We start from the raw sequence: 71,855 nt of genomic DNA on the forward strand, positions 1-71,855 counted from the left end.
CCGGCTCCTCCCAGCTCCCTGCCCGGCAAAGACATCACCCCCGCTCCCGGGGACCGGCTATTTCGGCTCCTGCCGAGCTGCTGCTGAAATACCCGTGGCCTCGGAGATCTGCTCTGCGTAAACCGGCAGGCTTGAGACCGACACCGTCATTTCAAAGCAGATGCGAGGGTCGTTCACCAAATATTTTATTATGGTTTTAGGCTGCTTCATACAGTTTCGTCCTGCACATGCTCTACAAGTCACCTGTGCACATAGAGAACAAGCCAAAAATAATAATAATTAATAATAATAATAGAAAAAAAAAATCTACCATAGCAATCATTAAATAAGTAAATAAACATTATATATATATATATAAAAAACCCCTTTAAAGTAAAGCAAAACCCAACCAAAAGAACAGCGTCTTTTCAACATGGAACAGCCCCGCGGGATAAGAGCAGGGACTCAGACATTTTGCAACTTGGCGTTCGGTTTTTTGATGATTTTTTTTTTTTTTAACGTTTTCTGGGCTTTCTTTAATTATTTCTTTTTAGGCATCAATTCTCCAAATCCTTCCAAATAAAGGCGACAACGATTTTAATGATTTTTTTTGTTGTTGTTGCAGTCTGCTGCGGGGCTGGGAGGGAGGCGCGGGAGGGGAGCGCCCCGTACCCCGCGTTCGGCTCCCGTGCCGGGCACCGCCAGCCCCGCTGCTCCGGCCGTGTCGGCAGGCACCGGTGAGCCGGGCCTCCCTCTCGGCCCGCTTTGCCGTGGCGGTGGTGTCAGATGTCACATTCACTGTCGCTGGATGTGATGGAGATGGCGGAGGTGGCCGCTTTGCTGGAGAGGCTGGCTGCGGGGCTGGAGGCGGCCCCCACCGCCTCCCCGCCGCTCTCCTCCTCCGCTTGCAGCGAGCGCACCGAGCCCTGCGTTAGGACCTGCTGCTGTAGCCTGCAAGGAAGCGGCACACACGGCATCACCGCCCGCCCTCCGCACCCCGGCACCCTCCGACAGCGCCCTGTGCCCCCCCAGGGGCTCTCCCCACCGGCACCCCCACACCGCTGCCCCCGACCTCCGGCTCGCAGCAGTTACAGCGCTGATAGGAGAGAGGAGAAGCTGGGTGGGCGCCCTGTTCCTCTGCTCTGTCTGAGAAATCGGGTGCCCACCCCAGGGTCAGCCCCGCTCCTCGGCTGGCATACCCAGGGGAAAGTTGTCTCCCTCCTCCGCAGCCTGTCCCCAAACCGGGCCTCATCTTAGGGGTCAGTAATGCCCTGCAGCAGCTCCCGGGCGGCGTTTCCCGTCCAGTAGGCCTTACATCTTCCCTTAGCCGATAAAAAAGGGCTCCGGGTGACAGTACCCACGTTCCCGATGCGCGACAGCCCGGCTGAGGGGTGACAAGGGGAATTTTCCCCACCCCGGGATCCTGGGGAGGAGATAAAGGGGGAAGTCTGCTCCCTCCCCTGCTTGCTGGGGCGTCATCTTGTGTCACCATCGTTGGGGTAACACTGCTCATTTAGAGCCGTGATTTTCTTCTGTAGCGTTTCCTTTTTTTAAATTTATATATATATACATATATACATGTTGTATTTCTATTATATATTTATATATATAAAATGGGAAAAAGAACAATATCCCAAAGAATGTGCCCGGATGGCTCCGGTGGAGGAACAGGGCACGGCGGCTGTGGCAGGGCCCGCAGAGGACATGGCCGGCTCTTCTCAGGATGGACAATCTCAAACCGGTATTTCTATGTCCGGGCAAAACTTTGAAGGGGGTTTGCCTCCGCTCAGCCCCTGAACGTGGCCCTTCTGCAGCCAGCTCCAGCCGGTGCCTCCAGGCTGCCCCTGTCCTGCTCCCCCTGTCCTGCTCCCCCACAGGGCAGCCAAGAGGGAGCCCAGGGCGGGGATCCTGCCCTATGAAATCGAAGTAATTAATAAGCCTTAGAGTTTTCCCGCTGCTCCTGCTTTATCTCTCTGCATTTCCCGGGGAGAAATCTCCCGGGCTCGTTTCCCCCATCCTCTGCCGGCAGTCTCGCACCGCCTCCCCGCAGCCTCCGGCCTCGGAGGGGAACCTGTGTCCCGACGGGACGGGCAGCGCCTTCCTTACCTGTTCTTAGCGGCTGCTGCCCTGTCCCTTTGCCTGCGGTTTTTGAACCAGTTGCCCACTTGCGTGGGGGTAAGTCCCGTGGCCTGAGCCAGTTCCCGCTTTTTGCTGGGGTTGGGGTAAGGGTCCTGCAGGTACCACTCCCGCAGCAAATGCCTCGTCCTCTCCTTGAAGCAATGTGTCTTCTGCTCGCCGTCCCAGATGGTGCGGGGCAGCGGGAACTTCTTCCTCACCCGGTACTTGTCCACCGGCCCCAGGGGTCGGCCCCGCAGCTTCTCCGCCTCCTGGTAGTGCGCTTCCAGCCAGAGGGCTTGCAGTTTGGAGTGGGACTCCTTGGTGAACTTGTGGTTCTCCAGGATATGGTAGAGCTCCCGGTAGTTCCCCGTGTGGAAGGCCACGATGGCCCGGGCTCTCAGCACCGACTCGTTCTTGTTGAGCGCCTCGCAGGCCGCGGGGGCCACGGGCAGGGACCAGAGGAAGCGCCCCAGGCGCTCGATGTCCCCGCTCTCCTCCAGGGTCTCGCATACCCCGGCCACCTGCTGCGGGCTGAAATTGAGGATGGGCAGCTGGAACATGGAGGCGGCGCCGGGCTCCGCTCCGCGCTCCGCGCACCCCCGGCGATGCCCGCCGCGCACAGCCCCGCGGCGGGGAAGGGGCAGCGGCCCCGGGCCGCCCCTCGCTCCGCTGCTGCCTCCGCCGGTGCCGGCGGAGCTGCCGCGGGAGGGACGGCGGAGGGCGGAGAGGCGATGGGGACCGCTCGGCAGCTCCGGCGACTGGGGGCGGTGGGCAGGGGCGAGGCGGAGGAGGATGGAGCGAGGAGGAGGGCGGGCGGGGGGGGGGGGGGGAGGAGGGAGGGAGGGAAGGGAAAAAAAAAAAAAAGGAGGAAAAAAGGAGAAGAAGAAAAAAAGGAAACCAGAAAAGGCACAAGCGCAGCTCCCCGCCGCCGCGGCGCTGCTGCGGGAGCGGCTGATTTGCTGCGGGCTCGGCAGATTGGCTCCCGGGTTTCCATGGCGGGGCTGCCACTCACTGTCAGCCGCTGCCAATCACGGCCGAAAGCCCCGCACCGCCCCGCTGCCCGCCCCGCTCCCCGCCCCGCTCCCCGCCGAGCCCCGGCCGCTCCCCGGGGACCGCGACCCCGCCGCCCTGCCCCGCCGACCCGCGCAGGGCAGAGCCGCCCCGCCGCCCCGGGGAAGGCAGGCTGAGGGGAGGGGAGAGAAGGGCTCCCGTTTCAGGGTGCTGGCTGTAGGTTAGAGGGAGTGGTCCCAGCGACAGGAAGGCCGGGACCCCCACATCCTCCCCGGTAAAGCTACGGGGTCCGGCCAGGTGATGCTCGCACAGAGCTCCGTGCACCCGCGGGAGGAGAGGGGAATAAGGCAGAGCTGAGAAATCGGATAAAAAAATGGGCTGCGTTACAGTGACAGTGATGCTGGGAGCGCCCCTGACAATGGATGCGGCGGGAGGACCGCAGGAACAGCCGAGATTTAGGGAAAAACTCTCCCCTTCCCCTTGTAGGTGACTTCCCATTTCGGTTAAGAAGAGGAATTATCTGCAGAGCCCAGCGCCCTTCCCCGTTCAACCAAAGCGTTGTAATTTTTTTTTTTTTTTGTTTTTTAACATTTAAACCCTTATTGTTTTCGGCTGAATGGTCCTGAATAGACGCCGAGAATAGTCGCGAGGAGTGAGAAGTCATTTGTAGGTCAGGAAAGCGACTTAAAGCAGATTTCGGGAATCTTTTGAAATATTGATCACCTCGTAGTAATCATTCTGCGTGGGTTTTTTCCCCCCTCGGTGCCCCGAGAGAGCGACAGCGGGGCTGGGTACGAGGTGATCCCCGGCCGCCCCTTCGGAGGAGCGGGACCAGCTCCAGACGTCTCGGGATGGGATAAAATCACTTTCTGAGCTGAGAAGATACGATTTATTTTCCATAGAGAATTATCAAGAAGCCACTCTTTGTTCCACAAATAGCTGCTCAGTGGTAATTTCTTCCCGAGAATATTAGGGACTATGCTTGGAAGGGCAGCATATATTTTGAATTAAGCGCAATATGTTCTCCCCTCTGCTCTATGCAATGTATTTTTTTCTAGAGTGCTTGTCAAAAAAATCCCTTCTTAATTTGATATCTTGTTATTGCCTCTTCCTCCCCCCTTATTCTTTTTTTTCCCCTATTGTTTTTGTTTTCCTTTCTCCCCTTCTTTAAGAAAGCTCTTTTGCTTGTTTCCTGTAGACCGAAATTAAACAGATTTACATTTTCTCCAATCATTTCTCCACAGAAATGGAGCTGGACTGAGACTCGCCGTCTTTTCTTTAGTATCAAGTACAATTTGTCTTTTGCTTGTGAAGATTTGGTAAATCAGAAGGCAGATAGATAGCGCAGATGGTCGGAGGTGTCGGGTCAGATTATGGTACGCCTCAGTACAGTGCTAAGCTCATTCTGACGGAAAACCCTGATATTATTTTCACAGATCTACACAGTTCACTTGAAAAAAACCCTTCGAGCCATTTACATCATTTATGTGAGGCTCACAGCTAGCGGGATGGAAAAGCTTTCAATACTGCTCATTTTCATAAAACCCGACAGAGCTGGGGAGACATAAAAGCGCACACAAAACTCACGAGTTCAGAGACACTCCACAGAAACTTAAAAAAATATAAGGAGTGACTGTTCTGCTTCACCTTTACCCAAGTTGGATTTGCCGATCTACTTACGGGGGGAAAATAAAGGCGGGGGGGAGAAAAAACTAGAGAAGAGGAGAATATAATGTATAAATATTGCCGAGAGTCCTCTTCCAGCCTTCCATCCCACCACTGTCCTCTCCGCTAGGGAAAAACAATAATTTGACCAAGTCAACGAAAGATCCCAAATAACGTTTTCGGGCAGGAATTTAAAAAGCCTCCAGATCTCCTCGGTATGAGCATCGGGCTTCTCCAGCGAGCGGGTGAGAAGGCGGCGACCTCGGCGGCTCCGGGCGCGTCCCCGCGGGCAGGAGCTGCCCCGCCGCCCCCAGCCCAGCCCGCCGAGCCCCCGGCAGCGTCCCAGGACGGGGCTGATGGAGAAAAACCTCTGCTGGGAGAGACGTGGAGGGATAGAAAACCTGTGTTAATGGGTAGCTTATTTAGAACGGCCACATGATGATGGTGATGGTCATGATGAAGATGATTACTAATGTTACTGAAGTTTTTGTTTGCTTGTTTGTTTGTTTTTCCTTTTTATTTTTTTTTCTTATTTTCTATTTTTTTAAATCATGCACATGATCTGGCGAGGGAGTTATTGGGATGCAGCCTAATGACCATGAACAGAGCAAGACAGGCTCCGTAATGAAAGCCAGGACTGTAGGCTAAAGAAATGAATCCTCATTAAGAGCAGCTCGCAGGGGCGAGGGGCTGTCCCCCAGGTCCCCAGCCTTTGTTCCCCAGAAACCTGCCCGGATGGGGCGATGCTGGCAGCACTGCTGGGAGGGGAGAGGGAGAGAAAGAAAAGCGACACCGAAATGGACCCAGGAACCTTTTGTTAACCATTTAAAGGGTCACCCAAGGCGGAAAACCAGTCCAGCCCCAGTAGTTTTGCACCGTCTTCAGCTGGGAACGGTGGGTTTTGGGAAGTGCCACAATCCGGTGTGACTGAATTGTCCCTCTTCGAGAAAGGTTCTCGGGGCTCCTTGCTTTGTGCCACCGGGGCCGAGAGACATCAGCTTCAAGGGGGGCCCCTCCATCCCTTTCCCAGCTCTCAGGGAATTTTCTCCACGGCCGGCACCACGACAGGTTTCCCCTTGCCCCGCCGCTCCACAAGAGCTCCACCGCCGGAGCGGGCCGGGCCGGGCTTTGCCCCCGGAGCGAGACCCGCAGCGATCGCAGCGGCCCCAGCAGCGACCCCATCCCCGTGGGACGCGATGTCCGAGGAAGCCGAGGGTCCTGCCGTGCCCAAGTTCCTGGCTCACCCCCCGTGTCTTATTAGAGCTGCGGATGAGCCTGGGGGTGCACTCGGCCGTGCTCTCTTCGTTTCGTCCCTTTCCCCCAGTTTTCTTCTTTCCCCCTCCCTCCTCCCATATCATAGAAACACTGCTCTTGCATTAACAGCCGGCAATGATAACTACTTTTATTTAGGTGACAGCTTTGACCCTTGCTACAGGTAGCGTGATAAGCTAACCCTGCAGAGACCAACCCACTGGAGAACAAGAAATAAAACTGTACATGAAAAAATATTTATCAAAAATATGACGAGACGTCTGTAGCACCTCGATGGCCTGCATGGACACAGGGGTTCTGGGCTCAGGATAGGATATATTCCCCTCTCCTCAGAGCCTTAAAGCAAAAACACGCTGAGCAACATATCTGTACATCTTTGCATCAGCACTTGTCAGCTATCCTGGGTCCTAGAATCTCAGTCACTGGGGGTTATTTATCTAGACGGAGATTCCAAACGCAGCAGAGGTGCGAATACATTTTTAAAGCCCTTGATTGGCATTAAGCAGTGTATTAAAAAATACCCTCGGGAAGAAGAAGCCTCACTTTAAAGTCTCGGTAGGATTGTCAGAGATGTGGGAGTTCATTAAGAGATGCTGACGGGGAGAACCGGATCGCAGGCAGTCCCTCGGGCGGGTATCTGGGAAACCAGCCGGGATTTTCCGGCCTCGGATGGGTCTCGGCAGGATCCCGGCTGGTGCCGGGGAGCGCTGCGGGACGGGCGGGGCTGGAGGAGCGGGAGGCTCCCTGTGCTCCCCCCGGCTGGCTCTTACCCCGCTCCCCCGGAGCAGGCGGGGGATGCTCAGCCCGAGGACAGTGCCCACTGTCGCGGACAGAAAAGGTTACTGGAAATGTCAGCGCCCCTCGGGGAGCGGGGAAGGGATTTTCGGGAGCCATCCGGGAGCTTTGATGGAGGACCTCAAGCTCAGGATGCTGGAGTGGGGAAACGACCTGTGTTTCGATGTGTTTCACATGCTTGCCTTATTATTTTTAAGAGTGCCATAATTGTTGAAATAACAACTATCAATCGTTTAAATTCTTCCTAAAAATGAAGTTACTTTTAAAGCTGTAAGCTGCTTAATATTAGAATGAGTGGGCAGGTTGGATACTCACTTAAGCTCCTCATACCTGTTGAAAGCACTGAAGAGTCCCTAAAATGCTGTTGGACTGAAAGAGATGTTCACCCACTTTCTACTCTCACACCACATATTCATTAAATCTTTGTTCTTCGGTGTATTATTTAGGTTACTTGTCAAAAGAAGTATCAGGCCATGGCTGGTGCATCCGAAGTTAAAATAAAGATGCACTGAAAACTCAAAATATCTGAATTTTGAGATTAGTAAGGAAAGATGTTCCTTTTACAGGCCCCTGGTGAAGGCCATGGCTGCAGACAGAAAGTACCTACAGACCAAGATTGATCTTTAATTTTCTTTTGGGTGAAACTATGAACCTGGTTTTAAAGTTTCAAATCCTTTGGGATTTGTTTAGCTGCTGCCTTCACCTGCAGATAAATACACACAGTGCGAAATCTCCTTCAAAGAGATGTTCCTGTACAATCTTCAGTCTGCTTCTATCAGGATTTCACTGAAAATTTCAACAAAAGCTACAAAAATCACAAAATATTAAAATAAATAGAATTGTGTTCTCCTCTCCTCTCCTCTCCTCTCCTCTCCTCTCCTCTCCTCTCCTCTCCTCTCCTCTCCTCTCCTCTCCTCTCCTCTCCTCTCCTCTCCTCTCCTCTCCTCTCCTCTCCTCTCCTCTCCTCTCCTCTCCTCTCCTCTCCTCTCCTCTCCTCTCCTCTCCTCTCCTCTCCTCTCCTCTCCTCTCCTCTCCTCTCCTCTCCTCTCCCTTCTTTTACATTTGAGTCCTTTAAATATTAGGATGGGGATGAGGGTTGTCACGAAATTTATTTAGCAGAAAGCAGGAATGGGGAAAATTCGCGGGTTTGGGGGAGGTGAAGAACCACAGTCAGATACACAGAGGTGTCTAAATATTTCTGAGGCTGCGTCTGGGAGAAATCCCTGGCCTGGGCGCTGGCACTGAGCTGGACTCCAGCCCTTCCTGGAGGTGATTCGCTGTGGTTGAAGTCTGCTCAGGAACTGGGGTACCTCTTTTCTTGGGAGGGATCTCCTCCGCAGCTTTGGGTACCATGTGGGAATCAGGCACCACCCCGGGCTTGGAAACAGGTTTGAGGCCACGGCTGAAGGTGAGCATCTGCCTGGGTTCCAGCATTACAGTGTTGCTTCAAGGAGAAAATTTATCCCGGAGCATGTCCCTCATGAGGACAGGAACCTTCTATCCCTTATCCCGATAAATCAGGCAGTGACACTTCCCTGCTTTCTTCTGTCCGGGTGTCTCCAGAGACCTTCCCGAACTCTATCACAGGTACTGCTAGAGGCACTGGGTGCCCTGTGCTCTCCGCTGGGTTTCCATCAGCTGCAACAGCCGGCCATCAGAACTGGGGGGAGCCGCCAGAACACAGGAGAGGCGCATGAAGCTCAACGAGAGTCGGCACCAGGGCCATCCATTAACAAGATGATGGGTTTGGCTGTCTGCCAGCAGTGGGGAGAAGGTTTGGGAGCCTTTTCTGAGCTCTGACTTGACTACGTTTCTTTTCAGAGTAAAGCAACCCATTCATCGCTGATTAGAGATGATACTATGAAAGAGCCCTTCCTCCTTGCCATCGGTTATGAAAGTGGCTGTCTATGGCTTTGGGGTGAGTTGGGGACTTTTTAGAGGGATTCTGCTGGGAAGAGAAAACAAACAAGTCTGAACCAGCGGCATACAAAGCTCCCCTTTCTGCAGCCTCAGAAGGCATTTTTTTTTGGTGGGTACAGAGTGATAACCTCTGCTTGGGAGTCCTTATAATAAATAGATGGGTAAAGGAGCTCCTGGGCCTTGCCAAGCCCCGGTGGGAACAGGCCGTAGGGGGAATTAACCGTGAAGTCCCTGCTGGATTTATCCAAAGCCTGTTGAACTGACTGACCACCTTCCGGGTGAACTGGGGTCCTCGGATCTGTGGGAACCTCAGCCTCCCTTGGCACTGCTACTTCAATTACCGGGACACGGCCAGGTGTTAGTGAGCATCATTGAAGTTACCTGCTATTCTGCTGTTAAATTCCCATTTCGAGAAGTTTAGAGGGTCTTTAAGGAATTGCTTAAGGCAGGATAAAGCTTTGAAGCCATTTCTCCTTGGGAAAACATCGAATGTTTTGGGAAGATGGAGTGGCAAATGTAGAGCCCCAGAGGCATCTAGGAATTAGAGTGTCCCTAGGGAGCAGGGCAAGGAGGCGGCTCTCACCCTCCGGGACAGGCAGGGAAATAGGCGGGAGATGTTCTTGTAAAGGACAGAGCCTCACCACAGAGCAGAGACCGTAGACAACTGGCTTCCAAAAGAACATTCCTCTTTCCATATCCCTCTCTTTTTTATTCCCCTTCCTCATGTCTGACCTGAAGCCAGGTAGGTCAGCTATTTCTCTTTGAAGCTGAGTTTCTTGTTGGTTGAATTGTTCTGAAAGCAGCATCGCATCTGATTGATGCCTGGGCTGCAGCTGACAGGGAGAATTTTCTGTGTCTCTCTCTCTTCGGTCCCGTTTCTATTTCTCTATCCTTTCTTCTTTCACTGGCAGATTTCTTTTCCCCCTCTCCAGTTTATACCCTACCATCAATTTATTTCCCTTTGCTTATTGATAATATTAAATCCATCCTCTGCCTCAGTAATCTCAATTTGGAGTAAAAAACAACCAAGTGCGGAGGGAAGCATCATATTCTAGTTTCTTGCACTCCGGGACTGTGCATTTTTGCCTTGTGATTCTGCACTTCCATAAACAAACAAACACACACACAATTTTATGAGCACAGCTTGTGTTGAGGCAAGCGGCGGCATCCTTAGTGTGAATCAGTGCTCCGGGATGAGAAGGGAGATGTTTTAATGCCTTTTTGAACTATCTGAGGGTCGGGCCCGTGAAGGCTTGAGGGAAGGAGGATTTAGGATGATTTCCACCTGCTGGTTCAGCAACACGAGTGGGACCTGAAGGGTTGGATAAAGCACATTACATTCTACAGCTCCTTATTTTTGTGCCACATCCCGAAGCGTTTATGTGTGTAATTAACCCCCAGCAGGTTTCCAGACGATGTCCCGTTCTAGAGGCGCTGCCTCCTCTCCCCGCCCGGCCACCGCCCGCCTGCCTGCGCGCTGCCCCCGGTAGATGGAGCATCCTCATCGCTTTTCGCCCGAAGCCCTCAGAAATGTTGGTCTTTCCCTCATGAGTCCCACAGTTCAGGCAAACGGGTGGTTCGGGGGCACGCGCGGCCCGCCGATGTGTCCCTGGGGGAGCGGAGCTCCGCGGCCGCTGGCGATAAGGCCGCCCGGCCGGCGCTGCGTTTGTTCCGCTGGCTGAACGGGCTCAGCTCTTTCTCCCGACCGCCGAAGCTGCTTCGGGCTTGCCCGGTTACCCCGGCTGCCAGCAGCCCCGGCACGGAGCGCGGCGGGCAGCTGGCACCTGCCGCCCTCCCCGCACCCTTGGCCGGGGCTGAGGTGCCCCGGGACGCGGGGGCTGCCCCGCGGGGCGTGGCCGGCGCTCAGGGGCAGCGCCCGCCGGTCAGCGGGGCTTTGGCCCCTTCGTTCTTGGGTGAGTCTCTGGACGGCTCTTCCCCTTTTCCCTTCTGGCAGCGCCCGAGACAATGCGGGGCGTTCTGGTGGCTTTCCCAGTGCTGATGGCTCCCCAAAGGCAGAGGGTCCCGGCCCCGCTCTCCACCCTGACAAACTCGGGCCCCGTTTCTCACGCCGCCATTTTGTGGCCCTCCTCCTCAGCACCTGAGGTGTCCCACAGTATGGAAGTTCCCCCCATCATTTTTTCACTTTGAAAAGTGAAAAATAGTTTTAATTTTTAAATCCCAGGACTTTAGGGAGTAATCTGCGGCAAAAGCCTTTCGTTTGGTATGTGCTGAACTAAGTAAATTGTGGCAATCCAATGGGTGCTTGCTTCAGGTCGGCTCATGGGGTTCAGGTCTTCTCCAGGGTTTCCTACAACAGTGTGGTAAAAGAAAGACAGAGGACCATAATCAACACGATGAGAGGCACATTTTAATTTTATTTTATCAACAGAAATAAAAAGTTGCAAAATGTAAGGTCTTGTAAATTTCAAGAAGATTCAAACAACCAGTCCCTTTACAGTCATAAACAGTAATAAATAGTATGAGAAAAGCACAGGTTTGCTCTCAAAAGAACCTCCCTAAAAGGAAAATTATTCATAAGACCCAACTGGAATTAATGCTGTTTCACAGCCTACAGCTGGTAGAATCGAGATATAGATTTTAAGGAAGATATTTACCCCACAGGTTATGGGTATTTTCCACCTTTTAATGAAGAACCTGGCTGTTGCCAGATGGGTTACTGAGAAGTGGCATTATTAATGTTAGTGCTATAAAGGCTTGAGACCATGTCAGGCAGTTTGCTTGTGGGTTCTGCACCAATGCAATCTTCTAATAGTTAAAACTTTTTTTGCTGTGATCGAATTCTGTATAATTACATAAATGCCGTGCAAAAATGCAAAATGCACAATAATACTTTTCTCCTGGCAGCCTTCTGAATAGCCCCGCTAGAAAGAATAGATGCACTCTGAAGCTGGTTTACCCAGGTGCGTGTGTTACATATTTATATTTAACAAAAATATCTGCCTCACAGGAGAGTTTCCTCTGAATCTGTCATCCTGAGTTGGCTGATAGTTTGATGCTACTTTTCTGCAGTATGTCCAAGAATAAGTCTTTGCTACAGTCATATCCTGGAAGACATCAGATGTCAAAAGTTTGTTGCAGACTGGTGTTACCTACTGTTTTTAAAATCTACAAACACCGTATATATTACCAGTGTAATTGAATCTCTCAGCCCTTTCTGCTAGTGACACCTGTATCCTCTTAATTCACAGCACAGAATAGCATTTGACATTTGCACTTACACTACTTCATTTTAGCAATACCAGAATAACAAGTATTTTACATATGCATGCTTTCTGAAGCACTATTTTCTGCAACCTTACCCTTTTCATAATTTTGTTGTAAAACTACAGTAAAAGAAAATAAACACTTTAATTCTCTCTACAAAAGTATTAGTACTATTCTATAAAAATATTAAAAAGATAAAATTATTTGTATTTTTATGTGGCAATAGTCTCTATCTAATAATATACAGCTATACAGTCTGTCCTATCCATGAACTTTGTGTTGCAATTTATAAAACAATAAATAATTTTTTTTTGCCCCAATATCTTTTAGTTTTTATGGGAAGGTTGAGAAAACCAGGTAAGAAACACTGTTAAAATGTTTCTAGAGAACAACTTCTTAATACATGCTCCAAACTGTATTTTCTTTTTCATAGTAAGGAATTACTTTGGATTTTTTTTCACATGGTGTGAAAGCAAAAATATTCTGCCTTGATCTGTGGCTTGAGGTGGCATTTCCCAGTATTTTTCTTAGTATTTTCAGAAGATTTTTTATTTGCTACCTTAAGTGTTTCCAGGCACTAGGAACTAGAATTTCAATCTTTTAAATACACTTGGTAAAACTATTATCTCTTTCTCGGAGTTTTTATCGCAGCCTGTGCTAATCCAGTCACTTGGATTAGGTGTTCTGATCCTCCTTTAACTATGAGACAAATTCATTTCTGCCAAACACCCAGCGTTTTAAACGCTGCCTCCGCCCCCTCCCGCTCCCACAGCCTCAGTGCTGCAGGATGTAGCCTTAATGCCAATTTAGTTAAATTCTGCAGTTGTTTTCTGTTCCACTTTATCCTGGATTAGGATCTCATCCTCATCACCAATTTGTCATGGCTTTGCTTCTCTCGCAGTGTGATGGGGAAGCCACTGTGGGACAGTTAAAGCCCGGACAACTCCATTCACTGTTGATGCACCTGAGCCAACGCGCTGTGTCCAGAGCGTTCTGATGAGCGGTGTTTGCATCCCTTTTAGAGCTCATCTCCCATCTCTGTAAAAACTCATAACTGAATTTCTGCACACAGCAGCACGGAACAAACAAAATAAAGAATATATAACAATCCGTTTTCCATTTGATGAGAATTCTGTCTTTAAGCACACTTGGCATTCATACACCTTTGATTTAAATGGACTTGGTGGTTGTACAGGAGGAGTGTGCAGGATGCTGAAGGAATTTTTCCATCAGCAGCACTGCAGTCCATAGGCTTAGTAACTAGCTGGGGTTCAGGCTACACATTTTATATACAAACATCTTTCCATGTGTTCTTCATTGCCTTCTAAGAACATTAAGCCTCTCAAACAGAACTGCTCCAGAAGTAACGCTTTACCTAAATTATAAATCTCGTTTTTTCCTAACTGTGGTTTAGACTCTTAGTAGTCCCTTAGCACCATTAGTGAGAAATTTGGTTCCACTAGATAGTAATTCAAATGCAATTAAAACTACATTTCTCCCTTTTATGTTAAAATGTGTGGTATTGTCTTGCAATTTTGACTTGTTTATTCTATCAACAAGGCTTTTGACTGTGTAAATCCTTGATTTACATTTTTCTTTTGAAGTTTAAACAATGAATGACAAGGTTTTGATCAACTTGGACAAAATTCTGGTCAAGCTTGGTAGGTCATTATATCATACATTTTTTATTAACAATTAGTTATGCACTGCATGCAATGATATTTTTTGCTTTAAACAGTTATATTAACTTCAAATAAATGTATAATATTAAGCTTTTGTTCTTTGCCTACGTGATGTTTTGTTAGCTGGGAGGTTGTGGAGAGGGGTCTTGACAGCTATTTACTAGTAAACATTCTATTTAAATATTTTGCTAAAATAATTATTAATCAGAGCTTGTGCAATTAATACTGCATAGCATATGTTTGTTTCACAGCTCCACTCATATGTTTATAATGAAGGGTTAATTTTCTTCTAAAGCTTCCCAGATAGAAAAAACTCGCAGTACTAAGAAAGATGTGGATCATCGGATAAATTGTGAGTAGTGATAAATTATTGTTTTATTGAATGCTGAACACTGATTTTGTTTCATTAATCCTGGGACATGTTCTGTGTCTCGGGGGCGGAAGCAGGATAAACAATGGAAGCTGTCCCGTGTCCTGCTCTCACCCTGCCTCATCTTTAGCCATCAATACTTGCTCATTCTCCCCAGCAGACTTTGCTTTTGCTCGCGACTTTTAGCTGAGGCTGTTCAGCTGCCTCATGGACAGCCAGTTTCATGCTGCGCCATTTCCTGCTCTGACTCTGCAGCTCCTCGCAGTCACTGGCAGCCCTTTGATTCAGCTGTGCTTGCTCAATACATCTGCCACTTGCCTCCCTTTCTTCATGTTTTTTGTTCTTTCCAGATTTGGACCTCTGCCTCACTACATCTTCTCTCTTTCTGTTTTCTTAAAATAATGAAAGTTTTCTCAGTTGCTACTACATACTCAAGCCTGGTTCTTCTTTTTTTGCAATCAAGCAGCTGTTTACTTTATTTGAAATTCAAAACAGTAAACCCAAAGAGAAAGTCTTGCTCTGCATCAATTTTATTCTCCCTCAGGGCTTACAGACAACATAATACTATGGACTTATGTCTGGACTGATTTTTTTTAATCATGCTACTATATGGAATCACTCATGAGAATGTCTGAAGAATAGTTTCTCTACCACAAACAATCTGAGAACATCTGTGCTCACCTCTGGTAGTTCATAGGTAGATATTCAAGCACATAACCTCCATATATAAAAAAACCAAAAAAATTCTCATCTAATTGGTGTTCTTTTTTGATTATAACATTCCTAGTAATTTTCACTGATGTGTCCAAGCAAGTACTTATTCATTAAGAAGATTATCCCAATTAAATTGAAGCATCTTAAACATGAAAACATCTGTAACCCTAAATCTGGCACACCTTGGATTCTGGTTTAACTCTCCAGTCGCACAACTGAACCTTTGAGACGAGGCTTTTCTTAACATTTATGCAGGCTTAGGGTAAATGTTCCTGGGAAAAATCTGAAGGCTGTGTAGTAACATGGCATAGCTGCTTTTGTGTTCAGTTCAGAGATACCTAAATATGTGTAAACACATAGCCAGCACTCAGGCTTTTAGCACTATGGGTTAAGTCTTTCAAAAACTTAGCAAAAAATAGTAACACTGATGTAATTTTGTCTCTGTGTATTACTTGGCAGATGAACAGCTGTAGCATTCAGCTTTGGTCTTTCGGTGTGAGATTCATCAGGCTATTTGGCTACAGCCCCTTTCTTACCAGTGGAGGGATATAGGCACTTTTTAGGGCGTGATTTACTTATCCTGAAGAAACAGTTTAAAATGGGTCAGATAAAATAAACTTTAAAAGCATCAGCTTGCCTCAGCTGGGTGTAGCTGCAGCCATGGGTGTGTTGTTCTGAAGGAGGTCTCTGCACTAATATTGGGTGAGAGGGATCTCACCCACCAGGTGCTTGTGAAAGCACAGGGTGAGTTGGACAGCTCACAGAAGTGCTTATCTGTAAGGAATACTAAATGAGATGTGAAGGGTGTATTTTGTTAAAACTGTTATGTTACATTTTGGTAAATCTCACAAAGTCGTCTGCAGGATTCTGCCACATTCAGTTGTTTATTTACAGAAGTGAAGCCATGTCACTTGTCCAGTATTTATGCTTCATGCTAAGTAAAGGCAAGTTAATGACTTTAGATATTGAAAATATTAAGGGACTGAAGATAACCCAAGGATAACCCAAGGTATTAAATTACATTGAGAAATTTTTGCTTTTCACTGACTGATGTTTCTCTGTGAGATGTGGTTTATTTTCTGCTATAAATGCAGATGCTGTTGAAAATTAGTATATAGCAACTAGTGCAAAACCAGAGCCAGACTTCAGGATGAACTGAAGTTCTAGGGCAATAATTCTAACAACTCAAGACCCATCTTGCATCACTAAGATGCTCTTCCCAGTTGAGTAGATGAGAGAAGGGCAGGATATGATTGACTTCTGTGTAGGACCACCTACTCTGGCATTTAGTGCTTCAGGGCAGCAGTGATAGCAAGAGATGATTTAGCACTGATAAATCTGAAATCTTGCATAGAAAAAATGAATTAGAGAATGCAGAGAAAAAAAATTCACCAAGTTGTGCTTATTGGATTGCAAGATGAGCATACATGAGATGAATTTTCACAGCTTTTACTCGTGAAGAGAACACTGATCATGTTCAACAGCATGGGTTCTCCTCTAACCACTCATTCAGAAAGTGTTATCAGCTGTCTGCTGTCAGAAGAGACAGAATTAAGAGTTTGCCTTAAGAATCTCCACAAATATCATAGTCCTTGAGAACCTTTCATTATAATGCACTTTTAAATTAATTAACCTGTGTCCAGTATTAATTTATCATACATTACACATTCCTTCATTGAGTAAAATTCCTTTTTATTTTAATTTTTCTGTTTTCCACTAATTGCTTATATGCCTTTTGGGGTGTTTTTCTTTTTCCTTTATCGTAGTCAACTTTCCCACTCAGAACATTTGACTTTCTGGGCTTCTGCAAAATAATACAAATGTTTGAAAGAGGGTCGTGGCTCTGGCTAGAGAGTGAGTGAGCAGTGCCTGGTTTGGAGTGTTTCAGTGGGAACACTGAGCTGGGGAATACTTCTAAATAGTTACTTCAGTTCTTTTCAGACTGGGATTCAGAAACAGCACAGATCATGGCAGTCTCACAATATTGGATGATAATTAAGGTACTCACCACACAGCTGGAAATCCCTATGTTTTGATTCACTTCGTTGTTACCTTGCTTAATTGCAGGCTGTCCACTCACCTGGCATTATGGAGATTAAGTTTTTTGGAAGGAATTTTTAATAATTCTGAATGTAGACTTTTTATTTAATGGATTTGTAGAAAATGCATGAATATACTTTTAAATTTATTTTTAAATTTCAGTGTACACTACAAAAATCACAGAAAAAAAGAATCAAATTGCTTGTTTGGAGGAAAATATAAAAAAAGGCAACGAGGCATTTGATGATTTGCAAAAGCAGAATGAGAGCTGCAAGAATATCTGTAATGTGTGAGTATAAAAGAGCCTGAACTCTGAGCTGTGGCTGGCATTAAGGAAGTCAGTGAGGAAGGAAGAGAAAAACGTGTGTGTGTGTTCTGACAGCAATGATATTAAAGAAGACTTTACTATTTTCTTCTTTTTTTTTAAACTAAAAATCTTTAGGTATAAAAATTACAGTATTACCCATCCACTGAAGAAGAATTATAGAAAAGCAGACTGCATTTAATTTTGGGTTGTTTTTTTATTAAAACCCACATTTTCAGAAGATCACAGGTACTATCTTTGCAGCATACTAAAGTATTCATGTAGTAAGGTAATAGGAACATAATTTTTCTACACTTGGATGCATCTGAGTTTTGTCAAATTTGACCAATATTAAACATAATGTTAAAAAAAATACTTCCTAAAATGGAACAGCTTTCTTTTCTTTGTTCACAGCATGTTTCATGTTACTTTTTGTTCTATACATATTTTCACTCAAGATTAAATACTCTATACACACATGCATGTGCTTCTGCTGGCAGATTCCAGTATCACTTTTGCTCCAGACTGCAAAATTTGTCTTCTGGGCACAATCTTTTGATGAATGCAATGTTCTGCCATTCAGGTTTTTCTCACATAAATGTTTGTATCAGATAATTAGTTCAAGTTTTAAGTGGTGATCGCTTTTGGATCTTAGTAATTAGAAGCTTTTCAAGACACAGTTTAGCTACAAGGAGTTTTAGCTCCCTGACAGATAATTTTTAAAAATTAAAATCTCAGGTGTTTGCAAGGGTAGCTGAAAAGGCAAATCTATATTTGACAATACAGAGAGTTTGTTCCAGGTGATAAAAATCCATCAGAGTGTTCAATTTCTTCACAATCTGACTAGGTCCTCAGCAGCTGGAGTGAGGATTTGTTGGCAAATTCTGTTTTGTTTTCTTACAATTCTATATCTAAAGGTAAGTACTTCACTAAAAATATCTATGACACACATTTGAATTTTTTTTTTCTTTTTTTCAGTGTGAATGGAGAGTGTGGGCATTTCTGAGAATAAAGAAGGAAGTAAAGATGGGATTTGGATCCTTGCTAGGTTTATTTTGAACTCTCAGAAAGAAAAAGAAAGAATGGAATCATTAGTGAATAAAGTGGGTGTAGTGGCTGGCTTATTTGAATGAATTGCTGTTCAATACTGATTTGTAGCTTTACCCTTAAAAGAATTGGGAAAAGATCTGACCTTGGTAAAAAATTTCTAATTTTCCATGACATTAAGTTCTTGCCTCCAGTGTTGTATAAAATAAACACTTGCACAGGTTTATGAAGCTATCCACACTGCTTCCTTTGATATCTGTTTGAATCTGCAAATCTGTTTGCAAATGACAAACTGTTAAGTGATGCAAATGAAGGAGTAAAAAATTAAGGGTAGAATGAAGGATCTGATCTAAATTTTAATCATTGGATTCAATGGGTTTTGGCTCAAGTCCTACAAAGAATAATTAATGGCATTAGTGTAAAGAGACTGAAAATGAGAAGTGACTCATTAATGAATACATGTATTCATAGAAGGACAATGCTTGCAGAAGAGTAGAGACTTTGTGTCTTAAATTATTGGAAATGTCATTTAACGACAGACTGAAAACTGCAACAAACAAGCCTTGGCTATAAGATCAGACAATTAGAGCACTTACACAGTAGAATCACCCCAAACTTCTAAAATTTATTCTAGTTGACACTCCATCTATACTGAACATGATTCTAATGTTGGTTTTGTAAATTCAGATTCTGTTTTGGAGTCACAATCACCCTCACAGCTGACTAATTGCCAGTGATAGAGCTCAGTAGGGCTCTCAGAGAAACAACGTTTTGTCTGGGTTACAAGACATTATGAGTATATTGAAGCAGATTTGAAGACTTTGAACAAAATACAAAGTTCTTATATTCAGCAAGTCTAGTGAAAATATGATATGTGGGATAGATGTATTGGGATAATACTGTGTTTTCTGAAAAAATCCATATTGGTCAATGTAAAAAAGACCTGAAGACAGAAAATGATCCATATGAAACATATTTTTAGACAAGTGATGACATTTTGCTAATATTTAGTTTCTTGAAGGAGTCAGACTAGAAAAGTTGATCCCAGAGCAGTAAGAAGTAATGAAATGCTGCTTTTGGAACCTATTTCAATTTTTTTGTTTCTCTTACAGTTTTTAAATTTGGATGCAAGGCTGGTGGGGTTTCATGGAAATAGAAGATAATTTTAAAAAAGCCACATGAACTCAGAATGCTGTTAGTTAGGAAAAGAAATCATTGTCTTTTGGAAAAGAAAATTGTCCCACTAGCCAAACTGCAGGATAATTTTGCTGCTTTCAGAGTGGTGTGGATAAAGATCTTTTCTATATCCTGGCTGATGAAAGGAAGGACAAATAAATGTGATGGCTACCAAGGGCATCCATGAGACAGTGATGCATTTAGCAAACAAGTAAATGAGATGCTTGAATCCTGCATATCTGGTTGTGTTCACAAACCAATGTTCTTGTACCACATATTTTTCCTATGTCCACAGAATAGATGTGAATGAAAAATGTAACTCACAACATGGCTTGTACTCTGCACTTGCACTCTGATTAGTTAAATCTCTATGAATTTTAAATCTCAGGATTTTTTCCTTTCCTCCAAAGAAGGTAATGGAGTTTCCTGAGTAAAAGAACATCACTGTGTCTGGTGTAGAAGCACATTTTTATTTAGGTTAGGTTCTGCTTTTGAAAAAATCTGACCCTTTTGAAATTCAACTTTTTGCTGAATTTGCAGTAGATATGGTGAAGTAAAATTGTGTAGTTCCACTTTTAATCACCGGTGGTGTCCAACAATTTGTGCCAGCAGTGCTCAATGGTTCATGCTTCTTACAACTTTTTTTTTTTCCCCAGAGAGAATACCTTCTTTTCAAAGACTTTTTAATATGACTCTCCTAAAGATCACATCGGAATTTCACTTGAATCACAAACTCTATCTGCCTGTTTTTCTAGTATTCCCATATCCAAGGCAGAGGTATCTCTAATGCCTAGATGTTGGGAAAGTCCTGCTCTTGTCATAAATATTCTGTGAAGCTGCTCTGCTCTCAGTTCCATCTACAGCATCCTGCTGTACGAAAGTCACTTTGATGCTTTCTGAGCAGGACTTGCTTAGGAAATGGAGGAAATTCTGAGTTTGTAACTGCTGCCTGCATTTAGGTGTGAGGTGGGTGCTGATGGTGCTGGTGAGAATGAACTTGTGGGTGTCTCCAGCAAGAAGATATAGCATATCTAAAGGATTTACTGATGGTGATGTGTTGAGGACAAAAAATGTGGATTTAGATACCTCATTACTCAGCGTTAACTCCAAAAATTTGTGAAGTTCATTCCATTAGTTCCTTTAAAAGTGCTTTGGGATGTTTCTTAATTCTAAATATATATATTTTCAAATTGAATTTTCAGGTTTAAAATATTAACAAAATAAATATATTCCTCCCAAATCTGTCCCAAACCAGGACAGCCTGCAAAAGATTTCTGTACTAAAACCATGTATGTTTAACTTTCAAAAGATTTATAAATAATTTGTAAGCTAGCTAAAGTAACTTGTTGTCTTCTTTTCTAGATGTTTTTTTTACTAAGAAAGACCATTAATATGATTTTGGTTTTTCTTTACTTTGTCCACAGCTGGAAGCCCACCTATACAATTCTTAAAAAGCATGGAGAATATTTGAAAAATGAAATTAAAGCTTTAGAGGAAGCTACAGAAAATGAGAGGTATCTATGATCACATGAGATGAGGTTCCCAGCAATAGTACTGACTAAACTGACTAAACTGATCAGCAAAACTAGTGCTGTCTGCATGAAAAAATTGCTGCAAACATTTCAGGAGTTTATAGTCACTTATAAATGAGTGAATAATTAAAATATTTTTTTGTTTACATTACTATGAGATCATATCTTATTTTGTAGATGCCAAAGAACTATGATAAAATATGAATTCTTGAAAGTTGCTTCCCAAATGCCTATTACAATTTTTCAGAGCATTGTACGATTGCCTACTGTTTCAAGAAAAGCCCAATAAATAAAAACAATGTTTTCAGTACCAGTTACAAGCATTCAGATAACTTTATGCTTTTCCCTTTTTTTTTGAATATGAATTGCATAGATTATCTGAATATACAAATCAAGTTTTTGTATACTGTTGTATGTTCTTCAAAATAACCACAAAGCATGCAAATTCAGTCTTGGGTCCTGAAAAATGAGAAAGTGGCTCAGAAAAGCCTGGTGTAAAACCATATTAAGACCAGTTGTGGGCAAGCTTTTAGTCAGCGTTAATTGTAAATTCAATTCTGTTCAGTGAGTGGCATCTCAGGTGTTTCATCTTCACCAGTTAGACTCAGTATTTAAAAGAAATTATTAATTGTGTAATGTAGCTGCCTGGAGTCCATGAAATAAAGAACAGACCCAGAAGATTCTCACTGCAATGTTCCAAATGTGCTGTACCAAGGTAACCCTCCATAGACTTATTGAACAAAGTAAAACTGATCTCCATTTCCGAGAGGCTGCTCACCTGCACTGCTCTGCCTTTGAGGGGGTGGAGGCTGCTTGGCCCTGTGGTGCAAAAGTCACGGCAGACCCCTCCAGACACCTAAATACCAGTTTAGAGTTGTAAATTTAGGTAATTTAAAACATTGTCTTTGAGTCTTTTGTAATCATTCTCTTTGCCAGTTGTCCAAGACAGCAGAAACAGTATGCCTGAGAGCCTTTAATTAACTCACTTAGTAGCTTATCTTTTTTCTTCCTGTTCAGAGCTCTAAATTTGGTGAAAAATAAGGCTAAATTGGCTTTTTATGAGTATATGATTGAGCCGTTTGGCTTTCACTAATTTGAGCTGACAAGCCAAAGAAGCATTACTTTTAAATTGCTTCTTTAGATAACTAGTTTCAATTCCAATGTGAAAGTGTTTGATCTGTTTTCCTGAGCTTAATTATAAGACATCATGACTACAAATCACAAAAGAAATTTAATTCATGTATTTTTCAAAACTGTGCATCAAATATAGTCTCTCTGCACCGAAGCATTTGATATGTTCAGGTCAGCAAGATGTGCATTCAGCAAATTCTAAATATTTAAATTAGGAAGAAAAATAAGTGTCTTTAGAACTTTATGAGCTGAATGTTCTTTTTAGTCTGGCATTTGGGGGCACTGAGGACATACTGCTTTAGATGGAAAGATGTTTTTAAAATATGGGCAGATCAGTTTGTGTTTAATTAGGCACTTATAATGGAGGTTTATGAAATGTTCCACATATTTTTGTTGTTATTTGTTTCAAGAACATATAACAATGCATATATGAACTGGAAGTTAATCCTGAAAATAAGTGATATGAAGAAGGAAAAAGTAATAAATTGCTATCCACATAATGCTCAGGGGGTTGTGGGTGCTGTTCTTTTCCTGTTGTAATTAGATTAAAACTTTTTCTAATTAATGTGAACAGTGGCGAATTCTTAATAGTCTGTGTTATCTGCATGAAATGGAGGATGTAAATTACTTGGAGAAAATATAGAAACTAGTGATTATTACTCAAGGCTACTAACTACACTGTGTATGGCCATGAATACTATCTGTGGAAAAGTAGATTTTGGGAAAAGAATATAAAGTTTTAGGATTATATTCACAAGCTTGAACTGTACCTGTTCCAACCTATTATTTTACTTAATTATATTATTTAAATTTATTTGTAATGCATTCTAAATTTATTAGCAAATTTATTTTTTGATCAGTTTTTGTTGTGACATCTATTTAATTAAATATAACTTAATATTCTTCATCTTTCATACCTGGGAAATTTTGTACAGTATACAGCAATATTAAGTAAATCAAAAAACTTTTGATTCATTTTCTATGTGAAGTTTGGGAAATATCAATTCCTAGGTTTGATTCACAGTGTTGACCTACAACTTCTCTCCCCTAAAGTTTAACAGTCAGTTTAACAGGAACTTGTGCCTGGAGTGTAGTTTGATTTGAAAATGAGAATCTGACTGTGTTTTGCCTTGTGAATTTGTATTCCTTTTGTAAGGGAAGAAGATTCTAGTATTGAATTTGGATGTAAGTTTTTCTCCCTCCCTTAGCCTGGTGCAGCCAGTGGTCAGCCAGGACTGTCAAATGCAGCCTTTCAGTCATGCTGCAATTAAATGATTAAGAGCAGTTGGAGATAAAATGTGTTCCTTAAAGAGAAGTCCCGTGTGCTTTGCAAGCAGTGAGAGCTGTTCTTTAAAGTAGGGGCAGGTTAAGAGGTGGCTTTCTGGCTTTAATTGCTTTTATGCACCATAGTTTTTCCCATAAAGGAATTTCATGTTAATCTTTAGGTGTACTGATAACTTAATATTTTTAAATTTGCCTCTCCATTGTTGACATAAGCTTTTCCTGCATTAATTGACGTTACCTACTTCAGTAATTCATAGCTATGTGCTCACATGATGTCAGTGAAGTTGCATTTAGTGTAATGTTTATTTACAGGGCAGCCCCACAAGAAGCTGAGCATTCTGGCTCTTTGCCACTTAAACATCTAAGTGTTTGCTTAACCTTAAGTATGAATAGTCCTGTTGTTTCAATGTGACTGATGTGTGTGTTTAAGGCTTCCCTGAGTCAGACAGAGATTACTCAGCATCTCCTTGGAAGCAGTTACAGTGGTGCACCAGGCTGCTCTGAATATGGGAGGTTTGGCCAAATTCTCTCCTACTGTAACTTTGATCCAGCTCCACCAAAATGGATGGAATTGTGCCAACATGCACCAGCAGAGACTTTGGCCTGCAGTGAGTTTCATGATAATTAAACAGGGAAAAACACATTTGTCATCTTCCAGGCTGCCTTTGAATATGGTATGGTCTACATTCCCTTCAGAACAGGGAGGTTTGGCTGTTTTTTACATCATGACTATTCTTTGTTGCATACAGCATAATCTTCCTTGAATATAGCTGGAAGATAAAAAAGTAAAGCCAAATATTAACATATTAAATATAATCCAACTTTTCTTCCTATGATAACAGCAAATTAACTGAGTGGATGCCATGAATTTATAGACTTTTTTTTTCTTATAAACAATGATTTCCTGTGAAAAAAAGTAAATTACATGTATTTTTACAGGAAATTATATGAGGATTCCATAACCCAGTTGAGAGAGATCTTGGAGGAACATCACAAAAAATATACAGAAACTGCTCTTGCCAAGAAGTATTACCAAAAAAGGGAAGAAGTTGAAGAAATCCAAGAGAGAGTTTTGAAACGCCTTGAAAAATACAAATGGAAGGAAGATACTTGCTTGAATACTCTGGGTACTGCTATTGTCAATGTTTTTATAATAAAGCCTTTTGGCAGTGCACTGCATATTAAAGGTGCCATACAGAAAACCTCTAATTTCCTGAAGTTTCCTTTAAACTAGTAAAATCTGTTCTCTTTGTTACACCATTTTTGGAAAAAAAAAAAATCAGTAGCAGATAAGAATTTAGTTTATACATACTAATATTTCTTCCTCCAACTCATAAATGTAATGGGGAGATATTTGTCATTGAATTTTTTGGGGTAAAAAAGTTCTAAGATTTTTTTAAATTGAGCCTCTCAAAAGTTTAAATTTAATTTTCATCATTTTTTAATGCTGTTTTTAATGCCATTACTGTTGTACTGCAATTTTTGTTATCTATACTAAGCCAAGATAAATGCTCTTGATTTATTAATTTATCTTGTATTTTTTAAGAAATCTGATTTGTTAGTTAATAGTCTGAAAGTAAATTTTATTTTTGCAGAGGCTGTTCCTTTTATATCCGTAAATGATTGGGCTGTACACATGTATCCTTTATTTCTAGTGTTTGTTCAGTTGACAAGAAAAAAGTTTTATATTTACCTTTCACAGCTTTCTGTTAGAAAATAAAGTAATTATTTATATATTTATATATAAATATATTTATATATTTGTATATTTATATATTTATCTATATATATATTTATATATTTGTATATTTATATACTTATGTTTATATACTTATATACAAGGTGTCAGCATTGACATTTCTCTGTGAGAAAATGGAAGGTCAAATCCAACTATTCAGTTAAAATTTATGGGAGCATTTTGGGGAAAGAAAACAAAATTTCATTTAATAGCATATCCATCAAAGCTCTTCATTTAGAAGAAGCTTAATTGAATTTAGAGTTGAAGATTTGCCAAGGAAATGCAGATTTATCAGAGCTTCCTGCACCTCTAGCATTTGTGTTATGGCATAGAGAGGTCAGGGATGGTATCCCTTGCTCAAAAAAAGGTATTGTTGTAAAATATATTCCATGACATGGAAGTGCATCTATGAGGAAAAAAACACAGGAAACCTTGCAGCTCACTGAAGCTGCTGTGCAGGAAACCATCAAACTGGAAAAAGAAGCAGAAGAATTACAAATGAAAATTGACTACTTAAACAAGGCAACTGTACATTAATTTTATTTTATATAAATACATGTTATATATGTGGTCATCCATAGCACCATTACATTTTCTGAAACATCAAAAAAGGTATCATCACATAAGTTTTCTGAGAGAAGAGAAGAGAATGTAAAGGTTCTTAAAGCTTGCTTTCTGCTGACCTCAGTTTGTGCCAATTTCTGCTGTCACCGTGTCACGATGACTTTGGTGTCAGCTCAGGAGAATACACTTGAAAATAGATCAGGGCCACTCCTCAGTGAGCCCCAGGGCCCGAGTGTGCAGCTTTCACAGGTCCTACTGGGTTTTTAAGGGTTTGTATTTAATTAAATATTCTTTACAATAGGAATAATGGAAATTCCTTCTCTCCTTATATTTTTCCCCCAAAATACATGCATGGGTATGTAATACCCAGCAGTAAAACTGGCTGATTGACTAGGAGAAGCACTGATTCCAAAGGGCAATCTTAAAATAAAAAACCCCAAAGGGATTTTATCAGTACAGAATTTGGACCTGCTCCTCTGTAAAAGTCTCTTCTAAGCCTGAGTAGCCCAATCTTGTAAAGGTTTAGCAACTTTTTGTGCCATTGCATCTGGGTGCTTTTACCTGGATCAGATAATAAAGGACTCCATTTACTGCCTGGGGCTGATAGCAGCACGTTTTGCACAGGTGGTTTTTCTGTTTATATTCTGTGATCCTGTTTGACACTCCTGGTTCCAGACTGAAGTTCCCAATGTGGTTTGTGCTGTGTAAACATCCAGGAAGAAGGGATGTGGTGAATTTGTTTATAGCTATGACAGAGACCATGTAAAGAGCTCCAGGTTCTGACATTTAGACCCATGCTCTAAAACTTCTCTGTTTATTCTGGTTGTTACAGTTGATCCGACAAAAAATGTTGCCTCTTTTTAACCTTGTTCTCCTTATTTCTTCAGAACCTCTTGGCTACAAAACCTACTACTGAGCACTTATTCATCAAGTTTAGAAAGATTTTGCAGCACATAGCTAAAATAGTGCAAGTTTTGTAAATCTTTATGCCATTTGTTATTTATCTTTTAAGACCTTCAAAGAGACTAAAGAAGATCAAAATAATTCTGAAAAGATTGAAGGAAAAAACCAGAAAAGTCATGAGAAGCTAGAAGAGTTTACAGAAAGGTACACTTCAGAATTATTTTTCCCCTTACTTTTATTCAGAATACTACCTCATAATTTGCACAAAAACTGCTACAAAACACAGACTGTTGTTAAATAAGGACTGTCAAGCTTCTCTAATCCTGGTCATGTGATTTAATTATGTAATTTTAGAAGTTCTATGTTTCTGGGGGTTAAGATAGTGACAGCTTTTGATTCTTGAAAGCTCAGTGTATCCAGAAACATGCTATAAAAATATTCTGCAGAAGCATTTTGTCCTCACTACTGCCGAGAGATCTGTGTGAGTAGTTTTGAATGCAACTACAGTGGCTGTGCAGTCAGAGATAAAATAACATTAACTCTACTAAATATATATTTGCAAAAGGAGTCAGGATTCCACATGTCAGTTGTCTTCACCTCTGAACTACTTAAGAAATTTAACTCTTAATTTAGTTCTTAAAAACAAGCATGAGTGAAAGTTTCATAGACAGGATTAATGGCTTAGTAAATTAGTCAGCGATCATTTACAGCTGGGACTCACTTTAATTTGAGCTCAATTACAATGACTGAAAATCACCATGAGGACTGTCTTGCACTTATCTGGAGTCTTTGTGAATGTTGAAAAATTTCCTGTTGAGCTGACACTTTTAGACCAAAATCCATTTTAAAGCAAAAATATGTCTGAAAGATTTGGTGTGATTTTATATTATGGTGTGCTTGAAAAAGAATCCTCTTAGGGCTTTAAATAGGCATTTAGTGGAACAGAGCTATAAAAATGTGTATTTTATTAATTCCTAAGATTCTTTTCACAGGGACTTTTTAAGTCTAAAGACCTTCTTACAGACCTATGAATCATTCAGATGATCATTTATTTGTGGTGTAGGCTTTGCACCCATTTAACCTTCTCACGTAAGATTTTTTGTAATTGGCAAGAACAGAAACATGAGTAAGCAAGAAATCCCCTTAGTTTTAAGACAAGGTAAAAAAAGTTGGGAAGCACTGTCTTTGAATTCTCAAATAAACCCATGTGTGTTCAGTCTGCAGAACACAAAATACCAGTTAAAGACCTGCTGTAAGAGGCAGAAATTCATGCACTGGGTATGGAGGTGTAAGAATTCCTCAGTGAGGCTCCTCATGGTAAGGAATCCATAGGGTGCACTGCCAGACCTGCCATTTGTACAGTTCTTTTCCTGTCATGGAGTCCCCTTATACCTTCACCTGAAGCTGTGTATGTTCCACAACATAAATGCTTGTAGAAAATGGCATAAAATTGGTTTCTTAATATCTTTATCTGACATTAGTGTATTAAAAAAAGTCTTCACTAGAAAGCCTGCAAGTGACTGCTTAAGTAACTATTTTTTTGGTATTTAATTGGTGTTTAAAAGGTGTGTATTATGAAGCTGTGAAAAAAAACCCCAAAAAAAACCCCAAAACCTCTGGAAAAAAAAACCCAAACAACCCCAGACAGAGACTGTGTATTGAGAAAATGAGCCATAGGAAATAAAACCTTTGCAGACTCCAAGCAATGTGAAAAAATACAGCAGCAGAATGAGGCTACCAAAGGCAGGGGTTTCTTTTGAGCTGTCCTGTAGCCACGAGCAAAAAGATCTTTGTGAAGGAAGGAGATATCTTCATCTTCTGCCACAAAAGAAGAAGAAAAAAAAAGGAATAGTACTGTGAATCTCCATGAGCTGGTCCAGACCAGCATGAAACCAGCAGTATCAAGGGAAAGAATTAAAGAGAGCAGTGAAAGCACTGGACAGAACAATGTACAGATTAATACCCATGAAAAGCTTTAGAAGCAAGCTTGGAAGCCAATTAATAGGTTCTGATATGTATGTTCTGCTCTGGGCAGCAGGGTGGGAACTGTTCCTTTAAAAAGCTTGGAATGCTATTGTTTGGACCACTTAGGTCTGGCCAGTTGTTGTTTAGGAGTGTAAAATGCAGATTCCTCTGCTCTTACCAGCTCTTGTCTCTGATTCACAGCTCACCAGTTACACCGACAAATATCACTGTTTAATTTCCAAAGAGTTCTCATCAATCACCAAACAGCACTCAACTCTTTTGGAGCCCTGGTCTTGATTTCTCAATTAGACATTCTATTTATTACATAGGAAGGCTGGTATCTTGATCTGCATTATGGCATATATAGTGTTCATTCTCTCTGCTTTTGTAAAATGGTTGGGAGAGATTTAATTCCATGACTCTGTAATTCTTTATTTCTTTTGCCTTCCAGTTTAGTCATGTATTAATTCCATCTCTTACTTTCCAAGTGAGAGCTTTTTGCTACATCTTCACATAAAGGAGATTCCATGGTGGATTATTGCAGTTCTTTCAGCATCTTTGCATCAGAAATTATTGACTTTTACTAATAGATATTAGATTATATTAATCTTATTATTGATTAATATAAATATTAGAAAACTACTTATGAAGTTGTTCTGGATTTCTAATGTAAACATTTATGAAGAGCCAACTCAAAATAATGTTCCTGATGAGAATACTGAACATGGTTTCAATAGCTGTAAATACCACAGAAGCAGATGTGATTCTTCATATGTATAATGACATACACTTGATTCCTGCAGTGGAAATTAATATTAATCCTTGGGTTTCTTTATGCTACAAAGAAGAAAAATACTACCAAGGAAATGGCAATTTGTTTCGGTTTAAGAATATCTGTTTTTCTCTTTACACTTTAAAAAATGCCTACAGTATGGATCAAAGAAAAGAGTTTTTATCTACTCCGATGTCTACTAGTGAAGCAGAAAAAGAAGACAAATGATTATTCTTGTTGCTGCAATTTGAATTGTTTTGAGCTTTGTGATGCAGTTTTATTTTTCTTGCAGGGGTATTAATTAATGTCAGAGAAGATGTGCATGGTTTATATTTCAGTAGTGCTTTTGTGGAGGGAAGGGAGCAGGTGTTCTGCATATGCAGAGTTTAACTGCAGGCTCTTTTGGAAGGTTTTCTTACTTAAAGAATGAATACCTTAAGAATTTCTGATTTTGGTTTGTAACCCTGCCTTTGAAACATTATTCTGTATAGATATGCATTGTAAGAGGATTTTTTATTTAATGGAGAGTAAGTCTTTAGAACTATAGAGTTGTTTGATAGGCTTTTGTCACCCCAGGACAGCTTTGCAGAAGCACAAGGAAACTGACTCCAGGAACTTTTAAAAACAGAGTTTGACATACTGAGTTCTGAAAAAAACCAAACCTACCAACCAAAAGCTCCCCAGCCACAACCCTCCCCATATTTATGGCAGTCTCACTGATGACCTCAGCCACAGTAGCCTTGTTCAACTGATCTTTGAATGATGATTGTGGTAAAATGAGCCATTTGGAACAAAGTGAAACAGTTTTAGCCAGAGTTCTGTGGAGCTTTTGATTTCTCCTTGCTTTTGAGCTCCCTGCATCTGAATTTAAAGACACAACAGCCCCACACGTCTTGTTTTCTGTAGTATTCATTCTTGACACAGGTTTACCTAGAGCTAATGTAAAGATTTGCTTTGGTTTTTAGTTTTTTAAATGGTAGATGTTTTGTACAGTTTGTTCAGTCTCAGTCCAGCACAGCACCAGGTATAAATGTAACTTCAAGAGAAAATAGCCCTTTTTATCAGAGATACTTGGCTGAGGTGCTTTCAGAGTTTTATGTGAGCACAGTTCACACAGTTCTGTGCTTCTCAGTGGTATTTTTTCATTAGTGTTGCTAATTTTACTCCACACTATCTTAAAAAGTGTATCCTACATTTTATCTTATTTTTGTTTATGGAGAATTTCAAGAAGAACAAAAAGACTGACTTAGTTCTTCATTTGTTTTGAAGAGCATTGTTCAGTCAGCTACAAACCAGATGTTATAGCTAGAAGCAGAGAGGCACTAAGCAGGAATGCCAGAGAGAAAATAAAATAGAACTCATTATTCTAAAAAATAGTAAATGTTCCTCTGCCAAACAGCCACTTTACTCTTCATTGTTCTGCTAACCTTTGTCTTTCTGCACTGTAAAGGGCTATTTACCCCACACAGATAATTACCCCACAAGTAAAAACACTTGCTGCAGTTTTCTCTTTTGTGTATGTGTAGTGTGAGTATTCCAGACAATCTCAGAGAGAGAAAGTGGTTTTAAATGTGAAAATGTGATTTCAGAACTACAATAAGGAGGCACTTTAATCAAAATGTAAAACTCCACAATACTTATACTTTTCTTTGATTCTGACAAAATTTAAGCCATCAGTTCTTATGATTGGCTCATTACTGCTTTGTGGCCTTTTTTTAGAGAAATTCTCTTTCTGATATTTAAAGAAAATCTAACCCAGTAGCCTGGGTGTAGCCTATCAACTACTGATGCTGAAAGTGGTAGAATTTCCTTGACAACATCCAATGCCTGTGAGAATTCCACTTATTTGAAGCCGTTATATTTTATGATTTCTTTTCTTATGCAATGATTAATTTTATTATTTTTTTTTTTATTTTAAATTTGTTTAGGGTGTTTGAAGAGCGTGAACAGCCATCTTTGCCAAAGAAGAAACATCAGCTGTACAGAGCATTGCCTGTGCCTTGCATTTCTCGGAAATCTGTCCAGTCTGTAGGGAGTTTTAGATTTCAGAAACGACCAGAAACAGGTGTAGTGTGTTAAATTACTTCAGTGAGCATTATGTGTTATTTTTGTGCAAAAGAATGGGTAAGTGATGATAAAAAAATTGAGTGAACTGCTCGGCTACTTATAGTTGAAGCCAGGCTTTCAATGGAAGTTGGGTGCTTACCATTTTTTTTGTTTTGGAAATCTTGTGTCTGATTTCTCCCTTGTCTGTGCAATGAGTAAAGTAATATGACAGATACACCTAATGCATGGTGTCAGAAACATCTGAAAATAATTTAATTTACCTTTAGCACTGTTTGCATTAGTACAGTAAATATTCAACTACTGTTGTTTGTTTGATACTTTCATATTTTGTGATAAATTTCTTTTTGCTCTCTATTAAAAGGAAAATTTATAAGATTTGTTTGCAAGTTCTGTTTAACAATGCCATGCTTTGGATGCTTAATCTTATTGACAATATTATGTAATATTTGTAAATTTAGGGAGAGAAGAAAAAGAGAAACCAGTGGCCACCAGCAGTTCCTCCAGCCTTACAAAAAATTTATCACAGGTGTGTTGCTCTACCACTGGTAAAAAGATGAAGTTATATAATCTGTTTTATGTGGTTGTTTAAATTTAAAACACTTCAAATATACCTCATGGTATTATGTCTTACATAAAACCTGTTATCACTCTAAGTTGCTAATCATGATAATCTGAAATTGCTTGGTAATCACAGCAAAAATCTTTCTTTGGTGACTTTTCATTCTGAAAATATCTATGTTCTTACAAAGTGCATTCTAATGCCAAAATTGAGGTGGCCTGTCTTACCAACTTGTTTTGTATAACAGTTTTTAGCATTTAAAATAACCTCTGTAGATTATGTATGTAGCAAATATTTGGAACTCTAAAGGAGGATCAGAATCTTCTGTTACTGATGAATCATGAGCCATAATGAAGGATTTCATAAAGGACGGAGTTTACAGGACAGCCCACAGTTAACAGCTCCATTCTGAGGTTTAACCAGAAGCAGAAGTCTGGGCTGAGAGTAACAAAACCATGAACAACATTCCTTGGTGCCCTGCAGGAGCCCACAGCTCCATTTTCTATCTCTCACCCATAAGGATATAGTTACTATGACATTTTTGAAATGGTGGAGTGAATTGCAGCTTTATTTACATTGCAATAATTTTTATTCAAATACCATAAACTAATCCAGAAGAAAGCTGGAGGTACAACTTGCAAAGTTGTGAAAACCACCAGTAGTTTCATGGAGTGCAAGATCATTCATAGGAGCAATAGATTGTTAAAATATTAGATGGAGAAATCAGAGGAGGTAAGGCCATGAGGGGTAGAAGAGTTTGCTACTGTGTTTGCTGTGCAGGAGCTTGGGGAAGTTTCTATCTCTAAACCATCTTTCAAAGGGACATCTCACTGGATCTATTTAAAATCAAAATTTAATGAACAACAAAATTCAGAAAAAAAAGTTAGCATAACTGGTTGTGGTTTTCTTAAGAATTTCAAGGGAACAGAGGAATGAGGTGAGTAAATCACTAAATGGTTTAGAGTGAAGCCTGTGTGAGAAGACAAAGCTTTCATTACGAGAGACAAGATGAAGGACAGTGACAGGACTGAGTGGGACAAGACCAGAAGAAATTTCAAGCAATTCTGATTTGTGAGTGGCTTAGGGAGTTTGGCATGATGAGGATGACAGACGGGCTGTTGCCAGGGTAATCTAGAGATGAGGCTGGGAGTCTGGGACCTAGAATTGCACTTAGACAATTGTAGGAAGCAGTAAGTCAAGGTTAAGAGAACTTTAAGAAAGGGTGTTGGCAACAAGGAAAAGAAGATGGAATCTGAGGAAAAATAAAAAGATTGGAAGAAAGAAGGTTGCTATGCTTCAGAAAAGGTGTGCTGTACACTGCAGGAGTTGAGTGCCAGGCAGATTCTGCAGAACCAGCTCTTTTGTCCCCTACCTTGAATAGAATTGAGTTTGATACATTTTGTTAATTAAAAAATAAACAAGAACTCCCTGTAAAATAATGTGTTCTTTGATGCTGAAGCATAGATTCCTCACCCTGCCCTAAAGGCACAAATACATGCTACACAGAAGAGAGATGTCTTCTGCTCCAATGAAAAATCTGTGAGGTGGGAGTATTTCCATGTGTTCTGCAGTTTCTCAATCCCCACATGAGACCTGTGCTGACTGAGACTGATGTGGATGCTCAGTTGCCCTTCAGAGGCAGAGCCAGGCCTGGCCCCAGCCCTTTTCAGTGTTTACAAGCACAGGCAACCAGGCTGTGGCAGCAGCAAACCTGCATGAAGTTTGTAAATGACATCATATTATTTGTGTTATAGAAAAGTTAATTAATCACATCTAGTTATTGGTGCTGTGACTAAGAATTTATTAAAAAATTACAGAAGTGGTTTTGGGTATCATGCTGTCAAAATGTAGGTAAAACAAAGGAAAAGTTTTTACATTTTCTGATCCTTAATTTCCAGTTAAAAGAAGGGATTTCCATGGTCTAAGGAGAAATCAGAGTGATATTGTTGAAGTGACAATTTCACTTGAGGCCTCATTTGAATTTTTTCTCTTTTAGATGGTTAGTGACACTGCAGGGACTAATAAACCACAAATTGCCCATGTTCCAGCAATAGTAAATGTACAAAAACAAATGAAATTCAGGTAACTTTAATAAAATAACTTTCATTCTCAAGGCTGGGGTTTATGGAAATAATTCACATTTAGACAAACATTCAACTTTGTCTTTTAGACTGTCAGATCATCCAAAGCAGTTGACTTCCAATCAACAGTTTGAGAGTGAAAATCCAGTAATGGGTAAAGTACTACTGTATTTTTTTTAATAAGGTTGAATCATATAATTATAAACCAGAAAATTCTAGGGAGCAGATTTACATTCTGGAATTAAGAGGGCCATCTTTTCCATTTCTTTTCCACCTTGATTGTTTAGCTCAAAATTTAAGTATAGCAGACAGGCAAAGTCCTAATTTAAATAGACTTAACTGCACAGTAATGTGCAATTTATTCTGCACTGACCATTGTGAATTAAAGGATCTGTCCAACATCTCTTGTAAATTCACACTCTAATCCCAAATTCCTTAGGCAAAATGAAATCCAGTCTTAACATCTAGCCAGAAGGCATGAGAAAATGCAAAGAAAAGGGATATAATAAACCCAGTAATTCAGGTATCTTGAAGAATCAGATCAAGATTCTTAAAAATTAAAATTAACTGGAGAAAAACATGCAGAATGCTTACAGAAAAAAACAGGGTAGTTACAAATACATCTGTAGCTTTTGAAATCACAAGGAACTGAGCTTCAGTTTAAATATTTCTTTTTCTGATTGTACTGCTAATTTAGATTCATGTAAAAGATTATAGCCTAGATTTTTTTCACAAAGACAATACTGAAACATAGGACCTTAACCCACAGTGCCTGAGACGTAGCACAGTCTGAAGCTTAAAGCAGAAACTGACAGCAGAAAGTCTGATAATATTTCTTTGCGTTTCTCATCCTGACTCTTGCCCAGTTCTTCAAGCTACGTTTCATCATTGTCACATGGATGTGCTTTTTATATTGTTCCCACCTGGTTTCTATTGACTATTAGCACTCTCAGAGGGCAATAGCTGGAGTAGACAAACATAGCACTCTCAGGGAGCAATGGGCAGGTTTGAAGAACACACCAAACCACAAACAGCAGCCTGAGTAATGCTTTGACAACAGCGAGTAAGTGGCAGAACAAGAGGTAATTGTTATGGACAGAGCCACAAAGTGGATTGTTAAGAAAACCAGTCAGAAGGCTTCCTTACCAATAGCAGAGCTAGTGAATGCTAGTTCAAGCTAGTGAACTTTTCTGAAGGATTCTTTCCCACAATGCCATTTTTGTGTGTCTGTTTAAAATGCTGTTATAATACAGGCAGTGCTGTCTTTTTTGTGCAGCAAGCCAACAGGCCAAACGTGTCAATGAAGAAGCAGATGAACACATGGACTGTTCGTATGTACCTCAAGTAAGAAAAGCATTTCTTATGCCAAAAGTAAGAAGTTCATTTAGAATAGTCTAAGTGTTGTGACATATTTGATCCAGTTGGCAAGAGGCAAGCCTCAGAAATTGGTAAAGTATCAACTTGTGCATAACACTTTCATTAATGTGAGCTGGTGAAATGTTTAGAAAAAAATCTGCATTTACAACTAATTCCTTGCACAGAACTGTAAATAAACTCAGTGCTGGCTCCACTGAGAACATATTTATAGTTAAAAGGACTAATGATATTTTGGGAAATTTGATATGTTATAAACATCATTGTTTATTTCTTTTTAATAGGATGTGCATACAGGTTTTAAGCCAAATGAAGATAATCCCAGCATAGCAGAAGGAAGTGCAGAACCTTTCTTAAAAGCACCTAAAACACCTGACTTAAAGGGGGAAAACCTACACTTCTCAAAAGTAGCTCCATTTGACTCGTATGATTTCAACTTTTATTTTGATTCTGAGCAAAGGGTTGTACTCACATTCATTGCATAAGCATTTCTGCTCTTTTTGAAAGATACTAGAGAAAGAATTTTCTAGAAAGCTCATCTGAAAACATTCATATTTTCTTCCTGAGTTATGCTTGATACTAAATTTTCTTCTTACAATATCATTTTGAGTTGAAGCTGTTTTGAAAGATCAATACCTTTATTAGAAATGTGTGAGACACATTGTCTTTTCCTGCAGTAATATTTGTTACTCAGATTTCTATCTTTAAACAGGCTTTATGGGGTTTTTTTTTGTTAAGAGGGCAGGGAGTTGGTAAGAACACCACCTCCCTTTACTTTAAAGAATTGTGTTATCTGTTCTTTGATGCAAAAAGTCATTATTGATGGAAGCTATGGGAATGTAAAAAAAATGAAAAAATAGGAAAAGGAAAAAAATAGAAGGAAAAAGGCCATCTACATTACTTAAAAAAAACTATTAATGTAGTTTCTATCTTTCTGTATTTACAGCATTCAAAATTTAGGTTGTGAAGAAGGAAGATCAAAATCTCCTGCTTTCTTTTCTTTCATGAACTTCTCCCAGAAGTCACCAGGCTTTAATTTATTTGATTCTTCTCTGTTTGGAGCACAAAATTCATCTGATGAGGTAAAAATTATTAATTGTGAACATTAAATTTCCACAAAGCAGAATATTTGAACAAAAGAGCATTGACACTGAATGAGATTTTTCAGACTGATTATCTTTGTAGCAAACATTTTTTTTTTAATATCTTGGTTAGTTTTAAGTTTGATATTCCTTGAAAATGTTTAATTCCTTTCCTGGCAATCCCCCTATGATGACTTCTAACCAAGTATGAATCTCTCTCATATGGATCATGTGCAAATATACAGTTACTCAATTCACCAAAAGGCTTCTGGTTCAGTGTTACAGCACAAAATTCAAGTTCTTTAGCAGATTTCACAACTCACATGCTTCTCCTGTGTGGTTTTGTCTTGATGAAGTGAAGAACAGTGAGAGGGGCAGAAAGGACAGTACATAAGGGTTACTGAACAGCAAATATGGATTAGCTATACACAAATGGAGGAGCTAGGTAGGCAACTAAATGGAGCAGGGAATGGAATCCAGGTCTTCCATTTTCTTTGCAGGTTCCCTAACTCCAGTGCTCTAGAGTAATTTTTCCTCTCCTGGACTATTAGGTAGATAATTGGGGATCCAGATGTGTGCATCAGAGAGGGCTTAGGTATCACTTGGCAGCGTAGATCCTCGTCCCATTATGCAAATAAGGGATTTGAGCCCAGGTAGCTCCTGTTGCAGGGGGTGTGCTCAGTCTTGTGGTTACTGGCTGGGAGCTGAAGCAGGGATGAGGGAAAGCACCATTTTATTCTGGGTTTGGCAAGATATGTGTGGTTGGTGTCTCATAGCATGAACTGTGTGTAAGAGAGAACACACTGGTGTGTGGTTTGTGAATTGTTTAGGATTGAGGTGGGTTTTAAATCACCTGCTGTCAGAACACACATTATTTTGTGCCTGCTCAGCAGCAGAAACCAAGAACTTACCAGGCTATCGCAGATCTGGGATTCTTTATAGTTAGATGGGAGTTTTGAAGGACTTCAGTGTCTTTTAGTTATAGTCTTATACTTTTAAATCTAGTCTAAGAACTCATTTTAAAAGTGACAATTAGTTATCCTGCTACTCTTTCTGGCAATATGAGGGCCTCCTCAGTAGAGGAAGTATTTGTGTTGTTGCTTGGAGATTTTATAAAATGTCACAGATTTGAATAATTTTGAATCTTTCCAGTTTAAAAACCAGCAGTAAGTCAGGTCAGTTTTTGGACTGCTATCAGTCTGTTTTTTCCTCGTAGAATGGAGGAAGGGTGTTTGCAGCTGCATGCAAATATCATAAAACCCATCTGATCAAGAATTTACCTTGCAGCTTTAGGGACTGACAGATACCTTTAAATCCAGATTTTGTAAAGGCTGCTAATATTCACTGATACAGTGTTTTTCTCACTAAAAACAAATGAACATATTACCTATCAGCATTAAAGTTTACTCTTGCCTTTCTCATTTGTTTAATTAAAATTTTGTTTACATTTCAGACAGAGGGAAATTATTCTGTGGGAAAACTGAGCTCTCTGTCCCCACACAAAGATCTTGGTAAGTCTGAAGCTCAGATGTGCTTGTGTTTATCAGCTCTCTTCTGCTGGTGTTCCTGTGACTGACAGGCTCATGATTCAGCTTAACAGAGTTCCTTTGGTTGTCTGAAAGGATGTTCAGTTGTGATAATGTAGCTCTGTGGTTTATTGTGCTCATTTATGTTTTAACTAAATCTTTAGCCTAAATCTTCCCTTGCATGTTGGGCCCTAAATGTCTGATATATCATGGAAAAGAAGAGGTATGAGAAAGAAAGAAAGAAGAATAGAGTTAGCTGTGTTTGAAGCAAAATGAGAGGACTTGCAAGGGAAAAGAAAAAGTCCAAGTATTTCAATGACTGATCAAATTTTTCTCTAAATAAACACTTTTGCAGATTCTGCTTACAAATACCTCTGTTGCAGAAATGTTTTGCTGTTTTAAACCATTCAAGTGCTTCACACTTCCTTCTACGTCATTTCTAATAACAAGCCCCTGGAAATACCATCTCTGGAGCAGCAATAAACACACAACTGTAGGGTGATGCTCAGTAGGATATTTGGCACAATATATTAATAAAGAAGCACATGCTGAATGCAGTATTATCTCAGATGTAATCTAATTACAAATATTATATGTTCCATATAGGAAGCTTCTTTGGGAAACCAGAAAATGAGGATGCATTTACCTTTCCCTTCCACTCAGAATCAACTTCTCATGCATTTGGAGATGGAAAAGATGACGTTGGTTTTTCATTTGCATTTGGACAGGATCAGAGTTCACCCCAGTTTCCTTCTATGGGAGGTTTTCATTCTTCCATACAAAATACAAAGCCATTTACACTCTTTTGAATACCTTTTAAATTACTTTCCTACTTAGCCTTGACAAATGTTTCCAGTTTCTTGAGTTAAAGTACAAAGCATTTCTTCTCCTTCTGTTTCTTTTAAGAACACATTATTGCAATTGCTGCAATGTGTGTTCATCAACAACACCTTCTGAGATTTTCTTATTTATCTTTGAAATGTGTTTGTTCATAAAATATTACTGTATGCTCTTGCTAAGCTGGCGCTCACAAACATAAATATAATTTTAGGATAGAGTGTTAATTCAATGTCTCTGAGAACATTTAAACATATAGATAAGAACTTTTAGCTTCTGATACAAATTAAATTACTTGTGTTAATAAGAATGACTGTTGTAGCAGTTAAAGCTGAATTTGAATTGAGTATTCTGTGTATAACAGCTGATTTATAAAATATTTGAAATAAACATTTTTGCTAATTTTATGTAGTTTTGTAGGTATTTCTTAATATCTGAAGTGGAACAAAATTGCAATTGTAATATTTGATTTCCTTTCTTCCTTTTATCTTCCTTTCTTCTTCTTTTCCTTCTTTTATTTTCTTTTTTTCTTTTCTTGCTTCTCCACTATCTAATGTCTTTCAAAAAAGACAGAGACAGTTCCCAAAGTCCAGCTGTGGTCAGTACAAGTATGTCCCTCAGTTCTCCACAAAGAAGAAAGAATGGAAATTCATTTTCTTATGGAAAGAATGGCTGTTAGGACAGGGTTATCAGGGTTACTCAGCAAGGAATGCTGACTGTTCTGAGCCACCAGAGCACTGTGCCCTGGGAATCCCTTAGAACCATCTTCTCTAGAGACACAACTTTCATATTTATGGCCTTTGAAGGCAATACCAGATCACTTTGAAGATATTTTTTTCTGTTATGGATGAAACATAGGTTACTAATTTTTGAAACTCCTCACAAATCTGTAAGGGAATTTGGTTTCCCAGTCACTTGCTGTGAGAAAACTCCCTTCCTGACAGCAGGCAAGCAGAATAAAGAGAGGTCCACATCATTCAGCAGACTTCAGAGAAGAGATTGCAAATGCACAAATGAGTCAGAGGGGCACACAGACTGAGAGGAGCAAGTGGCCAAAAAGCATCCTACCTGTAGAGTCTGCACAGTCTGCCAAATAAATGACAACAAAGTCCCAAGGGGAGTAGAGTCCTTTCCCCTCTGCTGCCCTTAATGGGCAAAAGCTTGATTATCTATGCCACTGTTTCTTTTCTGCCAAACTCCTAGATGCATCAGGGCTATTTTTATATCTAGAGATTAGTGAAATTTGGATTTTTTTTAAACTGGAAGTGAATCAGAAAAGTGTAGTGAAATCTTGCTGAGGTCTGACTACTAAGAAGTGAGACACAGATTTTCTAATCTACTGCATACCTGTTAATCTGAAAATCCTAATGTAGAGGCAAGTTTGAGTCCCTGCCTTTTATTTGGGGCAATGTTTATGATACACTGCTGACAGATGTTCTGAGATCATTTAGAAAACCAAAAGTTTAATTTTGTTTGCTCAGTTATTCCATAACCGAAGATCTTTCCTGGTGAATTCTGCTAACTAACATCCAACTAAGATGTTCCAATGTAGAATTCAAGGCTTCTGGTTGAAGTGGGAGAAACCACAGTCCTAGGTCTTGTTGGAAGTTTTCTGACACAAATTGGATAGGCTGATTAATAACAGAGCAGAGAAAGCTGCTTCAGAAGAGGTGACCTCTCAGCATTTGGGATACTTTTCTGAGTTCTGAGACCATGAACTGCATATAAACACACACGGGGATTTTCTCATTGGCACCTGTAAAATTCCATGTAGAAATGGTCCCTGGTTATGCCTATAAAATCAATAGCAGTCATGTTGATGGATTGCTGACACTGGTGCATCTCTCACTGCCCAGTGTCAGTTTGTTCTGCCCTTGACACACTCACATGCTGCACCCATTTCTAGCCTGAAAGATGAGTGGAGACAGATTCTCTTGTCAGCATAGCAAGGGCTGCTAGAGAGCAAAACCAGGTACTGCAGGTATCCCACATGTGTGACTGCACTGGAGCCCAGGAACCTCCAGAAACAACAGCAGCTGGGAGCTGCAATCCCTTCAAAGCTGTGCAGCTGTCAGCAAAGTGACAATATGGTGACACTGTGTCCTTGTGCTCTGAGTCCTCGGAGGTGCAGGTGCCTTTCTGTTCTCTCCTTGGATTGTGCTGAGTAAAACAGAGTTCAGGCTCACAGCCAAGCACAAAGGTACTAACAGCAAAAACCCCTCTTAAATAAGCAGGGCTGGGATTTGACTTTAAATCTTGTAAGAGTATCCTAACCAGAAGGTAAATGTTTATTTTGAGCCCTGTTATCTTTACTGTTCCACTTAGGTTTTTAATGAAGTTTTTGACAGAAAACCACTTCACTTGAAATATTGCTTGTAAAAGCTAATGTGCCACACTCCATTAGGTTAAATAAATATTAATAATAAATATTTTGTGTCACCAGCCTTGTAGGAAATATAGTGATACCTGAATAAATAAATAATTTTTTGAATTTTTTGAGTAAAAAACTTTGAAGAAGTTTACTAATGAAATTGACACTCTTATCTGCTGCTGTGGTGAGGAAGACAGCAATACCTTGGTTTTCTTTCTCCCACAGAAATAACAGGTATGTGGAAATGCCATTTTTCTGATCAGAAATAACATAGAGAGGATTTCTGCACATCTGCCTTGTTCTGCAATGTGGTCTTCCAGTAAAAAAAAAAAAAAAGTTTTAATTTCTGAAGTAACATAACATCATGACTGGAGCACCATCTACTATTTTAACTGTTAATTTTACTGATACATAAGTGTAAAGCATGTTTATAAACACTTGGGGATATCTGGCTGACAAATAAGTAACTGTTGTATAAGTTTGACACTAAAAAATTTAATTTAGAAACTATGAGGTAAAGACTAATGTTCCAGGGGTTGTGCAATATAAGATTTATTTTCATGAACTTCTGTTTTATGCCTTCAGGCACCACTTTTAATAGGAAATAAGACATTCAGCAAACTGTTCCCACTCAAAAATCAAGTTTCATGTTCAGAGCTATTTATGAATTTTCTGTAACTTCAGTCCAAGAATATCAATCTAAAGTGCATATGCCCAGCTTAACAGTCTGCAGGACAAAATTTGTTGTGCTGTTATGTATAATACTTAAGGTGATAAAACCACAAGAGTTATTTATATTTTATATCAGAAAAACTGTATGAATAAGGCAACTGAGAGTGTTAAAATTGTCTCTTTACCACAGTGAATTGTCAATGGCAACATGTGAATACTTTGAAGAAAACAAAAAGTTTATGTCATTACATTGCAGGCTCTTCTAATTGCTCACTGATTTTTATCTGTAATATAACAAGAGCAACCAGAATTCTGAGTTGGGAAAACTGCAGTGCTACGAGTGATAACAAACCTGGAGTTACAACCCACAGAATAGATCAGAGAACATTGTATGTAAGTAGTGGATTTATTTCTAGCTACCTATTGAATTACAGCACTGAACCCCACAGAAATTCTGTACATCATTTCATCCCCAGTCTGGGCTTTACACAAATTTAAAAAAAATGGTTTTAGTTTTTCATTTCAAGGCCATGAACACAGTTAAAACTTCGTGCTGGGAGTAACAGGCCATCTCTGCATGTGTGTGGGTAAATGCAGGCTTTGGGGGCAGGGGCAGGTGAATCACTGCATCCTAAGGAAACAATCTTACACTACAGCATTAATACATTTAAGTATTTCAAGGAAATAAGCTTTAGGTGCTACATATTGTAACAGATTGGAATGTGTAGACTTACAGTATTAGATGGTCATAATCCCCCCAGTGCAAGGCTGATTGCAGGGGTAGCAAGAGTTGGCTAATCCTTTTGGGCCAATGGCATAAAACAAGGATTAGTTTTTCATTTACTGCAACTGAGTGGGTCATTAGGATCCAAAGACACTAATGAGCCTGAACAGGCAATTGGATTCTGGTTTCAGAGTTATGGGCTAGTTTGAAAGGAGATTGGTTGTGTCCTTTAATGATTTAAAACGTGATGTCTTGGTGACCTTTTGCCTGAGAAAAATGAATGAAGGATATATCCGTGGAACACAAACCTGGAATGCTGACTTTTTTCCTCCTGAAACTTGAGTTGTTGCCAGATTCATTGCCTTAAAGGCTGAATGGCTCATTTAGAAATATCTCTGTTGCCTTGCTTTTATGTTCTGCTCTTGATGTCTCCAGAGTTGACACAAGTCACATGCAATCAAGTCTGTATTCCTGGTGGACAGGCACTGTCCTAATATTCTCTGACTCACACCCAGGTTGTTTGCAGCTCAGCAGTTCTGCTTCCAGACACATCACTTTGTGTTCTGATGCTAACATCTTGCTGAGAAATTGCCTCTTGGCACGTTGTTTTTGGATCCTGTACCTTGCTTGATTTGGTGTGAAGATGATGCTCTTTTTAGCACATGCAACACGTTACTTTTGGAAAGGTAAATCTTTCCCCCCACCTTGCTTCATCCCAGACTTTTTTGTTTTCATGGATCACTTGAATTCAGCAATAATAGATAGCTTCTCTTTGGTTTCATTCAATTTAAGCAAGGGTATGAAAGAATATCAAAAGATGAACATTACCATGCTAATAGAATATTTAGACATAAACACACAAAAAAAAAACAACTTTGACTGTTATGACTCTATAGGAGGAATAGTGTCAAAACTTTTAATAACATAAACTTAATTTTCTGTATCATACCACAGTCCACAAAGCATACACAAAATTATTTCATACAGCGCAGGACTTGATCCACAATCCTTTGAGGCTTGTCTTGGGGAAAGGAAAGAAGTAGAGGATCAAGTTACAGAAAGTTCTTGCTAGTGGGGAACCAGCTGTTCTGACTGGTGGGCAGCTTGGAAGCTGACAGTCCATGCTGAAACTCAGTTTTGAGCTTGCAGTTCTTATCTGCTCCCTTCTGCCAGAGCAGGACTGCCTTGAGCTAAGTGTGGTCTCTTGCTGCTCTTTTCTTTTTCTTCAGGCACATGTGTGGCAAGTTTTAACTGTTTCCACAAAATTCCTGGTGCTGTGATCAGTCATGTTCACTGCCACAGCTGCAAAGGACTCCTGTCCAGAAGTTATGGATAAAAAGTAGTTAAAAATATTTCTTAACGATTACAAAACCCCTGGAAGGACTGTTTCCATTGCATTCCAGGGAGATGCCGAGATTCTGAAGCACTCTAGCCATTACCTAAGTTGTACAATACAATTCCAAATCGTGCCACATGGGCTTAAAAAATCCCTGGGCACAATAGATTCTTCAAGGTGATTTTTTTCCTTGGGAATGAACACCACCACTCGTGTATCTCACTCTGCATACACTGAAGGAGTTGTCATAGGCAGCTGCTTATTTATTTTTCTCCCTCACAGCTGGAAAATATGCAAGTTGTTACCAGTGTGATATTTAGTGAGGAGGTGTTAAAGCAAGGCCTGACCACCTCTGCTCAGTGCAAACCCAGTGTTGCCACTGCTGCTGTTTTATTAAAGGAGAGTGAAGCAGAGCCATGGCTTCTTAGACGTTCTAAAATTTTTCATCTTGACCTAATACTTGTGACTAATCATCAGAAACTAAAGAGCAGTAGAATTCTGATTAAAAAAGATGTAAACCACGGATTACATGGAAATCACCACTGAACTTAAGGGTGCTTCTGGACCCAGGTTGGCATCCAGCCAGAGCACTTAAAAGCTGGTTCTGTGAAGTAGGTCATGACTTCATGTAAACCTCCATCTTGGATTTTGCTCTTCCCAGCTTCCCAAAAAATAGATCTTTCATATATCTCTAGCACAGGAAAAGCATTCTGATCACATTAAAAGGGGAATCAGTGATTGGGTATATTTTTCTGCTCTATCACTTGTAGACAGAGTAATGTCAAAATTACCAACTGTACTGACAAGTTTTTGAAGAATTGTTAAAAGAGCCAAAACTTGGATGGACAGAAGAGATGAATTCTCCAGATCTTTCTTTTCAATAATGCTGAGATATTCTTGTTGCTTATCCATATGGAACTTGGATTATTTGTGTTGCATTGGAATTAAATATGGTCCTTAGGTGAGTTTTACCACATGATCACAGTCATTGAGCATCCACAATCCTCATTAATATAACAATGAATAGAGTTTGGGGATAGATTGTTCTAAAGCAGAAAAAAATTCTGTGTTGCCAGAATTTCCTTGCCATTACCTTGGGAGTGTCTGTGACCCAGAGCAGAAGCAGAGGGTCAGAGTGTTGAGGCACAAGTCTTTTTTTGGTGTGTGAATGCCTTGTTTCCAGCAGAGTAGGGCTGGCAGCAGCCTACACTGCCCTGCGTGTTTATCACAGCTAGCTCACATACTGCAGTGTCAATATTTTATCACAGAACACTTTACAACACAAAAAGATAAAAAAAAAAAGGAAGGATGCTCCAGTGGATGCTGTATATGTTTCAGATTCCTCTGTTGAGTTTTATCTGAGCTGACATTACTGGAATAAAGTAGATTGTCAAAGGCTGGGCAGAGTGTTTTTATCATTTTCAAGTATTGGCATAGAGTAAAATAATGATTCAAATTTCTGTTTTCTGTCTTTTGTGGATTACTCTGTCAGTTATGGTGATGCTTTTGACAAGGGAGTGCTGCTGGGTTAGTGATTTCTTCCAGAGCTTCAGAAATACTGAAGTTATCTGTTATCATCATCAGATCAAGGCTGACAGTTGATGGTCAGTGCTTATGTATTGTCTTTATAAGTTACAAAAATGAAGTTAGGAGCAGCAAATGCATCTCTCCACTTTTATAAGGCTAATTCCTTGGGATTATTTGCCATCTACTTATATCCAGACTTGGTAAAATTTTTGGTAATACTTAAGTTGTGCAGAGCAACTTCAGACAAGATACTGTATGTGTTTGATGGGTGGTTTTTAGTTTGTTTTGGTTTTTATTGTTTTGAGTTTTTAGGCAGGGAAGATAAAAGTTCTACACCGAACATATCTCTTGAAAGCTCATAGTGTTATGGAAATATTTAGATCTCTACAAGCTCCTGAATGGAAGCTGCTACTAAAACAGGTGTGGACATCTATTGTCTGTTATGCCACGTGTCACAGTACAGTGACTCTTTATAGCTTTATAACCTAATGATCCACACAGGTAACATTTAACTACACATGAAATATCCCAAGCTGGAGCACTGGTCCTTATACAGAGAATTCTGGTTTTGAGGGTTGTAACATGAATACAGTTTAACCAATGTGCCAGCATACTGCAAGGGCATGTAGTGATGGGACAAGGAGGAGTGGCCTTAAGCTGAAGGAGGGTAGATTTAGATTAGATATTAGGAACAAATTCTTTACCCTAAGGCTAGTGAGGCACTGGAACTGGTTGCCTGAAGCAGCTGTGGACTCATCATCCCTGGAGTTGTTTGAGGCCAGCTTGGATGGGACTGCCCTGGCCTAGTGGAAGATGTCCCTGCCTATGGCAGGGGGCTGGAACTAAATCGTCTTTAAGATTCCTTCCAAGCCAAACCATTTCATTACTCTATGATTCTATACAAAAAAAAAAAAAAATATGGAGAGAAAACAGAAAATTTTAAATATTGCAGTCAAAATTAGCTGTTCACTCACATGACAAAATGATAAGTGAGTATCAAAGCACACAACTGCCTTGTGCTGTATTTGGAATGCAGACCTGTGCAGATATAAAGTATAACCAGTGTGACTGAGGTCTGGGCAAGAGAAAACAATAGTCACTGCTGAATCATACTGATAAATGTGGCTGAGATTTCAGGAACCACTAAAACTAAAAATAAAAAACTAAATAAAACTTAGTTTTATGCAATCAGCTGTTCCTAAATAAAATAATCAGCTGGCTTTTTTAATCACTGTAGGTGAGAAGTGGGTAAATTTTGTGTACATACTCCTAGCTGGGAAAACATCACTGCTGTTAGGACTCTCCAGATTGTTTTGTGAGGAATACTTCCCTTTCCCTATCAGTGAAAGCAAGGATGTGTCTGAATCACTGTGTAGTTATAGCTGGGAGAGCCATGCAGCAATTATCATTTATATTAGAGTGCCCACAGGGCACAGCTTCGTTTAGGGCCTCATTGTGTTACACACAATGAAGGAGTCCAGGCCTTAAACATTTTACAGTTTAAAAAGACTGACAGACAATGAAGGGCTGGATGATAAAATGCTGAGTGCTTCCCAAAAATTCTAAGCAACTTGACTGGAAATCAAATGTGATTAGTGCGTTGCAGTACCAGTCAGTCTGAGCTATGTAGAATCCATGAAAAAGAAAGAATCAACTAAAATAGTAAAGAATAAACAATTCCCACTAATTTGGTAGCATTTGCAGAAGGGAGAAAGTCTTAACTAAATGCTAAACCTTTGGAAATAGTGCTAGTTGGAAAAAAAAAAAAAGGAATTCATCTCGTTAGCCAGATTTTGTTAGGATGTCTCAGGAAGGCACTGTGCACCAAATTCAAACCAGGCCATTTCCACTAGATCAATGTTCCTGACGAGCCGTGCTCTGAGCAGAGTTGTCAGCAGGAACTTAAGCTGGGAGAAATTTATAAAATCTGAAAAACAGCAGCTTTCAAAGTGTTGAATGTCCTTTCAAGTGCTTGTCAGTCTAGGAAGATGATGAAAGAACAAATCTGATGAGGGAAAGAGAGGCAAATGGCAAGAAGGAAAAAGCTGTAGAGGGAAAAAGAGACAAACTGACAGTTAGTGCCTGAGATGTAACACATTTCCTCCTGCTTGATTGTAGTAAGACTTCAGGCAGGATTGATCAATATCTGCATGTTTCAGTGTTTTCAGAGTGGTTTCAAGCAGGGGAAGGTGGATCTGTAGCACGGGTACATGTCCTCAGCCCTTGGCATATTTCCTTTTATTGGGGGCTGCAGCAACTGCAGCTCCTGTGCGGGGCAGTGTCAGGCAGCACAAAGGACTCCAGGCAGCCCTAAGGTGCCAGGTGAGTCACCTGGGAAACCAGCCTTGTTTTTCCTATCATAAATACTGGCTCTGGGGTCATTTTTATTGTCATTACTCCAGTCAGCACTGAAGCTTCTGGCAGCTGCTGAGGGAGGCGGAAAGGAGGCCGTCCATATGGTGAGCGCATCGTACCAAAGGTGCCTCGGCGTTTGGGAAGATCCCCACAAATGTCACTGGTGGGTCACTTAAGGCCTGATTTTATATCAGAAAAGTCAATAGGGATTTTGGCATTTATTAGTAAGAGCAGAAACAAAACCTTAATCCCTGGTAATTCTGTTTGTATTACATTAGACACAGTGTCACAGATGTGCACAGGATACTGTGAAAAACACGGGGTCATATGCTGCTGTCACCTGCTCTCCCAAAGCAATGGGACTGAAGCCAGAGTGGACCTGCAGGAAGGCAGCCCTGGGCCACTGCTTTAGACCACCAATTTCATTTTTTCCATCCTCTGGGAGAAAAAACAAATTTTGGGGGAGTAGATATGTGTCACTAAATTTACTGATGCCACCTCTAGCTTCACTGCTGGTGAGCTCTCAAGATGCTGAGAGTATCACTTGGCCAGATGCAATCTTAGTTCCTGAATGTGTTGTAAGATCTGGAGCAGAATGACAGACACAAAGTGAAGGCAGGGACATTGAGACAGAGGTTCAAGCAGGGGAGGACAAGCAGAAAAACACAAAATAAGCAAGAAAGCGGGATATGAGAAAAAGAACAGGACCATGAAGCGTGAAGAAGGAACACTGGGTGGGAAAACAGATCCCCAAATGGGTCCTGTTAATTCCAGCTGAGTCACTGTTCTTTGACCCAAATGCTTTATCTCCTCCATGTCTCCTCCCTGCTGCGCTCTGGCTCCAGCGAGCACCGGGCACCACTCTGAGGCCATGGCCAAATCTTGCTAGGCAGGGACCTCTGCTTTCCTACTGCTTTTGCAGCTTTTTGTGGGGACCTCAATGGCTGATTACATCAACTTAGATGGGCAGTGATCTGAGGAGATGCTGAAGTAAAGACACAGCAAGTAAAACCATTGCTGAGATAAGACAGTAGCAAAGAGATGTGGAAACCCTGGTGCAGAAATGCCTGAGTGTCCGTGCGCTCCCACTTATGTAACTCCCCCGTTGTGCAAAGTGCCAGCCCTGGCACTGGGCACTGCCACACTGGCCTGGCCTGACCAAGGCATAAAGTATCTTTTCATTTGGTGCTTGCTGACAACGTGCCCCATTGTTCTGCAGTGCTGACCTGGACAGGCCAAAGCGGCTGCTCTTTGTTTGTGAAGTGGGCTGCACTTAATCCAGGCACTGCTCCAGCCCCGCAGGCTCCACAGAAATGAATGGCTGCAGCTCAGCTGCTTGCATGCTGCAGAACAGGACCTGTGGCTGGCCAGCTTCTTGGATATACTCCTGGGAATGCAAGGACACCTAGAGCATGACAAATGGAGGATGCCCCTGTCACTGGGGTGGGATTCTTGTAATGGATGGAGCCAAACCCCGAACTTGGAGTTCACTTCTTTCTCCATCTCCTTGTGACAGCCAGACGTACCTGCTGAACTTCAACAAATGATTTTGTTGAGACAGCTGTCCAAAAATGGCAATATTTATCATGTGATAAAGCTGTTTCAAATGAAGAGACTGTTTAATAAGAGGTCAAGTGTTAACTGGGTCTGGTTGCACTCCAGAGCCAGGGAAAGCAGAGCAAAGACAAAGCACATGTTGCTTTTCAGCTTTGTTCCTCTTGCTGGTACTTACAGCCAGGTATAAGCACCACTCACACACTCCCATGTCTGGCAGATCCAGCTGTTTGTGTTTTTATGATCACAAGAACTTTGCTTTCATAAACTGAATCTGTGCAAGCAGAGCTATGTGCAGGTGGAAGCAGCACAAGCCCTGTTCCAGACCCACTCCAGCTGTCAGCCTCCTGCTTCCCAAAGCACTTGTGGTATAGAAAGGTGTGGAACCAGTGCAGAGTCCAAATGACTGCAGATGGATTTAAGCCACTAACAGAGCCCCAGAATGGCTCGAGCTGGAAGGGAACTTAAAGATGACCTAAAGACAATTCTAACACCCCTGCCATGGGCAGGGACACCTTCCACTAGACCAGGTTGTTGAAAGCCCCATCCAGCTTGGCCTGGAACATTTCAAGGGGCAGGGCATTGACATCCTGGTGTGCTAGTGCCATTAGATAAACTTCTAATTAGAGCAGCTATAAATACCATGTCACCATTTCTGAGGCCAGTCTTATTTATGTCAATGGCAAATCTCTAAATGTATTTGTTTTATGTAACCTCTGGAGAGCTGTGTCTGTCTCTGGACAGTCTCCCAGTATCTCTTGTTTCCAAAGGGCATAAAAGTTAACATGTTAATAATGGCTTTGTCACCACCATTGTTATTCTTATGTGCTACAAGGTCCACACGTTTTTTGAACACTTCCAGGGATGGTGATTCCACCGCTTCCCTGGGCAGGCTGTTCCAATACTTTCATTAGACTGAACAAGTGGGAAAAAAAGCTAAGTTGGTTAATTTGATTTAATTTCAGTTGTGATGGTGCATATTTTGGTTGTTTGAGCTGCATATTGAACAGGGTACAATTAATCAAGCTGGGTATCTCTTACATAAAAGCTTATCCTCTGAGCATGAAGTCATGATTCGGATAAAGCTGAATTATGATCTTGGTAATGCACAAACACAATTCACCCCAGGATTCCCACTGAAAACAGACCCATATGCCACTGAAATGTCACCATTATAGAACATTTATTGGGAATAAATACTATGAAGCTGTGCTGAGCTTTTAGCTCCAGGAGTTTCAGGTGAAAATGGTGCAAACAATTCTAAGTTTTGTTGAGGAAAACATTTTGGGTTTTATTTCTATTTGCCAGGATAACAGTCCTTCTTCCCAGGGAAGACATGGTCTTTCTAAAGCTGTTGGCAGGAAAAGCCAAAACTGTTCACTTGGATATTTAATCCAAGGTGTGCATTCATGCTGGAGCTCTTCCCTTTCTGAGCACTTGGAGCTGCTGTGGGTGCTGTGAGCATGAGTCTGGTCACATCAGCTTTTTGTTACAGCACCAGACGGACAGAAAGGGGCCCCCCTTCTCCCCAGCAAATAAACTCTGATCAGCAGAACACACTAAAGATGATAATCACTGTTAGACCATACCCCTGTGTCTTTATTTCCTTTATTTGATCAGGGAAGGTATTTTGCTAACACTGGGGGTGTATTTAAGCCGCTCACCTTCCTATGCTGTAATGGCAAGACTGGATCACCCAGCATCCAAACCTCAGCTAGGGAGGCAGAAAAAACCCCAATTCCCAGCATTTTCAGCAATCAAGATACAAAATTTATTGGCTATTTTCTCTTATATCCAAGATTAATTCACTATTCTCTCTTATATCTCAACAATCATCCCTTGTGCCAGGACATCTCTGAACCAGTCTTTTCTCAGGCCCACAGATGCTGTTTCCAAGACCAGCTCACCTCATGCACGTGCAAAACAAACCAGATCCTGCTCTACTTTCATTGTGCTTTGTGTGTGTGCTTGTGACATCATTTAAATAAGCTTATCCTGCTCAGAAAGAAAAAAAAAAACATTCCTTCCACAGTTTAGGTAAACCAAGCAATTATTCTGTTACTAAGTGTAATTAATGCCTAATGATTTGCTTTGATTAATAGGACAATCAGCATCTGCTCCTAGAAATAGGGATTAGTAACCCAAGCCATCTCTAGTATTAGAAGGTAGGGGGTCCTTTTGTACTAAACCCTGTTTTTCCACATTCATCTCAAAGCAGAAAAGCCCTGTGCTATATTCTAAAAGCAGAATAAAGGGAAGGTAGTATATTTTTGAAAAAAAAATATAGATAAAGCTTTATAATGTTCTAGTGAATTTGTGGTTTTGAGTTAAATCAGTGCACCTCTGCCCTTTAAGAAAGAAATTACTCTGATCTAATTCTCTGATAATTTTTACATGCAAAGTTACAGCCAAAACATTTAAGATTTTGCATCTGCTAGGCTGGAACAGCAAGTTGAACTAAATAAGAATCTATGTTTGCTATTTCTGTGCAGCTGATTACTGTTGAATATTCCCAGTATAGGAAGTAATAAAATGGTATTTTATAGACATGATGTTAATTTTTCTAAATCCTCTGATCAGTTTATCTGTTTTTTTCCCCCTCTGTGACTGAAGAATCACAACACACAACACAGCTGCAAGGCTAATCATTCTTTAGCATCTTCTATTGATCCTGGAGATAGAGCTGGAGTGGGGTTAGGTCCAAGCACTAATCCAATCGTATAACAGACATCCCCATATGGTTAGTCCCCAGCTTTGCCTTAAGCCAATCAATAATCACTTTGACAAAGAAAAATATATTTGGATTTTTTTTTTCCCCCTGTGGAAAGGTTGGGCTCTGAATGCTCCATCTACCAGGTGCTCTGGATTTCTCAGTCACTCCAGTGTCCACTCTGAAACAGAGCTGACAACAACTGGTAGATAACCAAGGAAATGGTCTCATTTCAGGGATTAGTGCAGAGCCAACTAACCTGAGCCACACGTCTTGCTTCTAAAAGCCCTTAAAAGAGGCTGAGCACTTTGTAAATGAGTTGGGCTTTCTTTTTAATATAAAAATATCCTTAAAGAAACAATGTCAGTTGAAGCTGTAGAACTCAGGAGGTGTGTGAGGCTCATCTGGAGACTTTTCCTCACTACTCAGGGTTTGGACAATACAAGAACACAGAGAGGGTCTGTAGCAGGCACCTAGTAAGACCTTGGTTTATTCCATTTATGGATGTTTTCACAGGAATATTCATAGCTGTGAATTCAGTCTTCAGTATTCAGAATTCAGCAGTGCTGAATGCAGTGAAGGGACACCATAAATGCCAACTTTTCATGTGGCTCTACTTCAGCTCCTCTCTGAGTCCGGCTAGTTGAGGCCTGACTGCTGTGTTTGGTCTTAGGCCACAGAAACACCAGCTCCTTTGTCTCCAGGAACTGTATTTCCAATCCCCTTGCACAGGAATTCATGCTGCAATTGTGGGTCAGGACTGGTGGTGAAGGATGGTGACTGAAGACCAAACGCTTCCTGAAGGTTCAGGTTAATCCAGTGAATAACTCTCTGATACCAACACTTCAATATTCAGAATGAAATGCCTTTGGCCAGATGGGAGCTGAAACAAAAGGACAACACATGGACAGTTACAGGCACTTTCCCCCAGCAGGTATTTAAATTAGAGAATCTAAACACCAGCAGGTAGCAAGCACTTGAGATGTCAGAAAGTTCCTTGTGAGCCAGAATACTGAAAAGTAGGAACCCAGCAAAAATAATCTGCCTGAAAGATGATAAAATCCAGCTTCTGGGTAAAGTCTTTCCTGATTTTTCTCCAGCTGGAGGATGAGACTGTTTAAGTGGATGTTCTCCAGTGGGTCCCTGCATTCCTCATTGCACTGTGGTGCATCTTTTTACTTTTGCTTGTAATTAGAGCCGCTTTAAGATTCATCTTGACAGCAGTTTGAAGTGGGCTTTTGTTCAGAAATGTCACAGGAAGTATATTAATGGAGAGATGCCAAAGGTATTAAAAGCTATGAAGTCCCACGTTACAATGAAGAGAAATTCTCATATATATTCCAGTGCAATCTTTGAAATATAAAAGCAGAGACAAAACACCCCTGGTGTTTCTTTCCTCCCTTGAATTCCATCTTTCACCACCCTGTTCCCTTTGCAGGTTGGTGAGTGGCTGTTGCTAAATATATGCATAATAGTGAAAACCACTACATAATGCAATGCATTGAAGAAAGGTCCTGCCAGGCTTCTAGGTCAAGGGAAGGAATATCTCTTTCTTCCCTAGTTAGCTGATCTGCACATTTGTCTCCTTTTGCTTTATGAAAGAGCTGATGGGGAAGGTCTCCAGCTGATGGAGCTATTCAGAAAAAGAACTGACATTTTGAATCAAAATTCAGGCTGCCTCCAAACATTTTGTCCCTAGTGCTATTAAACAATAATAAAAAATAATGAAATTCATATTTTCTCTGAAAGCAGAAGGTATACAGGTATTTGATTTCAGAAAACCCAGGTAATTGACTTAGAAATGGAATCTGTGACAGATGGCTGTGGAATGGACGATTTAGGTAGAACATGAAAAACCTTTGGGAAGAAGAGACAAGAGCCAACAGTAGGCAGAAACACAGATGTTTGCACTCTTATTCTGTAGTGAAGTGCATAGAAACATGGGGGAAAAGGCATGGAAAGGGGTTCCCACTTCACCAAAGTCCACCACTGGGATCACAAAAAGTGTGGGGGCAGATTCAGGCTCAGAGGGGCTCCCAGTACAGCACACATGCCAGTCCCCACATGCCAGTGATGTGTCCTTGCCTGCCTCTCTGACACTGATAATGATTTTAACACCCCCAGTGCATTCAGTTTGCACCTGCAGTGTGCTTAACACCTTTACTCTGTGGCAGTGAGGACTTGGGTGACATTGAGGAGGATATTTTACCCCACTCTGTGGGTATAAGTTAAAAGTTGTAGCCCTAAACCAATGGCACATGCCTGCCTGATTTATGCACAGATTCCTTCTTTGCCCCAAGCCTGTCATCAGTCTGACTTTGTGAGAAATCAGCCTCTGCTTGAGAGCTTTCTGGAGATCAGCAGAGGCAACAACTCAACTCACATGAAAATCCACCAAACGTGGATTTTTCAAAAGAAGCTAGGGATAAGCATCCCCAAACCCCAAAACTGTCAATAATTGTGGAAAAAAGTCTTCTCAGAGTCTTGTAAATGGTCTTTCAGACCTGCAGGTTAAGTTGTTTTGTTTTACTTGCTGATTTCACCACCTTCCTCCATCTCACATAGTCCTGACATGGACTCTGCTGCCATGGAAATTGTCACAGACCAAGCTCTGTCCTACTCCCCTGACCCTGTGGATGGAGCACCTGAATAATGTCTCTTTCAGGGTGACTCCTCCATCCCTGGTTCTCAGAGCTGCTCTTTGTAAGATGATTCCTGAGCTGTGAACTGATCCTGTTGCATGGCCAGGTAGGAATTACCAGCATGTGCTCAAATTCCCAGGTGACCTGTCAGGATGTGGCATTGCTTCTCCTGTACCATTCATGGGTGTGTGATCACAGAGGATAACACAAGAGCACAAAGGCAGGCAGGTGAAGAATGTCTTTGTGTGCAGTTTGTCACCCCTTAAAGTGTCCTGATGAGATGGCCACACTGCTGCTACCAGGAGCTGGAATGAGCTGGAGCACCACCAGGGCTGGGAGAGAAGCATTTAGGTGAGGATCCACAGTGTGCAGCAGCCTGTCCCACACAATTTCACAATTTCCCACAGCCAGTACTTGTGTAATGCATCTCCAGGCAGAGTAATTCCCCAGTGATGACCACAACCGGGGGTAGTGCAACTTGGAGATGCTTCCTGGGCTCCCACCTAACAGCATCCCTGAGACCTGAGCCCTCAGCAGGATGAGAGGGATTAGGGAGTTGTTGCCATGTCCATGAGATCTCTGGTGCTGGGACAGGTGAGCCCCAGAGCAGCAGCAGTTTGTGTGTGAGCAGAGTGGATCCTGCAGGCCTGCTGCTCCAGAGTGAGAATCTGTTGGATTTCTCCTGTTGAAATCTTCCTGTAAAAGCTTTGCTGACTCTGTGCACTCAGGGATGTACTCACAGCTCCCACCAACACCCACTCAGCTGCACTCATCTGCCATCCCAAGGCAGAGCACTGGAGGAAGCTCCATGTCCTTCAGAGGCTGGATAAGAAATGTCATTGAGCTAAAGAAAACATCAGCATTGCTACAGTCACCTGCTGTGCTTCACAAGAGAGATGACTCCATCAGTTCCTGCCCCTGCCCTGCTTTCCCTGCCTCCCAGCTGCAGGTTTAAAAAGCCTCCACACATCTTCAAGGCTTCCAGGGGCAAAACTTTCCTCTGCAGCCCTCATGGCACCTCTCAGGCTCACATTCACAAGTACAGGATTCAATGTACAATCAACACTCACTCAGCACAAAGATAATTCTTGACACTAGAGGAAAAGTTGATATAAGAAGGAATAGAAGAATATGTAATTGAGATTCCCCCAGAGCAGAAAGGAGGGGAGGAATCTGCCACTGCACATCATGCATCTCGCTAACAGATCCATATTCATTGTGCTTAAATGTATTCTGGTAGCTCTTGTGTATTCCTTGTAGTTCCTAACAATTATATCTGATCTCTTTGTTAGGGACAGAAAATGTAGGCTTAATAGGATGTCAACAGAAAAGGAGTATAAAGTAATTGCCCATTACACTATAAATGTGTTATAATCATTTGCCAGAGGGAGAAAAAGTCTAATTGAATGAAAACTCTTGATGGTTTCATTATGCTTCTATTAAAAGGCAGTCAGGCCTCCTGATCCAAATACAAGGCTTGACTCTTCTTTCATTTACATCTGTAAAAACTGGGGGCAACCACAATGTTACTGATGGATTTGCAGCGACACAGAACTGGAGTAAGAGAGCTCAGAGTGAGTCCTGAGCATTTCTGAGTCAAGCTGAAATGAAAACATTTACCACGTATGTGGCAAAGGAAAAAAATTCAATATAAATGACAGCAGAGCTGAATAAAATGCCAGAGCTGTTCCCAGAAATGGCAGGAATCAAAATCTATGTGTGTGGAGAAAGCAAAGGAAGGGGGTAAATTCTGCCTTTCAAACTACAGTTGTAAAAATTCCAAGCTGATTATTTGCTTATTAGTTATTAAATAAAACTTCTTTTTCTGCTTCCTCCCTGACGCCCACTCAGAACAGAGCTGTTGAAATCCTTTTCTGTCTTTGCCAAGACCAGCCCAGCTTTTTACAACCACTCACTATCTCCCCCTTTCTCTGCTGCATCTCGTTTGAGCTCCTCGTCCTTGCCTCTGTGCCCTGCATAATTCCAGCTCTCCCCCGCATTTTCCATGCCCTATGTACCAACTCCTCTGCACTTTCCCCTCCTGCCACCACTCACAGCCCTCCCCAGGTGCTTCACAAAGTCATCCCCTCCAATAGTTTTTGAAGGCCTTTTTCTTCTATGACCTTAAATAAACACAACCCTTGGTACCGTCATCCACTCACCATGTGACAAGAGGGACTGTTGCTGCTCCTCTGCATCAGCCTCTCCAAATATGGATCTTCAGTGCTGGTGTGTTTGTCCCTGCTTCCCCAGCCCATCCACCTCAGTGCCTGTTGTGGAGTCATTTTGGGATGGGAATGGTGAGTTGCAGAGAGGTCCCACCTGCCCTGTGAGGAAAAATGTAGGTTTGGGTGTCTCTGAATCCAGCTGTGGCTCCTGCTGCAGGGCATGGTGGGTGAGAGGTGATCAGGCTAGGAAAGGCTGAGGGTTTTAGGCACAAATTCTTCCCTGGCAGGGTGTGAGGCACTGGCACAGCTTGCCCAGAGAAGCTGGGGATGCTCCATCCCTGGGAATGTTCAAAGGTTGAATGAGCCTCTGAGCAACGTGGTCTGGTGAAAGCTGTCCCTGCCCATGGAAAGGGGGTGGAATTAGGTGGTCTTTGAGGTCTCTTCCAACCCATACCACTCTGATTCCATGATTCTCTGTTCTTGGGTCAGCCTGGGATAATTGCTGGTCCCCTGACCACAGCAGGAAGCCCTTGATGTCTCATCAGCTGCCCACAGACCTCCATAGGACAGGATTTGCGCCTGGGGAGTCCTGGACACAGGAGAATTTTGGGAGGTGGCTCATAAGGTCAGGGACACCCCCTAAGAAAAACTGTCTCAGGTAAAGCACTTTCAGTTTGTTTTGATTGATAAATGTCTTTTATTCCAGCAGGAGCAAGCACTGATATTTTATGCCTTTTAAAGGCTGACTTTTCTTAATTGCCCTTGGTGGGTCTCAGAAGCATCACACGAGTCCCTGAGGATCTGCAGGCCACTGATGGGAGAGTGTTTACCACTCACTCCCTGGCTTCCTCTGACCAGGCAAATTATTGAAGCTACCTGAGCAGAGGTGTTTGTGCGAGCTGAGGGTGGGCTCTGGAGGTAGCAAGGAGCAGAGATCTCCCCTGCATGGGGATTTTAAAGTGGTTTTAAAGCCAGACAGCTGCTCCTTATGCTCCCTTGCACACATGCAAGATACTTGTGTAAGCTATAAGTCAACACAAAACCCCCACTAGTCATTATATTTGTTGCAGAGATGATGCTAACTGGAATCATCACCCAAAACAGAGAGAAAGTAAATATCTATATACACTTAGCACCAAATCTTTTCTGGCAAGGCTCCCCTTGCTTTCTGTCTGAGTACCTGCCTACCCAGACTCTTTGTTGCATACCAAATCTTTTGCAGACTGAGAACAGCAGCAAAGTTTTGCTTTCTTCATCCCCCTCTCTCAATCTGGGACTCTTTTACATCTGGTCTGACTTGAATCACTAACAGCACCTTTTCCAAAGCTCGCTTTCAGGGCTCAGCACAATAAACACCTGAGCTGGTTATGTAAAAACCAGCAGTTCAGCAGTGAAGCTGATGTTTGGGCATGTCTGACCCTGCACTGTAATTTTTTGAAGGGAGAACCTCACTTTTCATTGGGTTTTTTTTTTAGGGAAACACACTGTGCTTGGCCCAGCCTCTGGACCTCACTGGCTGCTTTCAATCATGTCTGAAATGTTGATTTTTCTTCACAGTTCTCCTGAGAAGGAACAAAAGCAAGGCAGGTGAGTCCCTGACTGAAGGAAGGACAGGCAGGATACAGATGTTTCCCTGTGTCCAGAAATCTGGGGGACAAAGAACACATTCCCACTGCAACTGAGACATCTCTGCTTCATGTTACACCGTTGCTTCATCATCCTGTGCTGTATTTTTATCTGCATTTAATTGGATCAAGCATTTGCATAAGCAAGCCATTGTGTAATTCTTGGATTGTGAATCACAGAATAATTTAGCTTGGAAAAGCCCTATAAGATCATCAAGTCCAGCTGTTCCCCCAGCACTGCCAAGGCCACCACTAACCCATGTCCCCAAGTGCCACATCCACACATCTTTTAAACACCTCCAGAGGTGCCAAGTGACTCTATCACTTCCCTGGCAGCCTGTTCCAGTGCTTGACAACCCCTTCAATGAAGAAATTTTCCCAAATATCCAAACTAAACCTCCCCTGGCACAACTTGAGGCCCTCTTGCCCTGTCCCTTGTTACTTGGAAGAAGAGATGTCCTTTCTGGGAGCTGTAGAGAGCAATTGAGTGCACATTTCACTTAGAGATCCTTGTACACAGCAGTGGATTATCTCTATTTCTGCTGTTTTATATAAATATAGATACTCTCTGTTCAGGAAACCCCAGCAGAAGAAGTGTAGCTAAAATGCTGTGCTATGGACAGCCCTGTGTGCTGGCTGCTTTATCTTACACTATTTGGAGTAAAAAATAAATAGAATGACATGATAGACAAAACCTGGCATAAAAGATAAACAAGGATCACTAAACCCAAGTTGTTTTAAGATTAAATATCGCTCCTGCTTTTAACATTACAAAACCAAGTTAATTCTAAAATATCAGGAAGATTTTATCACTTTTGGCTTGTATCTAAAATTCAGTAGTTTAAACATTTTCTTTTGGTTTAATACAGACAAACAAAGGATATTAAAGTGTTGGCAGAAATGAGAAGTAATTCTGCAAAAATCTTTAGACAAAATTTTCAGCTTGAACATGTTAAAACAGGTTTTTATATATTTCTTTAGAAAATCTGACTATTAGTGAGAATTGAACCATTATCTTTCCTGGTCTTGCAAATCCTCTTCAAACATAGCTACATTCTGACTTCAAAAACATCAGTTTTTTAAATGTTTCATCTGATGTCTTGGAATTTCAGTTCTGAAAGGAAAAAATGCAACTCTGTTTTGGAGAGCTATCAAAGCATAGATTTAGGAGACTAATTTTAGGCACCCAACCTTGAGGTTTTGACCAGTGGGATTACATTGGTAGAAACAACAGCAAAGCCCCAAAGCTGGGGAAAATAACAAAGCAGAAAGATCTTCTGAAGGAAGGGCAATCCACCTCCTACAAAAGCTGCCAAGGATTACTGTAAAGCAATAATTAATGACCATTGCTGCTGGGTCTCTAACTGATGCAGGGGGAATATTGATATAATCCTATTAGTGTGTTGCTCTCATTAATGTACTTATGTCAATTAGCTGAGCATTTTAGCAGAAAGGTGAATTTATGATTTTTTTCCCTCCATCCAACATAGATTTCCATTGCAAAAATCAATTTTGAACAACCACCAAAGATCAAGGTCCATTAATGAATCTTATCTGACACTAATGTTGTCTAATTACATTAAAATGTCACAACTAATTTAATGGCAGCAGAGCTCTCTACTCCATAAACAAACACAAGTTTGGTTACATTTTTAAAGAATTTAATGTTTGATCAGGAAAATAACTAATGGAAATTGCAGTTTTGCTAATTTTCTTCATTTCTGTAATTCTTGAGTGTTTTGAAATAAAGATCAAGAAAAACCCGGGCTCAACAGAACATTCCAGGCCCTGAGGAGACCTTAGAACTCCTTCCAGTACCTTAAAAGTCTCCAAGAGAGGTGGAGAGGGACTTTCAACAAGGATATGGAGTGATAGGCCAAGGGAAAATGGCTTTAACCTGAAAAATGGCATGTTTAGATTAATTATTAGGAATTTTTTTCCCCCTGTGAGGGTGCTGAGACCCTGGCACAGGTTGCCCAGAGAAGCTGTGGCTGCCCCATCCCTGGAAGTGTTCAAGCCCCATCTGGATGGAGTTTTGAGCAACCTGGTTGCTCAAAAAGAAGGACCAGTGACTGCAGGGAAGACACAGTGAGAGTTTTCATCACTGCCACAGAGCCTTGGAAATGAGTTAAAATAAGACACTGAACCAACAACTCTTCACATGACTGAGAACTGGGGCAAGGAGGGGAGATCTTAACCTAATTCCCACTGGGTTTTTTTTTCCTTCAACAAAACAAAACAGCAGACTCTTTCACAGTTGCCAAAGCTGGAGCCTCAGTGAGAGATTATGAGGGATGCAGCCAGTGACTAAGTTCGGATACAAAAGCATTTCTGATTGGTTTCCCACAAGATGAAATTCTGTTATAAAACCTGCTGCTCATTTTCCATTGAAAGAGTAATTTGGGAAACTGTCTCTCTTTGTGCTCTAACTAGGCAGCAGATGGCTCCAGATATGTTTTACTTGGTCCTATTGATTTCACTGCACGATTTAATTTTATTTCTCAGCAGAGCAGATTAAAACATGTGAGATGTTTTATAGGCCCCTGAAATAACAGAAACATGCCCTGAAAAAGCTCCAGCATCAGTCCCTCACCAAGAGCACCTCTTTACCTTGTGTCAGCTCAGAGACATCTCCTTCCTCCCCACAGCTTCCCGCAGCATTTTTTGGGTCCAGGGAATGGTGTTGGCAAACCCAGTGCAAAATACAGACAACAAACAGTCAAAGGAGAAATAAGAGACCCTGAGGAAAAGAGGTGCAATGTGGTGTTTTGTTTTTTTTTTAAAGCCCATCCCCAGTGTGCACTTAATAAATAATTAATTGCTGTTATTTCCAAGCTCAGATCCATTTTCACACAAATGCACTTTTAACTCCAATGATCAAAAAAAAAAAAAAGGATGCCTTTTTGTTGATTCTTCTTCAATGCAGCCTTGAAGCAATAAACCAAATTGACTGCTAAATTTAGACAAGAATACAGTCTGGCCAAGTCACCTCAGAGTCCATAAATTTATTAATAAGTGAGATCAAGACGAGTCAGGAAACAATCCCTGAGATGCAGACCTGCTTCTCCTTTTACTGTGTCAAAGATAGTTTGGGGTATGAAATACACATTGTACTCTCCAATTTACCTGTTTAAGTCTGGATTTATTCTCTTAACTGTGAAAAAAACAGCATGGAGGAAGAAAAATTTCCCCTGCTGAGGGGCTGCATCTTCCAGACCTGTGACTCCACACTTCTCCTTCTACCCTTAAGATTCCTGACTTTTCCAGTAGAAGGAGGGTATAGGTAGTATTTCTATATTTTTATCTCTATATTTTATCTTTTATAAATAGTATTTCCTTCGTGTTCCCTGGCAAAGGAGTCCCTGGCAGTGTATTTGAATCCCACACTGGCACCTGCATTTTTGTGCAAAGCAAGTGTGGTGGCTGATGCTCAGTCACATTTCTCACACAGTTCCTTTCCTGTCTCAGGTTTGAAGGCATCTCACACATTTTTCCAGGGCAGAAAACAAACCCACAGCAGGAACAAGTGATCTGTCTCCAGTGCTGTGCAAAGAAGGGTACAGCCAGCTAAAGACCCACTGTGTGTGGCAAGGTGGGGAAAGAAAGAGATGGGATATGAATGGGGGATCCACTGCCCTCACTGGGGAAAGGAACAGAATCTCTTCTTCCTGGGAAGGAGAACAGACAAGCAGGTGTCACCTCAGAGTAATAATTGCCGTAATCTGTCCTCCTGCTCTTCATCATCTCCTTGTACTTTACAGGCAAGGCATGACAAGAACTTTCCTGAAGAAGCCTGGAAGTTTCTCCATGCACTGCACACGAGACCTGGCCTTGAGAGACATCTCCCATTTCTCTCAGATCTTCCTGCCCATCCAATGAACTTCTGCAATGACAACACAGCTACAGCCAATAGGGTCATAGATTTTATCACAGTTTTATGTGCAACACCTGGAAAAAAAAAAAAACATTTGGACAGACCTTGTGTCCAGAGACTGGTCAGTGTTGTGAGAGGGACCAGGAATTTTCTTGGAGCTACTCCTCTGTGTCATCATTCTCCCTCACCATCTCCTTTCATCTTCCCTGCTCTTCTCCCATTCATGCCTGGGGACTGGTGCCTGAAAAGGGCTCTGCTTTGCAGAGACAGATTGTGGCAACAGCTGCATCTGTAACAAGGGCTGCATTAAAAACTGTAAAAGCTAAGAGGGAGCTGGAAGCCGAGCATGTGAGGAGGAAAGGCATCAGATGACAATGGGGGTGGTTTGTACCTGGTCCTGCTGGGGAGCCTGTTTTCCTGCTGTAATGGATTTCTTCAAGAGCTGGTGAAGGCAGACATGAATGGATGCTGCAGTGGCTTTCTCTGGGGTTAGAGCTCGCACTCAGGAAAATTACAGCCTTTTAGTTACTTAGCAGGAACTTCCCTCTACCTTGCCAGAACACTTGTGTGTCCCTCACCCTTGCAGACAGGGAGAGAAGGGCAAGAACTTGCTCTGTGCTCAGTGCATGAGCTCGAGGCTGGGGTGCTGCCATGAGCTTGACTCTGTCACTAATAGAATGCAGTTTAATCACCAAGTTTTCAATGTTCATCTATGGCTGTGAACATTTCAACTCAGACTCTGCCACAGTTGTGGGTGGAATTCACTCCACTCACATCTCCAGGCTACAAACTTGAAATCCAAGCTCCTGGAATCATAGAATTGTAGAATGGTTTGGTTGGAAGGGGCCTGAGAGATGATCCAGTTCCAAGGGGAGGGTTAGAAACAGATGATCTGGAGGGATCATTTGGGTGGATGGTTGGATCTAGATCATCCCTACCAGATGATCTCTGCAACCTTCCACGATCCTGGGTTGTTCCAGACCTCATCCAACCCGGTCTTGAGCACTTCCAGGGATGGGGCATCCACAGCTTCCCTGGGCAATCTGTGCCAGGTCCTCACACCCTCACAATCAAGAATTTCTTGCTAATATCCAATCTAACCCTGTCCTCTTGCCGTTTAAAACCATTTTCCCTCATCCTATCACTCCATGCCCTTGTAAAAACACCTCCCTCATGGACATTAATCAGGTAGAGCTCATTAATCCACCTGCTCCTGGTGACTGAGGCTCAGAGGACCCTTTTCAGAGCAGCTGATAGGGACCAATTCAATTTACAGTTCCAGGTCTCAGTAAAACCTTTTGCACTGGTGAGGAAAGAACTCCTGATTAGAAGCAGAAACTTAACAGTCTTTGGGATTTTTTTTTCTTGCTTTTCCTTTAAGTTGCTCAAGTCGAGCACTCCACTGAGCAAAGAGGGGACAGTCCCCCAGAAGCGACAACTGCCACCTAATTTCACCAGCAGCACTTCTCCCATCTGCCTGGCCATTCTTCTTAAATTGCTGTCTAATTTTCAATATAAAGAGTGTCCAAGGTACACACTTCCCATGATCGCAGCTTTATTACAAACCTGTGAGAAGAAAAAAAGAGCTTTTGTTGGTTTAATTCCTTGGAACTTCTGAATTGAGCTTCTCCAAAACACATGCACAGAAAATGAAGAAAAAAGGCGCTGTTTGAAAGAGTGCAAGGAGTAAGCAGTGGAACACAATTTCTTGTATTTTTTTTTTTTTTTAAATAAAAGCCCCAAGCAAATAATCACATATCTGCAATTAGAACATTCATCAAATACCCTGTATTTTGAATTAGCTGTTGAAATAAAAACTAAAATTAAAATAAATGTATTTCTAGAGTGACTGATGGGTGTAAACTGGGGGTGTAATTCTCAAACACAGATCCATCCTCAGAACAACACAGACCTTCACAAATACAACAAATGGCTGATCAGCAGGTGAAAAATAAGAGCAAAAATAAGAGTTAAAAAAAAGAGGGTAGACACTTGCTGTTTGGTTGACTTCTGCCACTACAAATCTAGGCCAGATGCAGCCCTGGGTTTCCAGTCATTGAAGAAAGAGCCTCATATAAAGAAAATCTATTTTGCAAAATACACAAGTGAAAGAGCTTGGAAGGTCACCAAACCTAAACAGTTAAAAGCAATCACGTTTCAATTAAGATGAATTGAAACAAACAGGCTTTAGAGAGGACGGTAAACACAGCAATGTTTCACTGAGCATTAAGATGAACAAAGAGCATACATCTCCTGAAATGCCTTTTAAGAGCCATCTCATCCCAGCCTCGCCACGAGACGTTGCGCAGCCCAAACCGCCAAACTTCTCCCCGCCAAGCAAAGCACAAAAATGAAATAGTTTTTATCCTCCCCGTTCAAGATTAAATAACATCGAGAGAACCATGTGAAGCAAAAGGGAGAGAAATGGCTGCACGGTATTAAGAGAGTTAATTATAGATGCAGATTAAAAGGCAAGACTGAGTGGTGGAAGAAAAGGGAAGAGTAACCTCCGGCACAGAGATAGTGACATGCAGCAGTTGTCAGTCACCTAGCAACAAGTTTCCTATCCCTGCTGTGCTCTTTAATTCAGCAAATCTGCTCAGGATGTTGGGCTGTTCTCCTGACAAAACGCATTATGTAGTAGACTAAAGGATACAAAAATCCACTGTACACAACACTCTGCTCCCTATTGACCACTGATCCTTTCTCTCAACCCACAAAAGAGCCTTGCATAATGCTCTGAAAAGAGAAAAGTCTCAACAGAGAAAACATTTGCTTGTAATTGAGATTGACTACATAACGAAAATGATGTTCTTTTTTAAATTCAGCTTGTTGAGGCCATGCTTTTTGTCTCCTGGCTCTCAAAACCCATCCCTGCTGGGAAAAGGGGCAAACATTGTACAAACTCAAACCTGTGGGTTTTTTCCCTTCTTTTCACTGGAAGCACACACGCGCACGCATGCACGCACACGCATTTTGTGGCTAAATGGGCAAGACGGGCTCCTGAAGACTTAAACAAGTTTAAAAAAAAAAAAGAGGAGACAAATAAGAAAATTGTGGAGTGTTTCTGTGCTGAAGGGAAGCTGCCATACTTCTGAAAGGAAGCTGAGGTGTGGAGGGCAGAATGTATTTTATAATTGTTCTGGCTAACTAAGGAGCAGCACTGTCCGAGAAAATGAGGTGTTTTATTTACAAATCCACACTGTAATTTATCAGCAAACTCAAGTATCACAGAATCACAGGATGGTCTGAATTTGAAGGGATCTTGTGGATAGTTTCTTTCCAAGCCCCCTGCCAAGGGCAGGGATATCACCCATTAGTTCAGGTTGCTCCAAGCCCCATCCAAGCTGGCCTGGAATTATCCCAGGGATGTGGCACCCACAGCTTCTCTGGGCAACCTGTGCCAGTGCCTCATCACCCTCACAGTCAAGAACTTCTTCCTCATATCCAAGCTAAACCTGCTGTGGCTCCCTGACTGCATTCCCAGACACACATATCTCTGCATCCAAGTCAGGACCATGCTCTGAGATAATAATTATCTAAAAAGGAAGAATAAAAATGGGAATGAGTTTAGAAGATCTGAATTTTGACACACTGAACTCTACTGTGGCCCATGGCAGGAGTTTGGGTGAGTGCTCCTCATAGAGTGGCTGCTCCAGCAGAAGAGCTGAGGGAGCTGGACCAGCAGTGCCTTCCTAAGACTAATTGTTAGGTCTCATCTGGAGTCCAGAAGGAGCAGAGTGAGAGAAGGTAATGGCAGAGAAACTAAAGCTGCATGCAGCTCACACAGAAGCCCACAACAAACTCACCAGAAAAAAACAAGTCCCTGAAGAGGGGCCTGAGTCCCATTGGCACACTCAGATCTTTGGGGTGAAAGTGGGTGCTACAGTTTGTAAAGCACCTTAACACAGCCAAGGATCAGCATCCTGGGAGCTCCACAAGTGCCGAAAATTGCAATAACTCATGTCAAACTTTTCTGCTGACATCAACCAGCTGAGTCTGCAACTGTGCAACTCCAGGTGAGCCAGTGGTAATGCCCAAAATCATCTAGAGTTCTTCCACCTTCCACCAGAGCAGGTTGCTCTGAGCCACATCCAACCTGGCCTTGAACACTTCCAGGGATGGGGCAGCCACAGCTTCTCTGAGCAGCCTGTGTCAGTGCTTTGCCATCTTCATTTAAAAACCTCTTCCTTACAGTCCATCTCCCTTAACCCTCTTTTAGTTTAAAACCACCACCACCACCACTAAAAATTTTGTCCCCATCCTTTGGTATACAGTATCAAAAAAAGGGAGGTGGCTGTGCACCAGGAAATGCAGCAGTGCAATTTCTCCTCCGAAAAGCTACACAAAAGACTGATGAAACACCTTGGTGCCCCAACTGAGAGAAAATGGAATGGTGATTGTATGAGTTACGGCATGAAGCTCACAGAGCAGCACCACTCGGAGACTGTAGCAGGCCAGGGTAAGGCTGGCGGGAATGAACTTCATCCCAGGAAAATAAACCCACTTGGATTTTGCTCAAGCTCAGCAGTTTCCACCCTCAGCTCTCTAGAAAGGGAAGGGATGAAGGGCAAAGATCATTTACCCAGTATGTATTTCCAGGGATGGTAAAACACATTTTCCACTTGTACCTACAAGCCCCCAAATATGACACAGAATATAACAAAGCCTTAACAAATCCTATAACAAGTTAAAGGATTAGGAAGGGCTGACATGAATGTGCTATTCAGCCACAACCAAGAGAAAAATAGACTTTTATTTTTAAAGTTCTCTCTCTTAAAAGGTTTTGTTCCTTTGGAAACAATCAAATTGTTTTCAATTTTTCTCCTCCCTTTTTTAAACTACACAGAAAAATTATTTTCAATCAGAAAATATAAAATACATACGAATTGATTTCAACTGATAAATATGAACTTAAGGGAGATTCCCAGGAGCTGGGAATGTTCAGAGGGTAAAATGCAGCAGTAGGAAAGGAAGTTTTGTGAATCCCCTCAAGAGATACTAAAAATAAAAACCTGAAATAGTAGAAGGTTTAGAGGAATACAATCGGGGGAAAAAAAGATGTGAACAATTGTGGTGCAGAGAAAATACATCTTGTTTTCTCCATAAACAATATAATGTTGGTTACTATGGAATTTAAGACTCTCTGTCATTCAGAGAGTGCTTCAGACAGATTTCATAGCCATGACAAAGAGCATTCCCTGTGAGGGAGCTGGATCAATCATAGAATATGCAAGAGTCTAAACCAGTGAAAAAAGAAAAAAAACCCCAAATAAAACCAAAAAGCCCCCATGAAAAAACCCTAAGCAGTAGCTCCTAGTAATAAATAATGAAAAGAACATGCAAAAAAGTATTTCCATCCAGTTTCTGTAGCTTTTTAAATATGTTCTGCATGGATATTTGTTGAAATCCACCTACAATAACCAGTGTAAATCTTGCTCTGGCTTAGCTCTGGGTAGCCCGAGTGCACAAGCTGCAAAGGGGATCTTGTCTCCTAAAAGCAGAATTTCTGCTAAGCAGGATATTAATTTTCAGGTATAGTTTTTAGAGAAGTTTTCTCTCAGAAAAGCTAAAATTAAAGTGGACACTGGGGTCAACCCGGAATAGTTGGATCACGTCCTACCAAAAATAGGAATCGCGAGGGATTCTCCTGTTGATATTTTAAACTTTTGTTCATGCAAGTTTTAATCAATTAAAATGCATTATCTACCCTCTTAACTTTCTCAGAGAGGATTATCTGACATTTACTATTCACCAGTTTTGCTGAAAAGGTTAATAGTTCACAGGCTAGAGTTAGGGGTAAACAGAATTGATCATTCCTAATGCCTTGGCTGGAACGGAGGGGCTTTGTGTTGACAGGCTGGGAGATGTAATGAGCCTCTAGTACATTCTTAAGGCTTGTTTCATTTGCTCTGTGAATGGGGAAAGTAAAATTATAGTCTATAGGTGTTTTCCATGGTTCTTTCATAAGCAGGCCTCCTGACACCAATTAAAGAGATTATGTCATCAACTGAAAAGAAAGCTATAACCTTGTATGTTAATGCCGTGATTACTTAAGACAGGGTCACTGGACCCAATAGAACAGGGAATGACCTTGGTGAAATTAACTTCGGAGCTCAATTCCTAATTAACTGTTTTCAATGAAAGAATGTGTGATTTCAGGCTATTGGTTAAAATAGTCACTTTTTTCTGTACAAGGACTTTGCCACCAGAAGTTAGTCTCCAGCAGCATTAAAAAAAAAAACAACAAAAACCCAAAAAACACAGGAATAAGATTAGGAGATGGCAAACAGCATGTTCAGAGCTTTATGAAAGCAGATATTGTCCCCTGGATATTTTGCCTGAAAAACCTTTTTCTTTTGAGGCTGCTTTGCCCACACTGCAAAATTTACAATCCCAGGGAGGAAATGACACATTTGAACACATATCCAGGGCAGGAGATATTGAAAAAAAAAAAAAAAAGCATTGAAAACCCAACACTACTAAAAAGTAGCTATGTATAAAACATAAGCCTGTATTTGTAAGTATTTTAAATTTACTAATTTTTAAATGGAATTGCAGCATATATAAAAATTTGGCCAGGGGAGCTGTATCTTGTAGCTTTGGAGGAATATGAAAAGAAGGCAGGGAAGGATTTTATGCAGCTGTCTCTCAGGTAAGGGTGGCAGTGAGGTTCCAGAAGGATGGCACCAGGGCACCCCTGGACTTTGAGCTCTATTGGAGATGCTCATTCAGAGATGCACTCTCAGTCCTGGTGAAGGCACAGGCAGGGGCTGTGCAGTCCCCTTGAAACCCTTTTTTGGCACTGAACCTACTTTGGATCTCTGACCAGCTATGCTAAAGTCATACCTGTAACTGCTTAACTTTCCCAGGAAGAAATACACACCTGAAAACATTTTCAGCACTAATATCCAGCTGGTCTGGTGGTAAAAAAATAAGTTTAACCTGTTAACCTTTTTCTGCTTTCTTATAAAGGAATTTTTTAAGAAAGCATATTTTTAGGTGTGGTCCAAGTCAGACTGGGAGTACAAATCCTGCACTGCAGCAAACAGCAAATTCCCTTTCAAAATGGTTAATAATTAATGATAATTGCTTCATGTATTCAAATACTTCAGACCTGAGCTATCCCTCTGAACAGGTTCCACTCCCGTAAGGTTGGGTTTCACAGAATCATTGAATAGTTTGGGTTGGAAGGGACCTTTAATGGTCCACTCCCTGTCCTCAGCTGTGGTTTACAGGGTTCAGTGTTATGTCTGAACAGGCCAGAGGTTCCTCCCTCTGCAGGCTGTGAGCAAGGCAGGCAGAGTGGATCTCCAGGGTGTCACACTGTCCTCAAGCCAGGACAAGCCCTGGGACTCTGGATCTGCTTCTGCTGCAGAACTGGGAGATGGAGCTCACTCTCCTCTGGTGTCTGTGATGGGATGAACATGTGAGGAGGTCATGAAGGGGATGCAGGAACCTCTCCCATCTTATTCTAAAGAAGTGATTACACAGAATGTCCCAGAGAGGGCCAGAGTACCTGGTGCTCAGAGACAGCAGAGGTACCTCTGTGCCATGGGCAAGACCACAAAGAGAGCCTGCAGCAAAGCCAAAGATGAACCAGCTTCCTGAAATTCCATCTCTGTTCACAATCCACATCTGTGCCAGTCACAGAGCATCACTGGTTGACCCCTGGACCAGCCACTTCCCTCCTCATGTAGAGAGAAAATCCTCCTGGGCTTGGGCACAGACACTGAAATATCAGAGTGCAAAAAAGACTTTTCCCATGGTCCCCAGGTCATCCAGCAGCATGTTCCAGTGGGGATCCAGCTCTAGGGGACAGCTAAAGGGACTAGCACTGGGAATAACAGTGGTGTGATCACTGATACCTGCCTGGAGATACGGCCTGCAGATGGGAAAGCATCAATTAAACATAAAGGTCTGTGGTCCTGTGACCTTGTATTGTAGGCACAAAACACTCAATTCCCTTCAAACCCAACCAAATGCGGGCAGCTGCTTTCTCTAAGAACCAAGAAAACAAAACCTCATATGGCTTCCTGGCTTTATTTTCATTCCAGGGTTGAAACATCCCTCTTAGGGCATGGATGCAATCAAACAAACTGCAGGGCTGGATATCACCACCCTCCCAGAGCACACTTTGGATAACCACCTTTCACACCCCAGCCCCTGGCAAATAAATGGCAAGGGAGCAGTTGGTAAATTTGCTGAAAGGTGCAATTAAAAGCAAATAGGGACATTCTGCCTGCTGCAGGCAGTGTATTCTTTACTGCTTATTTGTGGAGGAGGGAAAAGAAAAAGAAAGGAAAAGATTCCTTCCTTCACTGTGGACCACCCATGGAACTTTTTTGTCCCCTAATTCTGACACCAGAAGAAAAAGAGGTACCTTTTGCTCCCAGCTCCCATGCACACTCCTCCCTATACAGTAAGGCTTTGGGAAGTTAATTGCATTAATGTGTTCCCTGAGTAAAAACAGGTGTTGCAACACCTGCATTTTCTAAAGCTGGATTTTGCTAAGAATGTGATTTTTCAGAGGGTTGGAGCATGTGGTTTATACAGAGGTGATATTTAAGGGACTTGGAACTGCACAGAACCTCAAAATTGGGAAGGTTCATAGCTTTTGCTATGAAATTCTGCAAATTATTGGTGACCAGAGCTAAGCCCGGACAATGTCGAGCTGTCTGCAGGAATTCAGCATGGATGTGATTTTCAGGGAGTGGCACTGGAGTTCCTGGTTGTGAGTCCCCTTTTGGCCTGTGCTTTAGCCCCTGCCTGGACCTGACAAAGATGTTCAGCACTTTCCAGGATGCAGCTCCTTCGACAAAGCCCCTGAGCCCACAGGACTGAAGCCTGCAGGCTCTGTGCCACCATTTCCATTGAAGAGCCAGGCCAGAGTGGATGGGATGAGGCAGCTTTTAGGGAATAAATATTACAGTTGTAAAGAACATGACAGCAACAACGCTACGGCTGGAAAGCCTCCTGGCACTGAGGATTTTCTAGGAACAGGGAGCAGCTTACAGGCTACAAGGGCTGAAGTGGAAGATCTGCTTACTCACATGAGTAAGGGCTACTAGCAGTAGGAAGGATTGCAAGATTAAGCTCTTAAGGAATGAGGTGCTAATGGGTCTGACGGTGAAGTGGCTCTGCAGTTGCTTACACAGCTGAGGAGATGGCCTGTGACATAACACGCTCAGCCATGCAAGCTTCATGTGTACATGTCCATGTCAATACCAGCAACCTGCTAAGTGCACATCACCCCTCCCACCAGAGACACGGGGGCTGACTCCTTGTAAAAAGCATGTTAAAGTCCCGAGAATATCCACTGCCTTGTGCCAACACTCATCTCTACACTGAATCATGTCAGGGGGATGCATCTGGGGTGAGAGGCCCTTCCCTCAGCCCTCCTCCCCATTTCTCTGCGTTCTTCTGTGCACTAAAGGATCAGAGCCACAGGAAGGGGTTTGAGAAGCTTTGTTAAGGGCAGGAAGATGATTCCTGCAGGGGAGACAGCAGGAAGAGGCAGAGCTTTCACCTTCCAGGGACAAGTTCTGGTGCTGAGGGTGTGCA

At 41.6% G+C, this 71,855-nt stretch overlaps 2 protein-coding genes across 2 annotated transcripts; one reads left to right on the plus strand and one right to left on the minus strand.

Moving 5' to 3' along the window:
* Nucleotides 1–704: 704 nt before the first annotated feature.
* Nucleotides 705–2,829, minus strand: SIX6 (SIX homeobox 6). The gene is made up of 2 exons (XM_058853412.1): nucleotides 2,086–2,829; nucleotides 705–930 (listed from the first exon to the last, which is right to left on the minus strand). The coding sequence occupies exons 1-2, from the start codon at nucleotides 2,655–2,657 to the stop codon at nucleotides 762–764; spliced, it is 741 nt and encodes a 246-aa protein (XP_058709395.1). The 5' UTR covers nucleotides 2,658–2,829; the 3' UTR covers nucleotides 705–761.
* Nucleotides 2,830–13,597: 10,768 nt separating this feature from the next.
* On the plus strand, nucleotides 13,598–38,705 carry C1H14orf39 (chromosome 1 C14orf39 homolog). Its single transcript, XM_058854444.1, has 15 exons — nucleotides 13,598–13,646; nucleotides 13,963–14,019; nucleotides 16,954–17,080; nucleotides 20,743–20,832; nucleotides 24,205–24,392; nucleotides 24,861–24,903; nucleotides 25,405–25,525; nucleotides 26,580–26,674; nucleotides 31,136–31,272; nucleotides 31,733–31,819; nucleotides 35,191–35,258; nucleotides 35,573–35,712; nucleotides 36,235–36,370; nucleotides 37,824–37,881; nucleotides 38,503–38,705. Exons 1-15 carry the CDS (start codon nucleotides 13,598–13,600, stop codon nucleotides 38,703–38,705), a joined length of 1,599 nt encoding a protein of 532 aa, XP_058710427.1.
* The last annotated feature ends 33,150 nt before the right edge of the window (nucleotides 38,706–71,855 follow it).

The sequence above is a fragment of the Poecile atricapillus genome, chromosome 1, assembly GCF_030490865.1.
Source record: "Poecile atricapillus isolate bPoeAtr1 chromosome 1, bPoeAtr1.hap1, whole genome shotgun sequence".
Classification (NCBI taxonomy): domain Eukaryota; kingdom Metazoa; phylum Chordata; class Aves; order Passeriformes; family Paridae; genus Poecile; species Poecile atricapillus.

Coding starts and splice junctions, on each gene's coding strand:
- SIX6 (XM_058853412.1), bottom strand. CDS start 2,657: ATGTTCCAGCTGCCCATCCTCAATTTCAGCCCGCAGCAGGTGGCCGGG. Junction 931..2,085: donor GCAGCAGCCGCTAAGAACAG/GTAAGGAAGGCG, acceptor GCTTCCTTGCAG/GCTACAGCAGCAGGTCCTAA.
- C1H14orf39 (XM_058854444.1), top strand. CDS start 13,598: ATGAATGACAAGGTTTTGATCAACTTGGACAAAATTCTGGTCAAGCTT. Junction 17,081..20,742: donor TGCAAGAATATCTGTAATGT/GTGAGTATAAAA, acceptor CTTTGTCCACAG/CTGGAAGCCCACCTATACAA. Junction 31,820..35,190: donor GGTGTGTTGCTCTACCACTG/GTAAAAAGATGA, acceptor TTTTTTGTGCAG/CAAGCCAACAGGCCAAACGT.